Source organism: Aegilops tauschii, chromosome 7 (genome assembly GCF_002575655.3).
Source record: "Aegilops tauschii subsp. strangulata cultivar AL8/78 chromosome 7, Aet v6.0, whole genome shotgun sequence".
Lineage (NCBI taxonomy): Eukaryota > Viridiplantae > Streptophyta > Magnoliopsida > Poales > Poaceae > Aegilops > Aegilops tauschii.
The window spans coordinates 96,898,329-96,970,417 of record NC_053041.3 but is presented as its reverse complement, the minus strand read 5'-3'; the positions used below and the strand labels follow the sequence as shown (position 1 = coordinate 96,970,417).

The 72,089-nt window shown below is 44.4% G+C and overlaps 3 protein-coding genes across 3 annotated transcripts; 1 reads left to right on the top strand and 2 right to left on the bottom strand.

Annotated features, from left to right (window-relative positions):
- Nucleotides 1–1,063: 1,063 nt before the first annotated feature.
- On the bottom strand, nt 1,064–2,602 carry LOC109755775 (uncharacterized). The gene has a single exon (XM_020314667.2). It carries the CDS (start codon nt 1,622–1,624, stop codon nt 1,064–1,066), a length of 561 nt encoding a protein of 186 aa, XP_020170256.1. The 5' UTR covers nt 1,625–2,602.
- Nucleotides 2,603–19,171: 16,569 nt separating this feature from the next.
- On the top strand, nt 19,172–20,806 carry LOC109755776 (uncharacterized). Its single transcript, XM_020314668.1, has 2 exons — nt 19,172–20,036; nt 20,799–20,806. The coding sequence occupies exons 1-2, from the start codon at nt 19,172–19,174 to the stop codon at nt 20,804–20,806; spliced, it is 873 nt and encodes a 290-aa protein (XP_020170257.1).
- A 20,021-nt stretch (nt 20,807–40,827) lies between these two features.
- Nucleotides 40,828–41,691, bottom strand: LOC109755777 (uncharacterized). The gene has a single exon (XM_020314669.1). The coding sequence runs from the start codon at nt 41,689–41,691 to the stop codon at nt 40,828–40,830; it is 864 nt and encodes a 287-aa protein (XP_020170258.1).
- Between the last annotated feature and the right edge of the window lie 30,398 nt (nt 41,692–72,089).

Here is a 72,089-nt window from a genome sequence, read left to right as displayed (position 1 = left end):
ATCCAATCGACATTTGGATGTGGGACACGGACTCTACCACGACCAACGATTATTTAGATTAGCTTAAAAATGTAATGAATTTGGTCCAGTTTAAATGACAGTCATCTGCTTAGCGTGGAATTCGTCTGGTTTGTTCTAATTTGCTTTAAAATGTATGCAAGCATGGTTGAATGGCCGGCTAGTCCAGAGACAAATACTATGTCCGTTTTGAGGGTCCGTGTTGGAGATGCCCTAAGGTATTAGTCATGGGGACAACGGAATACATGAATAAGAGTAAATTGTATAAACAGTAATGAAGATAACTAGGTATAGTGATCAAAATATTGATCGCGAGGATAAAATAAAATCTTGCCTCAGGTTTTGTAAAGCATCATGTTGCAAAGGAAATGGTATACGATAACAGAAGGTTCGCTGGATAAATGTCTTTTTGGTATGCGGGAATTATTATGGGTTTGCAAATCCGTTAATAATTATTGACAGGAGATGTTTCAGACATAATTATTAAACATGTAGTCACTAGTGATATTTAGAAGAACTAGTAGGAAATAAAGAGAATGTGAGAGTGGGATCCGAAATTGTTTGGACGTTGCCCAAAGTGCTTCAGGAGGTCCCGGCAGTGTCCAATAGTACTGAGCCATACGTCACCACCTCTTGATCTCAATCTTTAGAATTTGCTCTCCAGTTCGGTTGTTTCTTCTATCCTCTGTCGTTAACGATAGATACTCCAAACTCTGGCAAGGCCGCAAGATCGAGTTGATGTTGCAAACACCAAACGATTTAACTACATATACAACCAGTGTCATCTGAAACAAATACTACTACATTTAATCATAGTTTTAAATAACCGGCTATAGCTCCGTTATAGCACGCTATAGCCTTTTCGGCAGGGTGTCGCTAAATGGTTGCCTTCATAAATAGCCCGATATAGCCTGATATAGCCCGCTTTAGCCCGCTATAGCTCCGCTATAACTGATTTGAAGGCCCGCCGCTATTTTTCATAGCCCACTATTTAAAACATTGCATTTAACTACGATTTACGCACTAGTTCGGGCCGGCCAACAAATCAAACGGGAGGCGGCTCAGATGACTGCCCGACGGTGAGCTCGACGACGACAGCCCGGCAGATAGGGCACGTCGAGTGGGAGCGCAGCCACACGTCGACGCAGTCCACGTGGAACATATGCTTGCACGCCGGCAGCTGCCGGACCATCTCGCCGACCTGCACGAGCCCCAGGCATATGACGCACTGCGCCCACCCCGACCCAGCTGCCACCGTGTCGCCGCCGCCGCCGCCCTCCCTCTTGTACGGGAACGTCGGAAGCCTTGACACGGCGGGGTCAGGATGACGCAGGCCACCGTTGCTCCGAGCGAGACGCACGCTGACGGCGACGACCTCGCCGCGCCTCAGCGCAGCACGCCGGCGGGCGCTGAGGTAGCAGAACGAGACCGCGACCGCGAAGGCGGTGATCACCGAGGCCCAGAGAACGCCGGCGATGAGGTAGAGAACGACGAAGGAGAAGAAGATGGCGAAGGTCAGGAGCACCACCAAGCTGTGGTCTCTGTCGTCGTCGTACGGAGAAGCTTCGGGAGCACCGTGCTGGCGCGAGAGCCCAGGGAAGAACATAGCTACTATACTATGTAGCTAGGTGCTGACCTTGCAATGTACAGGCAGTTCTGATGGACAAAATGAAGCAACCCGTGTGCAATGTGCAAGCCGTACGTGATGTGGACAAAATGAAGCAATGTCTTGTTAATTCAAGGGTGCCGTACATGACAGAGATTTGGTTTTGACCGAGCGATAAACAACCATATATTACACTGATCCAGAGGGCAAGTGGCGACGATTTGGCGTCCGTATGAGATTGACGAAGGGCCTGGTAGCTAGTTCTGACTTTGTTCCGATTGGCTCAAAAATTGCATCACTGAAGCCGGGCATGTTTAGATTTGATCTTCGGTAAAATAAATTATATGTGATCATGGAAGAAAAGGCCCACCCACACTGGATCCAAGCAACTACATGATCATAGATAACTTTAGTTCACTTTTTATTTCACAACTTTCGTAGGTATGTGCATCATCCACCAGTAGCTTCGGGCCTCTTATTAACACACAGAAGCTTCCGAATGTTTCACTGGATGTGAACATCTTTTAAATACCGAATATTTTTTACATTATGTGAACAATTTTCTAAAACATAAACATTTTTTGAAATTCGAAAACAGAATTTAGAAACACGATCATTTTTTTAAATCCATGAACTTTTATTAATACGCTAATTGTTTGTGAAATCCATGATTTTTTAAACATGCAAACATTATTTGAACCAATGAAAAATATTTAAAATGAGAACAATTTTTTTGAAAACATGAATAACCTTTAAAAAATTGGAAAACAATTTGAAATTCCAAACAACTTTTAAAATGAGAACCAAAAATTGAAATTCCGAAAAAAATGGAAAAAATCACACGAGAAAATTTTACAACTCTAAGTTTTTTTGAAAACACGAAAAAAAAATCAAATTCTGTTTTTTCTTAAATTGCGAACAACGTTAAAAACCATAAAGGAAATTTGGAAACTCCAGTTTTTGGAAAACATGAACAAATTTTAAAATGCTGGACATTTTTTAAAACGCAAACTATTCTTGAAAACATAATGAAAAATTAGTATTTTCGATCATAATTTGCAAAAAAATGAATTTTTTTCAATATGTTGATTTTTTAAATTTACGACTTTTTCCAAAAGAAACAGAACAAAAAAACAACAACTAGAAAAATAGAAACAAAACCAAAACTGAGAAACAAAATCAGAAAAAAAATGTTTAGGAACCTTCTAGAAGTCCTAAAACAGTAAGCAACCTTCAAGAAGATTCGCAATACCGGTGGCTCGAACGCACAGATGGGCCCATCCATTCTACAATCATGTGTGCGGTTGCCTGACGATTTGCCGCAACAAAAAAATGTTGATAAATGGCCGAACATGTCGCGAGTTGGATATTGTGTCGAAACTCGCTCAAATCTGACATGGGTGCCTACCATGCGCATGTCCACCTTCCTGCAAAAGTCGAGGCCATTTCAAGAATGACCAAAAATAGGCCATGTTCAAGAGGGTGCCCGCATACACTAAGAAGGCTCCATTTGAGAGCATGTTGTTTCTCAACATCGTTAAAATGGCTCTAATTCTGCTCATGGACTTGTACGACCAGATCAAGGCACCATGCCAAGTTGTTTGGGTTTTTCGACAAGTTTTGCATTTTCTGGAGTTTTCTCGGTAAAAAAAACCCGATAAATAGTCGGACATGTCGCAACTTGCATACGGTGTCGAAATTCGTTCAAACATGGCATGGATGCCTACAATGGGCATTCCCACCTAGTTACATAAGTTAGAGTTATTTCAAGAATGTCCAAAATTAGAGAGTATTTAATGAAGGGTGTCCTACAGAAGGCACCGTCTGAGAGCACGATGTTTCTCGACAACCTTGGAATGACCCCAGGTTTTTTTTCATGACCTTGTATCACTAATTCAAGGCATCATGCCAAGTTGTTTGGGTCTCCGTCAAGTTTTGCATTTTCTATAGTTTTCTCGGTCAAAAAATGCTCATAAATGGTCGGACCTGTCGCAACTTACATATGGTGTCGATAGTCGTTCAAACATGGCATGGAAGCCTACCATGGTCATGCCAACCTATTCACGAGAGTTGGAGTCATTATAAGAATGTTCAAAAATAGTCGTTGTTTCACACATACGAGGTCGATACGAGTGAACATGGGCCTGCCCATTTTAATCTGTTCGTTGCCTCTGAGATGCCGGTTTTCAGAACCTTCTAGATGGTTCCAGGTCGGTTTTTACCGGTTTGGAAAAAGGTTCATGAATCATTTTTTCTTTTTTTTTTTGTTTCTTTTTTCTTTTTCAAATTTGCAAAGTTTAAAATGTTCAACATATTTATTTATCTATTCATATTTTTCCAAAAAGTTTGAAGAATTCAAAAAAGGTCTCGTTTTCAAAAAGTTCAGAGTTGTAAAATTGTTTGTATTTTAAAAAATGGTTTGGAATTTCAGTTTTCCCATTTTTCAAAATTTGTTCGGAGTTTAAAATTGTGTTCCACTTTGGAAAGTTTTGTTTGCCTTTTCATATATTTCTAAAATTTTAAACAATGTTCACGTTTAAAAATATGCATTCAAAATTCCAAAAAAGTTCAAATCTATCGTCGTTCATACTCTCCCCGCCCCGGTATAATGGGCACAATGACCAAAACTCTAGGACCAAGGCTTCGTCTCATGGGTACTAAATACAGTACGGGTAATTATCACCGGTAATCGCGTGTGGTTTCTTTTCGTTTCCTATATTAATTAATACCCGTAATTATAGCTGCGACAAAACTCGCTCTAATAAATGCTGCATGCATTGCAAAAGCAAATGCATGCACGGGTTGGTTCCTATTTCCTCCGTTTCTTTTTAGTCTGCATATAACGTTTGATTAAAGTCAAGCTTTGTAAAGTTTGACTAACTTTATATTAAAAAATATAAACATTGACAATATGAAATCTATATTATCAGATGCATCATGAAATGTATTTTCATACTATATAGTTTTAATATTGTAGATGTTCATATTTTTATATATAAATTTGGTCAAACTTTATGTAGTTTGACTTTGACCAAATTTTATATGCGAAATAAAAAGAAACGAAGGGAGTATTAACGTCGCAGCTCTTATCTCGCGCCATGATATTTAATACTACATGCCAAGCTTTCTATTTTTCACTGGTCTTAGAACCAACATAAACTCGGACGGAGAGAATAGTTTTTAAAACTCTGCGCCGCTCACTTGGCATGTTAGCTTCGTTGGTGGACTGGTTTGCCTACTTTGTGTGTGAGCGTGAGGTCCTGTGTATACGTATGCTACTGGACCGGGCCAGTTGATCTCCGCCGGGCTGTGTATACGTTCTACATAAAAAAAAATAGTGTGGGAAAAGATCATCCTACTCTTTATTATGAAAGGGTATGAAGAGATTTGGTCCGTTGATGTGTTTAGGGGGTTGTACTGAAAAAGAAGTGTTTTCAGAAACAGTACAATCCTAGCACTCACATACACGCACATACATTCATCCCTATGAATGCATGCATGCACACACACTATTCTTATGGGCATCTCCGAGATACTGAGCCACAACATCTTGAGATTGACGAAATCATCACAGGCTCCTTGTAGTCAACGGGAATGTTGAACTTCTTCTCTCACTGAACGAACATCATCAAAAAGTCTGAAACAAATCCAGAAAATAATTTGCGTTCACCTATTTAAATGTGTGTTGTTTGTATCATGTTGTCCTTATCAAGAAACATGCATGGAATGTTTCTTAACAATACTAACTCTTAACAGATAATTTAACTTTAGCCAAAGCAACAGCGGCAAGGGAACCAAGCAGGCAGCCCGGATGGTTGCAGGTGGCTGCGGTCTGGATCGCAAGTAGCATCACTCCCAGCTGCTTGTCCCGGATGAGCCTAGAGAAGAAGAATATGATCGGAAGGGCTGACGAAGCAATCGCACTGTATGTTTTGTATGTTCACAATCGTTAGAATGTCTGAGAGGGAGAGTAGGGGTGGGGAATTCGACCTAAAACTAGTAGAATGAAAACACTTGAATTTTTTTGTACCAAGCCTGGACTGATTACACAAGAAAGACACGTGTCAACACAGAACTGGAGTAAAATATGACCTAAATCGAATAGAAAAACAAGCGCATGATAATTGGGCAGGTCCCATTTATGTAGATTATCTACATCTATATATATTTGGAAATAAATTGAAGTATATTCCATTGAACTGGATCAGAATTTTAATTATAACCCCCCGTCCCAAGTTGGTTGTCTTAGATTTATCTAGATACCCGTATCTAGATGAATCTAAGACAACTAATTCGGAATGTAGGCAAATCATATAAACACTCATATATATTACTCCCTCCGTTCGGAATTACTCGTCCAAGAAATGAATGTATCTAGATGTATTTTAGTTGTAGATACATCCATTTTTATGACAAGTAATTCCGAACGAAGGGAGTAGAACTCCGTTTTCGATGAACTCGAGCTTGTCAACAAGATGACCAAAAGCTCCAAAACTCATAAAGAGAAGCAAACAAGAACCAAGAAAGATGATGCAAGGATGCAATGGTTTGAGCTCTCTACGAATGATACGATCAAACTACTCATCGAGAGCCCCCCTTGATAGTACGGCAATCGATCCTATAACCCGGTCTCCCAACTACCATCATGAGACCGATAAAATAGAAAATCTATCAAGGGCAAACCTTTGGCTTGCACATGGTCCACTTGAGCTAGATGAAGACGATCTTGACTCCCTCAAATGGGACCACCTTTCTTGATTGCGTTGGCTCGATGAAGACTAGTTGATTGCTCCCCCATACTCCACTATGGGTGAGCCACTCTTCCGCACATCTTCACAAGTCCATTGTCACCACAATGGACGACAAGCTTCAAGCATTTGATCTCTTCGTGATGCTTCCTTGAACTTGCACACTGCAACCTAACCCCACAAAAAACTCTCACGAAGATCATGGGTTAGTACACAAAGCGTAATTGACAATGCTTACCATACCATGGGATCGCTTGATCCCTCTCGATACGTCTTCTACGCTTTGTGTGTTGATCAACTTGATTCACTCTTTTACTTAGTCTTGATGAACCTCTCACAAGACCAATCTTTAGGTAATTCCTTGAATAGCACCTTGGTCATCACAAACTCTCCTTGAAACCAACAAATGTACTCCAAGAAAAGCCTATGGACAAAATCTTCAAATATAACTCAAGGCAACCATTAGTCCATAGAGATTGTCATCAATTACCAAAACCAAACATGGGGCACCGCATGTTCTTTCAGAATCATATGTGATTCATGAGATAAATATAGGTCACCCGCAAAAAAGAAAGAGATAAATAGGTGACTGCATTCTTGTTTTGTACCACTACGATAAGCTTGTACTTACGTAGCACAAACTTGTTTGTTCCTTTTATCTGAAGTTGCTTTTAAATTGTATTGTATTTTCCAAATATCTATGGAAGTTAAGCATCCTCTTAAATTTAGTATTTTCCTTTGGATAATCTTGAGAATATGACTTACTCACAAGACATTGGTTTGGCAATAAAAGTTGTTAGTCTTGTGGCACAGATGTAAGTATTGATGATTTGGTCATGTACTGCTCTATTGCATTTAGTCTAAGGATGTTTTAAAATATGATTTTAACTTAAGCAATACTCTTGATGTTGTTCATCAATTGTTATCCTTGTGGCCTCCCACTTCCAGGAAGCAGGAGAAACTTTTGGTTACTGTTGAAATTGATGAATTTTCTTCTGGGCTGTGTTGCTTGGATACTGGTTCAGCTCTTGGTCCACTTTGGATAAAATAGGCAAACAGTGAGGGGCGGCATTATATAGCTAGTGATAAATAGGGACCTAGAATTCAATGGATTGCAAACTGACAAGCTGCTTTATTTGGATCAGCTAGTTCCCTCTTGGATGATGATCACGTTGTTTTCCTTCAGAGATCTTAAAAAGTGTTTCGGGCCATGGACCATGGACTTCCCTATTTTATGTGAGTTTCATGTAATGAATTAGGTTGTCTTGATCAATCCAGCTTTATGTTTTTTGGAACATAATGACGAGAGTTGTGAATCTGGTTTGTTTTCTGTTTTCAGTTAGCTTGAAGGCCTATGGTAATAGAAATCATAGGAAAACCTTCTTTACTAAATAAAACTAAGTAGCACAAGAAAATAGAGCAGGCTAGATGTCAATCGATTGAGATTAATCAAACTCTAAATTGATATCAGCAAAGGATATTTTGTATTTTGCCTTTATCTTTTTTTAACAACTCAGTTGATACCGATTGAGATTTATAACTAAACACTCAACTGAAAAAAATCTAACATATGGCATAAAAAATTGACATATGGTTAACAACCATTTGTACTAAAAAAGTTTAACAACCATTTAACATATGTCTGACCACGTGACACATTGGGCAAACAATCCAAATTATTTTAGAAAAAACATATATCTGCTAATATGTTCTCTTTCCTGTGAACCGGATAACAAGGCCGAGGTGGTGAGCTCTTCAATAGCTACGCTCGTAGTGTCCGCACAAGCTTTGTTGGAAGATGAGAGCGGGATAATGACGACGATGATGATTGCATGTACAGGGGAAATGGTGACGCAAGAGGCCCGTAGGCACTCAACGGTTCCTTGGTCTCCACGTAGGCGAACGTCCGGCGGTCGTTGCGGTGTGGCAACATGTTAACGTCGGCGACCACCGTCCCCCGATTCCTCTCGCTGATATCCACTGCGCCATGCTTCGCCTTCCTTGTGTGGTCGTCAATCGGTTTGAAAAAAAATCACAAAACTGAAAAAGTTCGTAAGTTTGAAAAAGTTCGCGGATTTGAAAATGTTCGCAGTTTTGAGGAAAGTTCAGAAATTTGTAAAAAAGTTTGCGAGATTGAAAAACGTTCATGGTTTGGAAAAACATTCAGGAATTTGAAAAAGTTCACAGATGTTTTTCCATATGACAAAATTGGTAACTTGATGTTTGGAGGCATTTAGTCCATATGTGATTTGGATCGTTCATCCCAAACACCGATAAGTGCCACACGTGTGGGCGTTAGGGGGGCTGCCCACACATTTTGTGTGGCGTATAAGAGGAACAGCCCACACACCCACCTGTGGGCAAAAAAGGTAATGCCCACACACATCTTTTTTCCCCTCCCGATCCCTCTCACACGCGTGCGTGTGGGCGAAATAGATAACGCCCACACGCACCGTACGTCAGGCCTCGTACCTCGTGGTCCCGCACGCCCGCGTGACAGTCACCGCGCGTCCCGCAGTTGCCATGGTCCAGACCCTCGTCCATGTTCGTTTAACTGCAGTTGCCATGTCGCTGAACTTTGGTTGCCATGTCGGACAACTACAGTTGCCATGGTTGCTCAACTGCAGTTGCCATGTATGGTCTGATCTACTGCAGTTGCCATGATTTCAAAACTTTAGGAGTTGCCACCCACTAACACTAGGCAGTTGCCATGTAGCACTACAAAAATGCATGGCAAAAAAACATGTTCGGGTAAAAGAGAGAGTTGCCATGTGCTCACAAGCACGCTAGGGCAGTTGCCATCACTAGTAGAAAAAGGGTCATCTCTCCCGGTTGGTAAGGGCCTTTTGTCCCTGTTGTTGAACCGGGACTAAAGGGTCGTTACTAATGCCCTAGCCCTTTAGTCCCGGTTCTTACACGAACCGGGACAGATGGGCCTCCACGTGGCCGCTGCGGCCAGCCCAGGCAGGAGGGCCTTTGGTCCCGGTTGGTGACACCAACCGGGACCAAAAGGCATCCACACATCAGCATTTCAGTGGCTGGGGTTTTTGTTTTTTTGAAAGGGGGAGGGTTTAGGGGGTAATTTAGGGTGTGTAAGCTAGCTAACAGAGATATATAATAACTGATATATAATAACTCTTCATGCCCGCATCATGCATCATCATAATAACAAGTCCTACTAATCATCATCATACAACTTCTACTCGTTATTAATAACAAGTCATACGATCATCATCCTCATAGTCATCGAACCAACCCTACTTAATTGTTCTTAGCACATCATCATCAGTATTAGGTAGGACCTAAATACTCTCTTTAAGGTAAAATAGCATAAAACAATAGAGACCCCGACTCTCCATTATGGAGAATGGAGATCATCCTGTCTCCATTTTTTGCGCTTCGCTTCCTTTTGCTTCCAAGAACCTCCTTGCGATAGTCCATACATTTTTTCCATTCTTTGATTTTCATGTCTCCACTTCTTTTAGAAATCCGGTATGGACAGTTGAGATTCGTAGGATGACCTGGTTGTATGTTCAAAACATCAAGGCTACCATTCTGATACATCAAATGAGGCTCACAATCCTCTGGGATTATCTGTTGAAAAACATAGTAATAACTTCATAGTTAGCAATGATGTACTAGTTTTAGAAGTATGCAAAAGATGCACGGATGTTGTAATAGTAAGAAATCTTACCAGGGTATCTCCATAGTAGTTACCGTAGTTCAACACGTGCACTAGTGGCACGTATTGACCATAATGTGGAGGAGTTTTACAATAGATATTGTAATTCTCAAGATCAGTACAAAATCCGACCAGATGAGTTTTCTCCTTATAAGTTAACTCAGAGCCATCGGTGTAGTAGGTTCTGTCTACCATGTTTCGCACATTTTTTGAACAATCAAAATAAGCTGTCAATGAAAATAAGCTGTCAACTATTTTGAAATGAACAATATAAATTAGCTAATAACTATGTTTGAGAAACTCATATAGCGGTAGAATTGGAGGCGTATCAACAAGGACCCAAATGTCCATATTGTCTTGCTCGATGTCAGGATCACCAAGATCCATGGTGACAAGCATACCCTCATCAAAACCATACATCTTGCAAAATGCTTCCCAATTTTTGCAACCAAAATGGGTTACGCTCTCAGAATTATACAGATTTACTTCAAAATCTATATCATGATGGGTCCTTAGGTGAATTTTCTTTGTTTCCATACTTTCACGGTCTTCAAAACCCATCCTCTCCAAGACGTAGCGTCTTGCATGTCATGGGATAAGCTAGTCGAATTGTAAAAGATGAAAAGTACACGTTGAAATAGTTGAAGTCGTGCTTAATTATGAAAAAATAACACTTGTCGTCGTTGCGTACCGTTTCAACATCGAAGGTCTCCTCCAGCTTAATACTGAAGCGCCGATCTTCGTCCAGGTGAGGCCTGTCGCACAGACCTCGGTCGTCGTGGCACCAGTCGCACTCCCACGGGAGACTTTCGTCGTCCGAGTACGACATTTCCTATGTTCATAATTCAAATATTAAACGCCTACAATTAAATATATGCACTAAAAAACCTAAGTTAGATCATTATTATTCATCACGGGTTGACTATCGGCTTGTCGAGTCTTTTCTTGAAAACTCTCAGCTCACGTGGTGTATACATTCGACCGTTGGTGATGGTCGCTCCTCCTTTCATCCCCAAGTGCATTACACCAAAATGTCTAGCACACTGGAATGAAGGAGAAGCGACCCCCACGACAACAGTCGGGATTCTTCGTCCTCTCATATATATATATATATATATATATATATATATATATATATATATATATGGTGGAACACTCCCTCACTGATTCCTCTCAGACATTTGCGACCGTCGGTGATGGTAGCTCCTTCCTTTCGTTCCCGAGTGCATTACACCAAATTGTCTAGCACACGGGAACGAAGGAGAAGCTACGCCCACGACAACAGTCGGGATTCTTCGTCCTCTCATATATGGTGGAGACTCAATAGACTTAAAGTCAACCCGAAATATCGTTTAATTATCTTTCTAAAACCGGTTTGTGGCTGGTCTCACCTCGAGGTCGGAGGGGGTCGGTGACGGGGACGATGGCGGGGATGATGGAGGGGGCTCCTAGATTTCTGTGAAAACAAAAACCCTATAAGCTATTAATCATATGCATACGCCTTGCATAGTGCTCTCCAATTTTAGCATTCAAAGTAGGAGTAGTTTTCCAATTTGAGCATTCAATAAGCAAAATCAAATCACAAAATAAAGTAGTATTCAAATTAGGATGCATTCAATTATAAGCAAAACTACATCATCTACATGCGTCCATACATCGTCGAATATTATCACTAATAGACCTCGAATACTATCATACATATAGCATCGCTAGTACAGCTAGAACCGTAGCGCCCGACAGGTATCGGCGGGGGCGGTGGATACCCAAAGAGAAGGAACCATCACAGGATCCTAGCTCCAGTGAGATCCCTGAAGAACCTGCCAGGTATTGTCAAACCTGCACTCCAACGCAACCATGTAGCGACGGACGTGCTCGTCCTCCTCGCTGACACGGTGACGTACCATCTCGGCGGTGTCCGGAAGCCTCGGCACCATCACTGGCCCACGCGACCGCCACCAAACAAGGATCGGGTCAATGACGGGCTGGCTCCTCACCAACCTACGCCCCCCGGAAGGTAGCACCTCCCAAAACCAGCCCGGCGGAGCCCAGTCCCGGACATGGCCCCTCTGATCAAGCCGGCCTCCTCCGCCGAGTCGATGACGAGGATGCGGGATTGGCATCGTCGACGTCGATGCGGGAATAATTGCTTTAACTAAAAAAATAAACTAGTTCTATTAATTTTCTTGCTAAAAATAAACTACTTCTATAGTAAAATAAACTAGTTTTATTAAATCAACTAGTTCAACTACTAAGCACTTACTATAAATAGAATAAAGTAGTACTTACTAAAAATAAACTAGTTTAACTAGTTCTATTATTTTTCTAACTAATTCTATTAAACACTTTCACTTCTTATTCTATGAACAAAATTACAACAGAAAAAAATCATAAAAATTCTATGAACAAGATAAAAATTCTATGAACAAAATTACAACAGAAAAAAATTATAAAAATTCTATGAAAAAAATTGACATATTCTTTGCATATATATGAACACACAAACATTTGCATATTCAAAAATAATATCACAAAAAAAATCTATGAACAGAAAAAAATTCTAACTTTTGCATATTCATTTATGAACAAATTACAACAACTCAATTAACTACACATCTAAACTACACATCTAAACTACACATCTAAATTAGGAAAATTCATATGAGCTCACTAAGGGGGCGGTGATCGACGAGGAGGCAGGGTACGGGGGCGACGGTGAGGGGCGCGGCGACGGGCGACGAGGAGGCAGGGGGCGGCGACGGCGACGGTGAGGGGCACGGCGACGGGCGACGAGGAGGCAGGGGGCGGAGGTGATGGGCGCGACGACGGGCGACGAGGAGGCAGGGGGCGCGGGGCGGCGACGGCGTCTGGGCGGCGCGGGACGGCGTCGGAGGCAGGGCGACGACGGCGACGGCGAGGCGCAGAGGGGCAGCCTGGCGGCGTCGTCGAGGCGGGGAAGACGAACTAAATGAAAAATTTCACAAGTGCTAATTATATAGACGAAGCATTGGTCCCGGTTCGTGACAGCAACCGGGACGAATGCGACCTTTAGTCCCGGTTGGTGCCACCAACTGGGACCAAAGGCCTCCCGGTTGGTGGCACCAACCGGGACTAAAGGGGGGGCATTGGTTCCGGTTGGTGCCACGAACCGGTACCAAAGCACCCCTTTAGTCCCGGTTGGTGCCACCAACCGGGACCAAAGGCCTTGCACAGCGGGGTGGTGGTGGGAGTTTAGTCCCACCTCGCTAGTTGAGAGGGGCGCGCAGTGGTTTATAAGCCCCACTGCCGCACCCCTCTCGAGCTCCTCTCCATTGCAGGCTTACGGGCCTAATTGTTACTGCTATGCCTGATGGGCCTACTGGGCCTTCTGCGGGCCTGAATCCTGGCCCATGGATGGGTTTCTAGTCGTATTCAGGCCGTGGTGGCCCAGTAGGTGGCATATTTTTTATTTTTTGCTTTTTTTGTTTTCTTTTTTTGCTTTATTTATTTTGTTTTGTTTCTACTTACAATAAAAAACTTATTTATTTTATTTTATTTTGTTTCTAATTACTTATTTATTTTACTTTATGATAATTCTTTTTGCTATTAAAGTTTCTAACAAAAAAAGTTCTTTATGAAAATTATTTTTGCTTTTAATGATTTTTAAAAGAAAATACTTCGATAATTTTAGTTGCATCAATTTTATATAATTTTAGTTTCAATAATACTAGAGGTTTCTTATAATGTTTTGAACAGAAAATACTTTGTTAATTTTAGTTTCATAAATTTTATTAAAGTTTATTTTATTTTGTTTCTACTTATATATTTTAATAAAGTTTATATTATTTTGTTTTTAATTACTCATTTATTTTATTTGTTATTTTTCATGCACCATTTTTCATGCATTTACTGATTATTTTGAGCTATAAGACCCTAAAATTGAAAAGCATTTCAAATGAACTCTGAAAAGGTTGAAAGTTGGCATGGTATCCTCATTTCATCCACATAGCATGTGCAAGAAAGTTGAGAGGGTTACGGCAAAAACTGGATGCACTTCGTGTACAAAACGGACAATCTCTTTCAAAGTATCAGGATTTCATACGGAAACTCGTCTGTTACAAAGGGATTTCACTTTTTAAAACTTATTTGAACTCCTGACTTTTTGTGTGTTCAAAAGGCACCATTCAAAGCCACATCATCATTTTTCAATCCTTTCTGACTTCATTTGTTATTTTTCATGCATTTACTAATTATTTTGAGCTATAAGACCCTAAAATTGAAAAGCATTTAAAATGAACCTGAAATTGAAAACCCCTACAAATGAACTCTGAAAAGGTTGAATGTTGGCATGGTATCATCATTTCACCCACATAGCATGTGCTAAAAAGTTGAGAGGGTCCTGGCAAAAGCTGGATGCACTTCCTGAACAAAATGGACAATCTCTTTCGAAGTATCAGGGTTTCGGAAGAAAACTCATCTGTTACAAAGGGATTTCATTTTCTTGAACTTATTTGAACTCTAGACTTTTTGTGTGTTCAAAATGCACCATTCAAAGCCACATCATCAATTTTTAACCCTTTCTGACTTCATTTGTTATTTTTCATGCAGTGACGGATTGTTTTGAGCTAAATGACCCTGAAATTGAAAAGCCCTACAAATGAGCTCTGAAAAGGTTGAAAGTTGGCATGGTATCATCATTTCACCCACATAGCATGTGCTAAAAAGTTGAGAGGGTTACGACAAAAGCTGGATGCACTTCGTGAACAAAATGGACAATCTCTTTCGAAGTATCAGGGTTTCGGACGAAAACTCATCTGTTACAAAGGGATTTCATTTTCTTGAACTTATTGTGTGTTCAAAATGAACCATTCAAAGCATTTTGAACGGTGCATATTCAACACACAAAAAGTCTGTAAAGATCGCCAACCCCAACATAAAAAAATGAGCATAGATGCGCCTATAGAGAGAATTCAACCTAAATTCATAATAAATTTCTATGAATTTCAAAGAAATTTACTCTAAATTTAGGTCAAATTCCCTGTATAAGGGCATCTATTTTCACTTTGAGAGGAGCTCAACAAGGCAGAGAGCGACGGGCTTATAAACCGGTGTGAGCGCCCTTCGGTTGGCGAGGTGGGACTAAACTCTGACCGCAACGAGGACCAACCCTTTAGTCCCGGTTTGTGGCACAAACCGGGACTAATGGTCATGGGCCAGGGGCGAGGCGCATTGGTCTCGGTTCGTGCATGGAACCGGGACCAAAAGGTCCAGACGAACCGGGACCAACGGCCCACGTGGCCCGGCCGGCCCCCTGGGCTCACGAACCGGGACAGTTGCCTCCTTTGGTCCCGGTTCGTGAGCGAACCGGGATTAATGGTATTACGAGGGCCGAACCAATGCCCTGTTTTCTACTAGTGCATGTAAAAGAAAGAGTTGCCATCTGCTTACGTGCACACTACGGCAGTTGCCATGTACCATGCAAAAACACATGGCAACTCGGGTAAAAGAGAGTTGCCATCGACTTACAAGCAAAGCTAGGGCAGTTGCCATGTACCTGCAGAAACATATGGCAACTGCCAGCTTTGGGTGTGGGCTAGGAGACGGGCGTGTGGGCGAAGTGATAAACGCCCACACACCAGGCCCCTCTGCGTGCATGAAACTAGTGTGTGGGCGAATTGCTAAACGCCCACACACCAGCCCCCCGTGTGGTGAAAAAAGAACGTGTGGGCGACGGAATGAATGCCCACACACCAGCTTAGTCCTACGTGGCACACAAAAACTGCTAGAACGCGCCAAGATTCGTGCAGAATTGGTTGGACGAGGATCCATGCGTGTGGGCGAGTTGCCAGACGCCCACACGTGTGGGCGTTAGACTTTTCGAATATTTAAGAGGTTGTATTTCCTCCTCGTTAAGTAAAGTGTTTTTTCTCCTCCCGCCGGCGCCGTCGCTGATTCGCCCCACCTCCAATGGAGGCGCGGAGAATCTTGGCTCCCTACCAGCGGGAGGGACACCGTTCCTATTTTTATTAGGTTCAACTTGGTTGGGGCTGTGTGACGGTGACGATGTTCCTCAGTAGGAACAATATCACCCACGTCTTATCCCCCGTCCAGATGGTGTGAATAGCATCATTGGAGGACGTGTGAAGGTGTGTCTTTGTCAGATCTTGTGGGATTCGGTCGGTGCTGGTCTTCGGTGGATCTATTTGGATTCAGTTTTTGTTCGCCTTCGTTCGTGTGGTTACAGGTTTGATCTTTTCGATCTACAACTCTCTTCATCGGCGATGATTGCTGCTTCGGTGCGCTGGTCCTTTGGGGACTTAGCACAACGACTTTCCAACTGTCTATTACAATAAGGTTTGCCCGGCTCCGGTGAGGGAGGAACGGTGATGGCAGCACGCCTTTGGCTTGCTCCAGTGCTGGTTGATGTGAGACCGAACCTCGAGGTGAGATCCGATCTGCTGTTGCGGCCCGACCTTTCACGACACTCCAGTTTCAGCAGCAGTAACCTCTCGCCCGCGCATGCGATGTACACGAAGTTGAGGGTTCGAACCTTGCGGCTCAGCACGAGAGAAACAATCTGAACAACAGCACCTCACGCGTAAAACAATTTCCTCGCAGAAATCGCAACAAAGAGGTTTTCTAAAGCTACCTTAAAAACTTATACGGGTGTCTACCCCTGAAAATAAATCTGTCTATTTCATATAAAAATATAACCTAACCTTTATAATGACCGTACATGAAAATTTATACTAGTATAGCTAGCCGAATCTAACTTGCCTAAGAAGTTGACCAAACAAAACTCTATCTCTAACTCAAAACAACTAAGAAAAGAAAAACTGATCACGTGCTCTCTTTTAGCAGTAATCATTACAAAATAGTTATAAAAAGTAATTAAACACAATTTATCTGGTGGCCCCCATCCAATATCTCTCAAGGAAAATAGTTTCCACCACTGAAACCTTTTTACGTGCACATGTATCTCCGGTGGTCTTGAACGTGAGTAGTAGTAGTAGCAGACTAGGATTCTTTGATTAATCTGAACAAAAGACATCTCCTGTGTATATACGAACTGGCGCTGTTCCGGACGAGGCAACCAAAATAAACCACCAAATTGTTGCAGCCCTTGATCAAACACGCATGTGTTGGAATTCTTTCCTTTCTCATCTACACGCTTTACGTAACTATGCTTCTTCTTATTAGCATCCAGAGCACAATAGGCAGCATGGGCACAAGCGATATCAGCTAGCGCATCGGCATCCATGTAAATTAGCTGTAAATAATTAATGATGGAAACTGTTGAATAAATAGGCAATTTCTTGATTAAATTAATCCACGAGTAAATCACTAGCATGGCATTGACACAAATAAATGCATACTGATTTTCAGTCAAGCTAGCACATACTACGCTAATTGCAGAAAGATTTACGTATAACGCTACCATGGCTAAAACAGAAAACAGTAGGAGCGGGATAAACGAGTTATACCCTCCAGTAGGCCATGCAGAGGCCGCGGCTTTGGTGGCAGCAGCGGCGTCCTCGGCGGCCTTCTTGTCGGCTTCAGCTTTCTCGGCGGCGGCACGTTCGGCGTTGGTGGACATGGTGATGATGAAAACGACGCGGACGTAGAGGAAGTAGACGATCGGAAGCGAGCAGTCGCGTAATCGCTGTCCAAAAACCTATTCGCCCCTCACCCCGTACAGGAACCAGAAGGGTGTGTTTCGGAGACGTGCTCTCCCGTCGACCGTGTACGCGGCGGACGGGATGGAGTCACCGGTGGCAGCAACAGCAAGGGAACAACGGTGGGCGTGCGCGTGGAGCAGATGTGATCTGTTCGTGGCGTCTAGGGTTAGGGGGCACCACACACTTATATAGGCGCAGCCGCGAGGAGAGACGTGGGCTCGACCCACGTCCGAGTCCGTGACAGCCCACGATCCGACGTCTCAGATCGTGGCCCAGCTGTCAGAGAACTCTCAGTTAGTGACTGGCAAAAATAAGCGTGTAGGTGTGAGCTCGGCTCGGCTCAATCCCACAACCCGCGTCGCGTCGTGACGAGGCGTGGCGTGGCAAGGCGGGCGGCGGAGGAGGAGTGCGCGAGGGCCTCATCTCTTCTCAAGCTCCAATAGCATGTACTCCCTCCATTTCTTTTTAGTCTGCATATAAGTTTTGGTCAAAGTCAAGCTTTGTGAAGTTTGACAAACTTTATATTAAAAAATATAAACAATGACAATATGAAATCAACATTATCAGATGCACCACGAAATGTATTTTCATACTATATAGTTTTAATATTGTAGATGTTCATTTTTTTATATATAAATTTGGTCAAACTTTGTGTAGTTTGACTTTGACCAAATCTTATATGCGGAGTAAAAAGAAACAGAGGGAGTAGAAGAGAAACCCTTATAAGGAGGTCCAACTCCTCTTCCACTTCCGGGGTGGGACTAAACTTCCCACTCCACCTAGTGCCAATAAACCCACATGGGCCCTTAGAGATTTTTCAGAAATTGCTATATGGGCCTAGAGCCCATCTCAAATTTCAGCAATCCCCTACCAGATCTGGAGGGCCCATTGTGTCCTCTGTTCCAATTACTGTTTCGATATACCAGTGTTTCAGTGAAGACCTGTTAATGTTGAGCTTCACCTAGAGCAAGTAGCTACACTCCTTCACAATTGAACAATGGACTATGCCTTGAATTGTCAGTTTGGCGTAAAGAAATTTCACCAAATGTCTTACTAGTACTAGCTGCCGAAGGCTGACCCTTCGGGTGGAGCATATAAGTCAGCACCACGGTTTTGTTTATGACATAATTTACCCTCACACACATGGGATGGACATCCAGTCGATACTCATACATTTTGTTTTCTCACAAAAAATACTAACGACTGTTTTAGGAAATCGATGATGTAGCAGGATAGACGATCTGACGAAAAAAGCCCGAGAAAGACGTACTACCCGTGCCGTGCCCGACCCGAAATAACCTCAGTACGATTTACATCAGGTCTCAAGAGGAAAGGAAAGCCAAAACCAGCTAGCAGTACGTATCCGACGGACGACAATGTTGCCAAAAAAGGCTGCAGCAGCTACACCATCGATCTATATATCCTCCCGTATATCGAGGGACGACGTTGCGAGGTTGCAGCAATGGATCCACATCGCATCTACAGGGATTTCGCCTCGGACGTACTGGTGAATATCCTGGGGCGCCTCCCGCCCAAAACCCGCCGCCGGCTCCGCCTCGTCTGCCGGCACTGGCGCCACATCGTCGACAGGCGCACGCCCACGGACATGCGGAGCCGCGCCAAGACACTGGTCGTCGCCACCGGCTCTGCGTACGTCCTCAACGACCTATCAGCTCCGGGCAAGATCAGAGGGCTGTGGTCCAACTTCCACACGGCACGCCGTTTCCTGGCCATGAGCGTGGTCGGCACCTGCAATGGCCTCGTCTGCCTCTGCGACGGCCGGGAGCCCGGCGGCGCCATCACCGTGGCCAACCCTGTCACCGGCGAGGCTCTGACCATCCCGCCGCTGCCCATGCCACCACCCTGCACCGTCACCAATGAGCAGGACATAGGCTCGAACAGTACTAACCTCTGGCACCAGGCGTACAGCTTCGTGTACCTCCAGACCACGGAGCGATATAAGATCGTGCACGTCCCGTGCCAGGTAGACCGGTTCGTGTTCGACGCGGTGCACATGTTCACGCTGGGTGAGCCGTCGTGGCGGGCCATTCCGGTCGGCCCCGCCACAAGATGCGACCCCGGCCATGGCGTTGTCAGCGTCGACGCCGCCTCCGCCACCGCCACGTATTGGGCCACGCCAGAGGGGACAGCGAAGGTCATGTCGTTCGACCTCGAGGACGAACGCGTCACATCCATTATGCCACTGCCGTCCGTGTTGTCCAACCCCAAAGAGGGCAGCAGTTGGCACCTCGCAGAGGTGCAGGGGAGGCTGGGCATCGTCGTTCGCCGCGTATCATCGTTGAAGACGGAGGTGTGGGTCATGGAGGGTACGACGAGGGGACACCATATCAAGTGGAGCCGCTGGTACATCGTGCAGATGAACAGCATGCTACGGCATCTCACACGGCCAACCTTCGTCCATGGCGGGCATGTCCTGACATGGGGGTGGTGGCGGTGCGGAAAACAAGGATCTGTCTTGTGTAGGCACACACCGAGCGATGCATCGCGGAGGCGAAGCGCGGAGTGGTGGAGCTCGGCGAGAGGAACATGGGGACGGTGATGGCACGTATCAATATGGCAGACGACAATCGTCGAACTTTTGGGTATATCGAGACAAAGGAACCGTTGAGTGTTTTCATGCATGCTGGAGGGTCTACATGCGTCATCAGTTGGGACTGGAATCCTTAAAAGCAACTTTAGCAGACCCCGCATCCCGCCGGCCCGCAAAACACGTTTGCAGTTCACGCAAAATCGCTTTTGCGGGCCGGCGCGGGCTGACACAGATGCAGACCCCGCATAATGGACCCGTAAAAAAGCATATTTTAGGTCGGCTTCTGCGGATTCTGATCTGGCGCAGCTCCTCCCGGCCCGCAAAACTTAGATTTGCAAATTAAATTGATCTAGCATAATGCTTTTCTTTGCTTTTGCAACAAAATTAGATACAAAAGATATCACCAAATCTTGGCTAGAATAGCAAAACCAAAGAAAACAAGAACCACAAGTATGCATTTCAGAAGATTTCCAACTTCCATAACTGCTCCCACTAGTTGAAGCAATATCATCTCCATGCACTCATTGTTGATCTGCAGATTCTTGATCTTGCTTTCATCATTCTTCATCTTTGGTTTCAAAGATGTAGACGTTGCTTCCCCTCTAGTTGCACATGCCGCCGCATCATTGCCTTCGATTGTACTAAGGAGTGCACTAACATCTATTAAGTTTCTTTCTATCAACAAATCAATGTATTGGCCTTCCCAATACCAAAATGAGCATCCATAGTCCTACACAAAACATTGAGCAAGCTCGACGTGAGCTACCGCAATTGAACTAAAGAATGAGCTATGGAACGAGCTACCGCAAGTGCACGTACCCCGTCGTTTTCGCATTTGTAGAACACCCATCCGGGGTGCTTCGGCGTGCCCGAAGTGAGTCACAGCACTTGGCGCGGGCAGTCGTCGCACTCTATGAGCGGCATCGGCAGGCCACAAAGACGCCGCGCGAGCGCCGAGTGTTGGGAATGTAGTAATTTCAAAAAATTTCCTACGCACACACAGGATCATGGTGATGCATAGCAACGAGAGGGGAGAGTGTTGTCCACGTACCCTCGTAGACCGAAAGCGGAAGCGTTAGCACAACGCGGTTGATGTAGTCGTACGTCTTCACGATCCGACCGATCAAGTACCGAACGCACGGCACCTCCGAGTTCAGCACACGTTCAGCTCGATGACGTCCCTCGAACTCCGATCCAGCCGAGCTTTGAGGGAGAGTTTCGTCAGCACGACGCCGTGGTGACGATGATGATGTTCTACCGACGCAGGGCTTCGCCTAAGCACCGCTACGATATTACCGAGGTGGATTCTAGTGGAGGGGGGCACCGCACACGGCTAAGAGATCAATGATCAATTGTTGTCTCCAAGGGGTGCCCCCTGTCGGGAATCGTAGCATAATTTTAAAATTTTCCTACGCTCACCAAGATGCATCTATGGAGTCTACTAGCAACGAGGGGAAAGGAGTGCATCTACATACACTTGTAGATCGCGAGCGGAAGCGTTCCAATGAACGTGGATGACGGAGTCGTACTCGCCGTGATCCAAATCACCGATGACCGAGTGCCGAACGGACGGCACCTCCGCGTTCAACACACGTACGGTGCAGCGACGTCTCCTCCTTCTTGATCCAGCAAGGGGGGAGGAGAGGTTGATGGAGATCCAACAGCACGACGGCGTGGTGGTGGATGTAGCGGGTCTCCGGCAGGGCTTCGCCGAGCTTCTGCGAGAGAGAGAGAGGTGTTGCAGGGGAGGAGGGAGGCGTCCAAGGCTGTAGGTTGCTGCCCTCCCTCCCCCCCTTTATATAGGCCCCATTGGGAAGGGGGGGCCGGCCAAAACCCATCTAGGGTTGGGGGGGCGGCGGCCAAGGGGTGGAAAGGGGTGCCTTGCCCCCCAAGGCAAGGGGGAAGCCCCCCCTTAGGGTTCCCAACCCTAGGCGCATGGGGGGAGGCCCAAGGGGGGCGCCCCAGGCCACTAAGGGCTGGTTCCCTTTCACTTTCAGCCCACGGGGCCCTCCGGGACAGGTGGCCCCACCCGGTGGACCCCCGGGACCCTTCCGGTGGTCCCGGTACAATACCGGTAACCCCCGAAACTTTCCCGGTGGCCGAAACTTGACTTCCTATATATAATTCTTCACCTCCGGACCATTCCAGAACCTCTCGTGACGTCCGGGATCTCATCCGGGACTCCGAACAACTTTCGGGTTTCCGCATACATATATCTCTACAACCCTAGCGTCACCGGACCTTAAGTGTGTAGACCCTACGGGTTCGGGAGACATGCAGACATGACCGAGACGCCTCTCCGGTCAATAACCAACAGCGGGATCTGGATACCCATGTTGGCTCCCACATGTTCCACGATGATCTCATCGGATGAACCACGGTGTCTAGGATTCAATCAATCTGTATGCAATTTCCTTTGTCAAACGGTATGTTACTTGCCCGAGATTCGGTCGTCGGTATCCCAATACCTTGTTCAATCTCGTTACCGGCAAGTCTCTTTACTCGTACCGCAATGCATGATCCCGTGACTAACGCCTTAGTCACATTGAGCTCATAATGATGATGCATTACCGAGTGGGCCCAGAGATACCTCTCCGTCACACGGAGTGACAAATCCCAGTCTCGATCCGTGCCAACCCAACAGACACTTTCGGAGATACCCGTAATGCACCTTTATAGTCACCCAGTTACGTTGTGACGTTTGGCACACCCAAAGCACTCCTACGGTATCCGGGAGTTGCACGATCTCATGGTCTAAGGAAAAGATACTTGACATTGGAAAAGCTCTAGCAAACGAAACTACACGATCTTTTATGCTATGCTTAGGATTGGGTCTTGTCCATCACATCATTCTCCTAATGATGTGATCCCGTTATCAATGACATCCAATGTCCATAGTCAGGAAACCATGACTATCTGTTGATCAACGAGCTAGTCAACTAGAGGCTTACTAGGGACACTTTGGGGTCTATGTATTCACACATGTATTACGATTTCCGGACAATACAATTATAGCATGAACAATAGACAATTACCATGAACAAAGAAATATAATAATAACCATTTATTATTGCCTCTAGGGCATATTTCCAACAGTCTCCCACTTGCACTAGAGTCAATAATCTAGTTACATTGTGATGAATCCAACACCCATTGCGTCCTGGTGTTGATCATGTTTTGCCCTAGGGAGAGGTTTAGTCAACGGATCTGCTACATTCAGGTCCGTGTGTACTTTACAAATATCTATGTCTCCATTTTGAACACTTTCACGAATGGAGTTGAAGCGACGCTTGATATGCCTGGTCTTCCTGTGAAACCTGGGCTCCTTCGCAAGGGCAATAGCTCCAGTGTTGTCACAGAAGAGAGTCATCGGGCCCGACGCATTGGGAATCACCCCTAGGTCGGTAATGAACTCCTTCATCCAGACTGCTTCCTGTGCTGCCTCCGAGGCTGCCATGTACTCCGCTTCACATGTAGATCCCGCCACGACGCTTTGCTTGCAACTGCACCAGCTTACTGCTCCTCCATTCAAAATATACACGTATCCGGTCTGTGACTTCGAGTCATCCAGATCTGTGTCGAAGCTAGCGTCGACGTAACCCTTTACGATGAGCTCTTCGTCACCTCCATAAACGAGAAACATATCCTTAGTCCTCTTCAGGTACTTCAGGATATTCTTGACCGCTGTCCAGTGTTCCTTGCCGGGATTACTTTGGTACCTTCCTACCAAACTTACGGCAAGGTTTACATCAGTTCTGGTACACAGCATGGCATACATAATAGACCCTATGGCCGAGGCATAGGGGATGACACTCATCTCTTCTATATCTTCTGCCGTGGTCGGGCATTGAGCCGTGCTCAATTGCACACCTTGCAATACAGGCAAGAACCCCTTCTTGGACTGATCCATACCGAACTTCTTCAATATCTTGTCAAGGTATGTACTCTGTGAAAGACCAATGAGGCGTCTTGATCTATCTCTATAGATCTTGATGCCTAATATATAAGCAACTTCTCCAAGGTCCTTCATTGAAAAACACTTATTCAAATAGGCCTTTATACTTTCCAAGAATTCTATATCATTTCCCATCAATAATATGTCATCCACATATAATATGAGAAATGCTACAGAGCTCCCACTCACTTTCTTGTAAACACAGGCTTCTCTATAAGTCTGTGTAAACCCAAACGCTTTGATCATCTCATCAAAGCGAATGTTCCAACTCCGAGATGCCTGCACCAGCCCATAGATTGAGCGCTGGAGCTTGCATACTTTGTTAGCATTCTTAGGATCGACAAAACCTTCCGGCTGCATCATATACAACTCTTCCTTAAGGAAGCCGTTAAGGAATGCCGTTTTGACGTCCATCTGCCATATCTCATAATCATAGTATGCAGCAATTGCTAACATGATTCGGACGGACTTCAGCTTCGCTACGGGTGAGAAAGTCTCATCGTAGTCAACCCCTTGAACTTGTCGATAACCCTTAGCGACAAGTCGAGCTTTGTAGATGGTCACATTACCATCTGCGTCCGTCTTCTTCTTAAAGATCCATTTGTTTTCTATGGCTCGCCGCTCATCGGGCAAGTCAGTCAAAGTCCATACTTTGTTTTCACACATGGATTCTATCTCGGATTTCATGGCTTCTAGCCATTTGTCGGAATCCGGGCCCGCCATCGCTTCTTCATAGTTCGAAGGTTCACCGTTGTCTAACAACATGATTTTCAGGACAGGGTTGCCGTACCACTCTGGCGCGGAACGTGTCCTTGTGGACCTACGAAGTTCAGTAACTTGATCCGAAGCTTCATGATCATCATCATTAACTTCCTCCCCAGTCGGTGTAGGCACCACAGGAACATTTTCCCGCGCTGCGCTACTTTCCGGTTCGGAAGGGGTGACTATCACCTCATCAAGTTCCACTTTCCTCCCACTCAATTCTTTCGAGAGAAACTCCTTCTCCAGAAAGGACCCGTTCTTGGCAACGAAGATCTTGCCTTCGGATCTGAGGTAGAAGGTATACCCAATAGTTTCCTTAGGGTATCCTATGAAGACGCATTTTTCCGATTTGGGTTCGAGCTTTTCATGTTGAAGTTTCTTGACATAAGCATCGCATCCCCAAACTTTTAGAAACGACAGCTTAGGTTTCTTCCCAAACCATAATTCATACGGTGTCGTCTCAACGGATTTCGACGGAGCCCTATTTAAAGTGAATGCGGCAGTCTCTAAAGCATAACCCCAAAATGAGAGCGGTAAATCGGTAAGAGACATCATAGATCGCACCATATCCAATAGAGTGCGATTACGACGTTCAGACACACCATTTCTCTGAGGTGTTCCAGGTGGCGTGAGTTGTGAAACTATTCCACATTTCCTTAAGTGTGCACCAAACTCGTGACTTAAATATTCTCCACCACGATCTGATCATAGGAATTTTATTCTCCTGTCACGTTGATTCTCAACCTCACTCTGAAATTCTTTGAACTTTTCAAAGGTTTCAGACTTGTGTTTCATCAGGTAGACATATCCATATCTACTTAAATCATCAGTGAGAGTGAGAACATAACGATATCCTCCGCGAGCCTCAACACTCATTGGACCACACACATCGGTATGTATGATTTCCAATAAGTTGGTTGCTCGCTCCATTGTTCCGGAGAACGGAGTCTTGGTCATCTTACCCATGAGGCATGGTTCGCACGTGTCAAATGATTCGTAATCAAGAGACTCCAAAAGTCCATCTGCATGGAGCTTCTTCATGCGCTTGACACCAATGTGACCAAGGCGGCAGTGCCACAAGTATGTGGGACTATCGTTATCAACTTTACATCTTTTGGTATTCACACTATGAACATGTGTAACATCACGTTCGAGATTCATCAAAAATAAACCATTGACTAGCGGGGCATGACCAGAAAACATATATCTCAAATAAATAGAACAACCATTATTCTCGGATTTAAATGAGTAGCCATCTCGAATTAAACGAGATCCAGATACAATGTTCATGCTCAAAGCTGGCACTAAATAACAATTATTGAGGTTTAAAACTAATCCCGTGGGTAGATGCAGAGGTAGCGTGCCGACGGCGATCACATCGACCTTGGAACCATTCCCGACGCGCATCGTCACCTCGTCCTTTGCCAGTCTCCGTTTATTCCGTAGTTCCTGCTTTGAGTTACAAATATGAGCAACCGCACCGGTATCAAATACCCAGGAGCTACTACGAGTACTGGTAAGGTACACATCAATTACTTGTATATCACATATACCTTGGGTGCTGCCGGCCTTCTTCTTGTCCGCTAAATATTTGGGGCAGTTCCGCTTCCAGTGACCACTTCCCTTGCAATAAAAGCACTCAGTCCCGGGCTTGGGTCCATTCTTTGACTTCTTCCCAGTAACTGGTTTACCGGGCGCGGCAACTCCCTTGCCGTCCTTCTTGAAGTTCTTCTTACCCTTGCCCTTCTTGAACTTGGTGGTTTTATTCACCATCAGCACTTGATGTTCTTTTCTGATCTCCCCTTCCGCTGATTTCAGCATTGAATATACCTCGGGAATGGTCTTTTCCATCCCCTGCATATTGTAGTTCATCACAAAGCTCTTGTAGCTTGGTGGAAGCGACTGGAGGATTCTGTCAATGACCGCGTCATCCGGGAGATTAACTCCCAGCTGAGACAAGCGGTTGTGCAACCCAGACATTCTGAGTATGTGCTCACTAACAGAACTGTTCTCCTCCATTTTACAGCTGAAGAACTTGTCGGAGACATCATATCTCTCGACCCGGGCATGAGCTTGAAAAACCAGTTTCAGCTTCTCGAACATCTCATATGCTCCATGTTTCTCAAAACGCTTTTGGAGACCCGGTTCTAAGCTGTAAAGCATGCCGCACTGAACGAGGGAGTAATCATCAGCACGTGATTGCCAAGCGTTCATAACGTCTTGGTTCTGTGGGATTGGTGCATCACCTAGCGGTGCTTCTAAGACATAATCTTTCTTGGCTACTATAAGGATGAGCCTCAGGTTCCGGACCCAGTCCGTATAGTTGCTGCCATCATCTTTCAGCTTGGTTTTCTCTAGGAACGCGTTGAAATTGAGGACAACGTTGGCCATTTGATCTACAAGACATAGTGTAAAGATTTTAGACTAAGTTCATGATAATTGAGTTCATCTAATCAAATTATTTAATGAACTCCCACTCAGATAGACATCCCTCTCGTCATCTAAGTGAAACATGATCCGAGCTTAACTAGGCCGTGTCCGATCATCACGTGAGACGGACTAGTCAAGATCGGTGAACATCTCCATGTTGATCGTATCTTCTATACGACTCATGCTCGACCTTTCGGTCCTCCGTGTTCCGAGGCCATGTCTGTACATGCTAGGCTCGTCAAGTCAACCTAAGTGTATTGCGTGTGTTCCGAGGCCATGTCTGTACATGCTAGGCTCGTCAACACCCGTTGTATTCGAACGTTAGAATCTATCACACCCGATCATCACGTGGTGCTTCGAAACAACGAACCTTCGCAACGGTGCACAGTTAGGGTGAACACTTTCTTGAAATTATTATAAGGGATCATCCTACTTGCTACCGTCGTTCTAAGCAAATAAGATGCAAAAACATGATAAACATCACATGCAATCAAATAGTGACATGATATGGCCAATATCATTATGCTCCTTTGATCTCCATCTTCGGGGCACCATGATCATCTTTGTCACCGGCATGACACCATGATCTCCATCATCATGATCTCCATCATTGTGTCTTCATGAAGTCGTCACGCCAACGATTACTTCTACTTCTATGGCTAACGCGTTTAGCAACAAAGTAAAGTAATTTACATGGCGTTATTCAATGACACGCAGGTCATGCAAAATAATAAAGACAACTCCTATGGCTCCTGCCGGTTGTCATAGTCATCGACATGCAAGTCGTGATTCCTATTACAAGAATATGATCAATCTCATACATCACATATATCATTCATCACATCTTCTGGCCATATCACATCACATAGCACTTGCTGCAAAAACAAGTTAGACGTCCTCTAATTGTTGTTGCAAGTTTTTACGTGGTTTGTAGGTTTCTAGCAAGAACGTTTCTTACCTACGTATGACCACAACGTGATTTGCCAATTTCTATTTACCCTTCATAAGGACCCTTTTCATCAAATCTGTTCCGACTAAAGTAGGAGAGACAGACACCCACTAGCCACCTTATGCATCTAGTGCATGTCAGTCGGTGGAACCTGTCTCACGTAAGTGTACGTGTAAGGTCGGTCCGGGCCGCTTCATCCTACAATGCCGCCGAAACAAGAAAAGACTAGTAGCGGCAAGAAGAATTGGCAAACTCAACGCCCACAACTGCTTTGTGTTCTACTCGTGCATAGTAACTACGCATAGGCTTGGCTCATGATGCCACTGTCGGGAATCGTAGCATAATTTTAAAATTTTCCTACGCTCACCAAGATGCATCTATGGAGTCTACTAGCAACAAGGGGAAAGGAGTGCATCTACATACCCTTGTAGATCGCGAGCGGAAGCGTTCCAATGAACGTGGATGACGGAGTCGTACTCGCCGTGATCCAAATCACCGATGACCGAGTGCCGAACGGACGGCACCTCCGCGTTCAACACACGTACGGTGCAGCGACGTCTCCTCCTTCTTGATCCAGCAAGGGGGGAGGAGAGGTTGATGGAGATCCAACAGCACGACGGTGTGGTGGTGGATGTAGCGGGTCTACGGCAGGGCTTCGCCGAGCTTCTGCGAGAGAGAGAGAGGTGTTGCAGGGGAGGAGGGAGGCGCCCAAGGCTGTAGGTTGCTGCCCTCCCTCCCCCCTTTATATAGGCCCCCTTGGGGAGGGGGGGCCGGCCAAAACCCATCTAGGGTTGGGGGGGCGGCGGCCAAGGGGTGGAAAGGGGTGCCTTGCCCCCCAAGGCAAGGGGGAAGCCCCCCCTTAGGGTTCCCAACCCTAGGCGCATGGGGGGAGGCCCAAGGGGGGCGCCCCAGCCCACTAAGGGCTGGTTCCCTTCCACTTTCAGCCCACGGGGCCCTCCGGGACAGGTGGCCCCACCCGGTGGACCCCCGGGACCCTTCCGGTGGTCCCGGTACAATACCGGTAACCCCCGAAACTTTCCCGGTGGCCGAAACTTGACTTCCTATATATAATTCTTCACCTCTGGACCATTCCGGAACCTCTCGTGACGTCCGGGATCTCATCCGGGACTCCGAACAACTTTCGGGTTTCCGCATACATATATCTCTACAACCCTAGCGTCACCGGACCTTAAGTGTGTAGACCCTACGGGTTCGGGAGACATGCAGACATGACCGAGACGCCTCTCCGGTCAATAACCAACAGCGGGATCTGGATACCCATGTTGGCTCCCACATGTTCCACGATGATCTCATCGGATGAACCACGGTGTCTAGGATTCAATCAATCTGTATGCAATTCCCTTTGTCAAACGGTATGTTACTTGCCCGAGATTCGGTCGTCGGTATCCCAATACCTTGTTCAATCTCGTTACCGGCAAGTCTCTTTACTCGTACCGCAATGCATGATCCCGTGACTAACGCCTTAGTCACATTGAGCTCATAATGATGATGCATTACCGAGTGGGCCCAGAGATACCTCTCCGTCACACGGAGTGACAAATCCCAGTCTCGATCCGTGCCAACCCAACAGACACTTTCGGAGATACCCGTAATGCACCTTTATAGTCACCCAGTTACGTTGTGACGTTTGGCACACCCAAAGCACTCCTACGGTATCCGGGAGTTGCACGATCTCATGGTCTAAGGAAAAGATACTTGACATTGGAAAAGCTCTAGCAAACGAAACTACACGATCTTTTATGCTATGCTTAGGATTGGGTCTTGTCCATCACATCATTCTCCTAATGATGTGATCCCGTTATCAATGACATCCAATGTCCATAGTCAGGAAACCATGACTATCTGTTGATCAACGAGCTAGTCAACTAGAGGCTTACTAGGGACACTTTGGGGTCTATGTATTCACACATGTATTACGATTTCCGGACAATACAATTATAGCATGAACAATAGACAATTACCATGAACAAAGAAATATAATAATAACCATTTATTATTGCCTCTAGGGCATATTTCCAACACCCCCCTCCCCGTATATAAAGGAGTGGAGGAGGGGGAGGGCCGGCCCCCTCTATGGCGCGCCCTAGGAGGAGTCCTACTCCCACCGGGAGTAGGATTCCCCCCTTCCAAGTAGTAGGAGTAGGAGTCAAGGAAAGGGGAGAGAGAAGAGAAGGAAGGAGGGGGCACAGCCCCTCCCCCTAGTCCAATTCGGACTAGGCCTTGGGGGGGCGCCCAGCCTCTCCTCTCTCTTTCCCCTAAAGCCCAATAAGGCCCATATACTCCCCGGCGAATTCTCGTAACTCTCCGGTACTCCGAAAAATACCCGAATCACTCGGAACCTTTCCGATCTCCGAATATAGTCGTCCAATATATCGATCTTACGTCTCGACCATTTCAAGACTCCTCGTCATGTCCCCGATCTCATCTGGGAATCCGAACTACCTTCGGTACATCAAAACACATTTTATACTCATAATATAACCGTCATCGAACTTTAAGCGTGCGGACCCTACGGGTTCGAGAACAATGTAGACATGACCGAGACACGTCTCCGGTCAATAACCAATAGCGGAACCTGGATGCTCATATTGGCTCCCACATATTCTACGAAGATCTTTATCGGTCAAACCGCATAACAACATACGTTGTTCCCTTTGTCATCGGTATGTTACTTGCCCGAGATTCGATCGTCGGTATCTCAATACCTAGTTCAATCTCGTTACTGGCAAGTCTCTTTACTCGTTCCGTAATACATCATCCCGCAACTACCTCATTAGTTACAATGCTTGCAAGGCTTATAGTGATGTGCATTACTGAGTGGGCCCAGAGATACCTCTCCGACAATCGGAGTGACAAATCCTAATCTCGAAATACGCCAACCCAACAAGTACCTTCGGAGACACCTGTAGACATCTTAATAATCATCCAGTTACGTTGTGACGTTTGGTAGCACACAAAGTGTTCATCCGATAAACGGGAGTTGCATAATCTCATAGTCATAGGTACATGTATAAGTCATGAAGAAAGCAATAGCAGAATACTAAACGATCGTGTGCTAAGCTAACGGAATGGGTCAAGTCAATCACATCATTCTCGTAATGATGTGATCCCGTTAATCAAATGACAACTCATGTCTATGGCCAGGAAACATAACCATCTTTGATCAACGAGCTAGTCAAGTAGAGGCATACTAGTGACACTCTGTTTGTCTATGTATTCACACAAGTATTGTGTTTCCGGTTAATACAATTCTAGCATGAATAATAAACATTTATCATGAAATAAGGAAATAAATAATAACTTTATTATTGCCTCCAGGGCATATTTCCTCCAGTCTCCCACTTGCACTAGAGTCAATAATCTAGATAACATCGCCATGTGATTTAACATCAATAGTTCACATCACCATGTGATTAGCACCCATAGTTCACATCCATGTGACCAACACCCAAAGGGTTTACTAGAGTCAATAATCTAGTTCACATAGCTATGTGATTAACACCCAAAGAGTACTAAGGTGTGATCATGTTTTGCTTGTGAGAGAAGTTTAGTCAACGGGTCTGCCATATTCAGACCCGTATGTATTTTGCAAATTTCTATGTCTACAATGCTCTGCATGGAGCTACTCTAGCTAATTGCTCCCACTTTCAATATGTATCTAGACCGAGACTTAGAGTCATCTAGATTAGTGTCAAAACTTGCATCGACGTAACCTTTTACGACGAGCCTTTTGTCACTTCCATAATCGAGAAACATATCCTTATTCCAGGAAGGATAATTCTGACCGCTGTCCAGTGATCTACTCCTAGATCACTATTGTACTCCCTTGCCAAAATCAGTGTAGGGTATACAATAGATCTGGTACACAGCATGACATACTTTATAGAACCTATGGCCAAGGCATAGGGAATGACTTTCATTCTCTTTCTATCTTTTGCCGTGGTCGGGCTTTGAGTCTTTACTCAATTTCACACCTTGTAACACAGGCAAGAACTCTTTTCTTTGACTGTTCTATTTTGAACTACTTCAAAATCTTGTTAAGGTATGTACTCATTGAAAAACTTATCAAGCGTCTTCATCTATCTCTATAGATCTTGATGCTCAATATGTAAGCAGCTTCACCGAGGTCTATCTTTGAAAAATTCCTTTCAAACACTCCTTTATGCTTTGTAGAATAATTCTACATTATTTCCGATCAACAATATGTCATTCACATATACTTATCAGAAATGTTGTAGTGCTCCCACTCACTTTCTTGTAAATACATTCTTCACTGCAAGTCTGTATAAAACTATATGCTTTGATCAACTCATCAAAGCGTATATTCCAACTCTGAGATGCTTGCACCAGTCCATAGATAGATCGCTGGAGCTTGCATATTTTGTTAGCACCTTTAGGATTGACAAAACCTTCTGGTTGCATCATATACAACTCTTCTTTAATAAATCCATTAAGGAACGCAGTTTTGTTTATCCATTTGCGAGATTTCATAAAATGCGGCAATTGCTAACATGATTCGGACAGACTTAAGCATCTCTACGAGTGAGAAAATCTCATCGTAGTCAACACCTTGAACTTGTCGAAAACCTTTTTGCGACAATTCTAGCTTTGTAGATAGTAACACTACTATCAGCGTCCGTCTTCCTCTTGAAGATCCATTTATTTTCTATGGCTTGCCGATCATCGGGCAAGTCAACCAAAGTCCACACTTTGTTCTCATACATGGATCCCATCTTAGATTTCATGGCCTCAAGCCATTTCGCGGAATCTGGGCTCATCATCGCTTCCTCATAGTTCGTAGGTTCGTCATGGTCAAGTAACATGACCTCCAAAATAGGATTACTGTACCACTCTGGTGTGGATCTCACTCTGGTTGACCTACGAGGTTTGGTAGTAACTTGATCTGAAGTTACATGATCATCATCATTAGCTTCCTCACTAATTGGTGTGGGAGTCACAGGAACAAATTTCTGTGATGAACTACTTTCCAATAAGGGAGCAGGTACAGTTACCCCATCAAGTTCTACTTTCCTCCCACTCACTTCTTTCGAGAGAAACTCCTTCTCTAGAAAGGATCCATTCTTAGCAACGAATATCTTGCCTTCGGATCTGTGATAGAAGGAGTACCCAACAGTAACTTTTGGGTATCCTATGAAGACGCACTTTTCCGATTTGGGTTTGAGCTTATCAGGATGAAACTTTTTCACATAAGCATCGCAACCCCAAACTTTAAGAAACGACAGCTTAGGTTTCTTGCCAAACCATAGTTCATACGGTGTCGTCTCAACGGATTAGACAGTGCCCTATTTAATGTGAATGTAGCTGTCTCTAATGCATAACCCCAGAACGATAGTGGTAAATCGGTAAGAGACATCATAGATTGCACTATATCCAATAAAGTACGGTTATGACGTTCGGACACACCATTATGTTGAGGTGTTCCAGGTGGCATGAGTTGGTGAAACTATTCCACATTGTTTTAATTGAAGGCCAAACTCGTAACTCAAATATTTTACCTCTGCGATCATATCGTAGAAACTTTTATTTTTGTTACGATGATTCTCCACTTCACTCTGAAATTCTTTGAACTTTCAAATGTTTCAGACTTGTGTTTCATCAAGTAGATATACCCATATCTGCTCAAATCATCTGTGAAGGTCAGAAAATAATGATACCCGCCGCGAGCCTCAACACTCATCGGATTGCATACATCAGTATGTATTATTTCCAATAAGTCAGTTGCTTGCTCCATTGTTCCGGAGAACGGAGTTTTAGTCATCTTGCCCATAAGGCATGGTTCGCAAGCAACAAGTGATTCATAATCAAGTGATTCCAAAATTCCATCAGCATGGAGTTTCTTCATGCGCTTTACACCAATATGACCTAAACGGCAGTGCCACAAATAAGTTGCACTATCATTATTAACTTTGCATCTTTTGGCTTCAATATTATGAATATGTGTATCACTACGATCGAGATCCAACAAACCATTTTCGTTGGGTGTATGACCATAGAAGATTTTATTCATGTAAACAGAACAACAATTATTCTCTAACTTAAATGAATAACCGTATTGCAATAAACATGATCAAATCATATTCATGCTCATCGCAAAGACCAAATAACACTTATTTAGGTTCAACACTAATCCCGAAAGTATAGGGAGTGTGCGATGATGATCATATCAATCTTGGAACTACTTCCAACACACATCGTCACCTCGCCCTTAACTAGTTTCTGTCCATTCTGCAACTCCTGTTTCGAGTTACTACTCTTAGCAACTGAACTAGTATCAAATACCGAGGGATTGCTATAAACACTAGTAAAGTACACATCAATAACATGTATATCAAATATAACTTTGTTCACTTTGCCATCCTTCTTATCCACCAAATACTTGGGGCAGTTCCGCTTCCAGTGACCAGTCCCTTTGCAGTAGAAGCACTCAGTCTCAGGCTTAGGTCCAGACTTGGACTTCTTCACTTGAGTAGCAACTTGCTTGCCGTTCTTCTTGAAGTTCCCCTTCTTCCCTTTGCCCTTTTCTTGAAACTAGTGGTCTTGTTAACCATCAACACTTGATGTTTTTCTTGATTTCTACCTTCTTCGATTTCAGCATCACGAAGAGCTTGGGAATTACTTTCGTCATCCCTTGCATATTATAGTTCATCACGAAGTTCTACTAACTTGGTGATGGTGACTAGAGAATTCTGTCAATTACTATTTTATCTGGAAGATTAACTCCCACTTGATTCAAGCGATTGTAGTACCCAGACAATCTGAGCACATGCTCACTGCTTGAGTTATTCTCCTCCATCTTTTAGCTATAGAACTTTTTGGAGACTTCATATCTCTCAACTCGGGTATTTGCTTGAAATATTAACTTCAACTCCTGGAACATCTCATATGGTCCATGGCGTTCAAAATGTCTTTGAAGTCCCGATTCTAAGCCGTTAAGCATGGTGCACTAAACTATCAAGTAGTCATCATATTGAGCTAGCCAAACATTCATAACGTCTGCATCTGCTCCTGCAATAGGTCTGTCACCTAGCGGTGCATCAAGGACATAATTCTTCTGTGCAGCAATGAGGATAAACCTCAGATCACGGATCCAATCTGCATCATTGCTACTAACATCTTTCAACTTAGTTTTCTCTAGGAACATATATAAAACATAGGGAAGCAACAACGCGAGCTATTGATCTACAACATAGATATGCTAATACTACCAAGACTAAGTTCATGATAAATTAAAGTTCAATTAATCATATTACTTAAGAACTCCCACTTAGATAGACATCCCTCTAATCCTCTAAGTGATCACGTGATCCAAATCAACTAAACCATGTCCGATCATCACGTGAGATGGAGTAGTTTCAATGGTGAACATCACTATGTTGATCATATCTACTATATGATTCACGCTCGACCTTTCGGTCTCAGTGTTCCGAGGCCATATCTGTTATATGCTAGGCTCGTCAAGTTTAACCTGAGTATTCCGCGTGTGCAACTATTTTGCACCCGTTGTATTTGAACGTAGAGCCTATCACACCCGATCATCACGTGGTGTCTCAGCACGAAGAACTTTCGCAACGGTGCATACTCAACACTTATACCTTGATAATTTAGTGAGAGATCATCTTGTAATGCTACCGTCAATCAAAGCAAGATAAGATGCATAAAAGATAAACATCACATGCAATCAATATAAGTGATATGATATGGCCATCATCATCTTGTGCTTGTGATCTCCATCTTCGAAGCACCGTCATGATCACCATCGTCACCGGCGCGACACCTTGATCTCCATCGTAGCATCGTTGTCGTCTCGCCAACTTATGCTTCTACGACTATCGCTACCGCTTAGTGATAAAGTAAAGCATTACAGGGCGTTTGCATTGCATACAATAAAGCGACAACCATATGGCTCCTGCCAGTTGCCGATAACTCGGTTACAAAACATGATCATCTCATACAATAAAATATAGCATCATGCCTTGACAATATCACATCACAACATGCCCTGCAAAAACAAGTTAGACGTCCTCTACTTTGTTGTTGCAAGTTTTACGTGGCTGCTACGGGCTGAGCAAGAACCATTCTTACCTACGCATCAAAACCACAACGATAGTTTGTCAAGTTGGTGCAGTTTTAACCTTCGCAAGGACTGGGCGTAGCCACAGTCGGTTCAACTGAAGTTGGAGAAACTGACAGCCGCTAGTCACCTGTGTGCATAGCACGGCGGTAAAACCAGTCTCGCGTAAGCGTACGCGTAATGTCGGTCCGAGCCGCTTCATCCAACAATACCGCCGAACCAAAGTATGACATGCTGGTAAGCAGTATGACTTATATCGCCCAGAACTCACTTGTGTTCTACTCGTGCATATAACATCTACGCATAAAACCTGGCTCGGATGCCACTGTTGGGAACGTAGTAATTTCAAAAAATTTCCTACGCACACAGGATCATGGTGATGCATAGCAACGAGAGGGGAGAGTGTTGTCCACGTACCCTCGTAGACCGAAAGCGGAAGCGTTAGCACAACGCGGTTGATGTAGTCGTACGTCTTCACGATCCGACCGATCAAGTACCGAACGCACGACACCTCCGAGTTCAGCACACGTTCAGCTCGATGACGTCCCTCGAACTCCGATCCAGCCGAGCTTTGAGGGAGAGTTTCGTCAGCACGACGCCGTGGTGACGATGATGATGTTCTACCGACATAGGGCTTCGCCTAAGCACCGCTACGATATTATCGAGGTGGATTCTAGTGGAGGGGGGCACCGCACACGGCTAAGAGATCAATGATCAATTGTTGTCTCCAAGGGGTGCCCCCTCCCCGTATATAAAGGAGTGGAGGAGGGGGAGGGCCGGCCCTCTCTATGACGCGCCCTAGGAGGAGTCCTACTTCCACCGGGAGTAGGATTCCCCCCTTCCAAGTAGTAGGAGTAGGAGTCAAGGAAATGGGAGAGAGAAGAGAAGGAAGGAGGGGGCGCAGCCCCTCCCCCTAGTCCAATTCGGACTAGGCCTTGGGAGGGGGGGGGGGGCGCCCAGCCTCTCCTCTCTCTTTCCCCTAAAGCCCAATAAGGCCCATATACTCCCCGGCGAATTCCCGTAACTCTCCGGTACTCCGAAAAATACCCGAATCACTCGGAACCTTTCCGATGTCCGAATATAGTCGTCCAATATATCGATCTTTACGCCTCGACCATTTCGAGACTCCTCGTCATGTCCCCGATCTCATCCGGGACTCCGAACTACCTTCGGTACATCAAAACACATAAACTCATAATATAACCGGCATCGAACTTTAAGCGTGCGGATCCTATGGGTTCGAGAACAATGTAGACATGACCGAGACACGTCTCCGGTCAATAACCAATAGCGAACCTGGATGCTCATATTGGCTCCCACATATTCTACGAAGATCTTTATCCATCAAACCGCATAACAACATACGTTGTTCCCTTTGTCATCGGTATGTTACTTGCCCGAGATTCGATCGTCGGTATCTCAACACCTAGTTCAACCTCGTTACCGGCAAGTCTCTTTACTCGTTCCGTAATACATGATCCCGCAACTAACTCATTAGTTACAATGCTTGCAAGGCTTATAGTGATGTGCATTACTGAGTGGGCCCAGAGATACCTCTCCGACAATCGGAGTGACAAATCCTAATCTCGAAATACGCCAACCCAACAAGTACCTTCGAAGACACCTGTAGGGCACCTTTATAATCACCCAGTTACGTTGTGACGTTTGGTAGCACACAAAGTGTTCCTCCGGTAAACGGGAGTTGCATAATCTCATAGTCATAGGAACATGTATAAGTCATGAAGAAAGCAATAGCAGAATACTAAACGATCGTGTGCTAAGCGAACGGAATGGGTCAAGTCAATCACATCATTCTCCTAATGATGTGATCCCGTTAATCAAATGACAACTCATGTCTATGGCTAGGAAACATAACCATCTTTGATCAACGAGCTAGTCAAGTAGAGGCATACTAGTGACACTCTGTTTGTCTATGTATTCACACAAGTATTATGTTTTCGGTTAATACAATTATAGCATGAATAATAAACATTTATCATGAAATAAGGAAACAAATAATAACTTTATTATTGCCTCTAGGGCATATTTCGTTCACCGAGCCCGGTGGACGGCCGGACGAGTCCATGCCCGCAAACCTTCGGCGGCGGCGGGCGGACGAACCAGTGCCTGCATGCGGTGACGCGCCCTTGCCTGCGCTGCGGGAGAGGCTCCCCAACCACTCCATCGCCTGGGGCAGCAACCGGCGGCGGCCGGAAAAGGCAAATCCGGCGGCCCGTGATGAAGTGCCGCAGATCTGCAAATCCGGCGGCCCGCCGACGCAGGGGGGAAGGGAGGGGAGGCCTCGTGCGCGTGGCGGCCTTCCGGCGTGCTCCTGCCGGCTGCTGTCACCGGAATCTTGGGCGGCGGGCGGCGGCGGCGCGCGGGGGGAGAGGAGAGGTGGTTGGTGGGAGAAAGCGCGGGATGAAATGTCCCCCCCCCCCCCCCCACCAACCGCTTCCGCTTATATGCAGGGCACCGCAGCCGCGAGGCCGAAACCCGCGTTTTCCCGGGTTGGGGTCAGGATTTTGCCGCGCCCCCTAAAATTTTTTGCAGGCCGGGGCGGGATGCGGGGTCTGATCGGGCTGGATTTTCTGCCCTGACCTGCATTTTGGCGGTTATTTTGCGGATCGGGGCAGGATGCAGGGTCTGCTAGAGTTGCTCTAAGTACTATATCATGGGAGGAGGGAGTAGTGGATATAGATAGGAGAAGGGCGTTCTGATCAAACATATTGCGCTACATACTGCGCTGGCCCCATCAGCTTTTTTCATACATATTTGAATCGTATATACGTTGAATTCTAATATATATGAGTCTATATATGATTTGCCTACATTCCGAATTAGTTGTCTTAGATTTATCTAGATACCTGTATTTAGATAAATCTTATAGACAACTAATTTGGGACGGGGGTTATAATTAAAATTATGATCCAGTTCAATTGAATATACTTCAATGCATTCCAAATATATATAGATGCAGATAATCTACAGAAATGGGACTGCCCAATTATCATACACCTGATTTTCAATTCGACTTAGGTCGTATTTTACTCCAGTCCTGTGTTGACACGTACGTGTCTTTCTTCTGTACTCAGTCCTGACTTGGCACAAAAAAAAATCCGGGTGTTTTCATTCTAGTTTCAGGTTGAATTCCCCACCCCTACTCCCCCTCTCAGGCATTCCAACGATTGTGAACATACAAAACAAACAGTGTGATTGCTTCCTCCCCCCTTCCCGATCATGTTCTTCTTCTCTAGGCTCATCCGGGACAAGCAGCTGGGAGTGATGCTACTTGCGATCCAGACTGCAACCACCCAGTCTGCCTACTTGGTTCCCTTGCTGCTGTTGTTTTAGTATTGTTAAGAGAAACATTCCATGCATGTTTCTTGACAAGTACAACGTGATACAAACAACACGCATTAAAATAGGTGAACGCAAAATATTTTCTGAATTTATTTCAGACTTTTTGATGATGTTTGCATTAGGTAGTCTTTTAATCAATCTGGCTTTATGTTTTTTGGAACATAATGGTGAGTTGTGACTCTGGAAATAGAAATAATAGGACAGCCTTCTTTAATAATAAATAAAACAAATTTGCACAAGAAAATAGATGAGGCTAGATGTCAATCGATTGAGATTAACTAAACTCTAAATTGATATCAGCAAAGGAGATTTTGCACTTTTTGCCTTTATCTTTTTTGACCTTTTGTTTATTTGACAACTCGGTTGATACCGATTGAGATTTACAGTATAACTGAACAGTCAATTGAAAAGTTCTAACATATGGCCTAAAAAATGGACTTTTAACAACCATTCAACATACATCTCACCACGTGAAACATGCGGTAAACAATCCGAACTATTTCAAAAAACCTACATCTGGCCAATATGTTTTCTATTCCTGCGAAGCGGATAACAAGGCCGAGGTGGTGAGCACTTCAATAGCTACGCTGGTAGTGTCCGCGCTTTGTTGGAAGATGAGACCGGGATAATGATGACGATGATGATTGCATGTAAAGTGGAAATGGTGACGCAAGAGGCCCGTAAGTACTCAACGGCTCCTTGGTCTCCACGTAAGCGAACATCCGGCGGTCGTTGCGGTGCGGCAACATGTTAACGTCGGCGACCACCGTCCCCCGATTCCTCTCGCTGATATCCACTACGCCATGCTTCGCCTTCCTTGTGTGGTCTTCAATCGGTTTGTGCCTGTACAAGACATGATCTCGTTCATACAACGACCACTCCCATGTGAGGATCTGCTCGTCCTGGACGAGGAGCGGCCACGTGAGATGCCGCATCTTTGTTCTCGATGACGGCTCCCGTGGCCGATGCGGCGGCGTTCTCGTCTGAATGATGTATCAGCAGCTCCACCTGATCTGCCCCACCGTACGACCCTGCATTACCCAGACCTCTGTCCTCTCCATTGCCGACGAGAGTTGGGTAAAGACGATGGCCAGCCTACCGTGCACATCTCCTAGGTGCCAGCTGCCGCCGTTTTTGGAGCTGGACAACACTACGGAGGGTAGTGACCTAATGGACGTGAAGCGTCCGTGCTCGAGGTCGAACGACATGACCTTGTCGGCCTCCGGCGTGGTCCAGTAGGTCACGCCGTCGACGCTGACGACGTTGTCGCCAAGGCTACATCTTGCACCGGAGCCGGCCGGCACACCCCGCCACGATTTCTCCCCCAGCGTAATCACGTGCACCCTGTCGTAAACGGAGCGGTCCAGGTGGCACGGGACGTGGACAACCTTGTACAGCCCCGAGGTCGGGAGGTAGGCGAAGCTGTAGGCCGCGTGCCAGCTCCTATCGTAGCACGTGCTTTGATCATCAAAACGCGGCGGTGGCAGCGGCGGGAGCCTCAGCGCCTCCCCTGTGACGGGGTTGGCCACGGTGATGGCGCCGCCGAGCTCCCGGTCATCGCAGAGGCAAACGAGGCCGTTGCAGGTGCCGACCACGCTCATGCACTTGTAGTGGTCTGCCATGAATTCCGGCCACAGCTCTCTAGGCTTCCATGGAGCCCATAGGTTGTCGATGACGCAGGCGGAGCCCGTGGCGGCGACGAGTGTCTTGGCGCGGCTCCGCAGGCTGGTGGCCGTGCGCGTGCCGACGACGTGGCGCCAGTGCCGGCAGACGAGGCGGAGACGGCGGCGGGTGTTGGGCAGGAGGCGCATCAGGATGTTCGCCAGCACGTCGGCGGGGAAGTCTCGTTGTGGATCCATGGCTGCCGCTGCGTCGTTGGGGAATATTGCGACCTCGATATGCAATGCAAGGATCGACCTAAGCCGTGCTTATTTATTGGTTGTGTGTACCGACCTCAGATACTATACTACCTGGTTTCGGATTTCCTTCCATTGAAACCGGATTTGAGTCGTGCTTGACTTGTTGTGATTTGTTTGTTTTTGTTTTGAGAGAGAGAGAGAGAGAGAGAGAGAGAGAGAGAGAGAGAGAATTTGTGCTGATTTCGGATAGAACGCGGTAGGTAGCCACGGTTAAGTACGGAGTTAAACAAAATATTTTGTATTTATTTATTTAAAATTTTGGATGTAAAATTAAAATGCAGAAACTGTTGTATATACGTGTGATACTTGGCTACACGTGGAGCTCGGATAATAGTATGTTGCTAGGACAGAATAGTGATGTTAGGGCATCTCCACCGGTGACTCTCAAACTGCCCGCAATCGTTCGGGCCACGCGGTTCGAACATGTTGTGTCATCAAACGCGGTCCTCCATTGATCCGCAACGTGGTCCGAACGCCTTTCTTACGCAAACCAGAGACAAACGTGGGGAGGGGCTATGCGAGCGTCCGGACAGCACCCATGCTTGTTTTTGACAGCCCTGGCTCACCCAAGACCCCACCCCCTTCTCGCCCGCGCATGTTCCCGCTCGAAACGGTCATCGCCGCTCCAAACCGTCAGTGCCACACACTACTAGAGAAATGCTTATAATTAGCAGCAACGCTGGTCCGTGGAAGCGCTACATGTGACGCCTTAGTAGTAGCTCTGGAAATGAGAAGAGCGCTACCGCTATTGCTAGTAGGTGGGTCCAAATAAGCAGTAGCGCTGGGCTACGTAAACGCGCTACTGCTATGGAGCTTAGCAGTAGCGGTGTTTGCCAACCGGCGCTACTACTATGAGGACCTTATCCACCGCGCGCGCATCCTCACTCTCCCCTCACACTCTCTCACTCGCATACTCTGCCACCGCGCGCCGTCGCCGCTGCCACCGCCGTCACTCCTCTCTCCTCCCTCCGGCGGAGGCTAGGTATCTGCCTCCCTCCCTCCCTCCTCCTCTCGCCGCCCTCCTCTCTCCCTCCCTCTAGCAGCCCTCTCCTCTCTCCTCCCTTCTCCCGTCGCCGTCCGATGCCCTCCTCCCACCTCCTCCGACCGCCCCTCTCCCTCCTCCCGCCGCCGCCCGATGCCCTCCTCCCACCTCCTCCGACCGCCCCCTGCCTCCTCCCACTGCCGTCCTCTCTCCTCCCTCCTCCCGCTGCCCGATGCCCTCTTGCTCACTCCTCCCTCCTGCTCCTCCTCCCACCTCTCTCTGTATAAAAAATTAGGTATAGAAATTTTTAGTAAAAGAATTTAGTAATAGAAATTTTTAGGTACAGAAATGTATTAGAATACTATATGAGATTTTTTTAGTAAATGTAGGTTTTTTAATAGAATAGAAAAAATCAGTAAATGTAGGTCTTTTGAATAGAATAAGAAATTTTTAGTAAGTTTTCTTCTTTTTGAATAGAATAGAAAATTAGTAATTGTAGAATAGAACAGAAAATCAGTAAATGTAGGTCTTTTGAATAGAATAGGAAATTTTTAGTAAATTTTCTTCTTTTCAATTTTATGATTAGAACAAGGTTTTACAAATTATTAGGGTTAGAACTAGGTTTTACAAATTTTGTTTCTGTTTTAGACATATGGTTTCACTAAGTCATAATAATGTTTTTGTTTATATTTTGTTTTTGTAGAAATCAAGGAGCCCCTGCATCATCCCGGCCGCGGTCGTCCCCGTCACCAATCCCCTCCGACCTCGAGGTGAGACCAGCCAAATCTCCACGTTGATGACGGTGTAGATATTTTGATAGATGTAGTAGAGTAGTAGATGAGTAGCTATGACAATGTGATGACCAGCCAAACACCTCCAAGTGGCCTATGTTCTGCCGGAGTGTCGATTAATTTCCATTCTGGCAAATTTTAGGTGCTCGATATGTCCTTTCTGGCAAAGGTCATGCCAGATTATTCCGTGAATTTTGGCATGACTTGTGCTAGAATATGTAGGAAATATCGAGTCGCCTGGATTTTCTAGAAAGATAATTAAACGACATTTCGGGTTGACTTTAAGTCTGTCGAGGCTCCATACATGACAGTCAACAAATGAGTGAGGGAGAAAGTCTGCACCATATATGAGAGAAGAAGAATCCCGACTGTTGTTGTGGGGGTCGTTTCTCCTTCTGCTCCTTGTGCTAGACCTTTGTTATGCACTAGGGGAAGGAGGAGTAACGACCATCACCGATGGTCAAAAAGTCAGTGAGGGAGTGTGTCCACCATATATGAGAGAGGACGAAGAATCCCGACTGTTGTCGTGAGTGTCGTTTCTCCTTCTTCTCCTTGTGCTAGACCTTTGTTATGCACTAGGGGAAGGAGGAGTAACAACCATCACCGACGGTCCAAAAATCAGTGAGGGAGTGTCCACCATATATACACCACATGAGATGAGATGAGAGTTTTCAAGAAAAGACTCGACAGACAGACAGTCAACCTGTGATGAATAATAATGATATAGTTTAGTTTTTGTAGTACATATATTGAATTTTACAAGTTTAATATTTGAATTATGAACATAGGAAATGTCGGACGACGATGATAGGATCCCGGAGTGCTACTACTGCGGCGACGACTGGGGTCTGTGCGACAGGCCTCACCTGGTAAACGAACGATGCTTCAGTTTTAAGTTCGATGAGACCTTCGAAGTTGAAACGGTACGCAACGACAAGTATTTTTTCGTAATTAAGCATGACTTATGGTTCTTCAACGTGTAATTTTCGTCTTTTACAATTCGACAAGCTTATCCCATGCCATGCAAGACACTATGTCTTGGAGTATCTGGATTCGAAGGTCATGAAAATATGGAGACAAAGATAATTCATCTCAGGACCCATCAAGGTTATGATTTTGCTGTAAAGCTATACAATTCGGAGAGCGTATCCCATTTTGGTTGCTCGAATTAGTTGGGGAACGTAGTATTTCAAAAAATTTCCTACGATCACGCAAGATCTATGTAGGAGAAGCATAGCAACGAGCGGGGAGAGTGTGTCCACGTACCCTCGTAGACCGAAAGCGGAAGCTTTAAGTAACGCGATTGATGTAGTCGAACGTCTTCGCGATCCAACCGATCAAGTACCGAACGCACGACACCTTCGCGATCTGCACACGCTCAACTCGGTGACGTCCCTCGAACTCTAGATCCAGCTGAGGCCTGAGGGAGAGTTTCGTCAGCACGACGGCGTGGTGACGGTGATGATGAAGTTACCGACGCAGGGCTTCGCCTAAGCACTACGACAATATGACCGAGGTGGAAAACTGTGGAGGGGGGCACCCCACACGGCTAAAGATCAACTTGTGTGTCTATGGGGTGCCCCTCTCCCCCGTATATAAAGAAGGGGAGGAGGAGGCAGGCCGTCCACAAGGGGTGCGCCAAGGGGGAGGAATCCTACAACTAGTAGGACTAGGTTTCCCCCTTTCCTAGTCCAAGTAGGAGAAGGGGGGAAGGAGGAGGAGGAGAGAAGGAAGGAGGGGGGCGCCGCCACACCCCTTGTCCAATTCGGATTGGGGCAAGGGGGGCGGGCGCCACCTCCTGGCCAGCCCTCTCTCTTCTCCACTAAGGCCCATTAGGCCCAATAGCTTCCCGGAGGGGGGTTCCGGTAATCCCCGGTACTCCGAAACTTATCTGATACGACCCGAACCATTCTGGTGTCCGAATATAACCTTCCAATATATGAATCTTTATGTCTTGACCATTTCAAGACTCCTCGTCACGTCCGTGATCTCATCCGGGACTCCGAACAACCTTCAGTACATCAAATCACATAAACTCATAATACCAATCGTCATCGAACGTTAAGCGTGCGGACCCTACGGGTTCGAGAACTATGTAGGCATGACCGAGACACATCTCCGGTTAATAACCAATAGCGGAACCTAGATGCTCATATTGGTTCCTACATATTCTACGAAAATCTTTATCGGTCAAACCACACAACAACATACGTTGTTCCTTTTGTCATCGGTATGTTACTTGCCCGAGATTCGATCGTCGGTATCATCATACCCAGTTCAATCTCATTACCGACAAGTCTCTTTACTCGTTCTGTAATGCATCATCCCGCAACTAACTATTTAGTCACATTGCTTGCAAGGCTTATAGTAATGTACATTACCGAGAGGGCCCAGAGATACCTCTCCGACAATCGGAGTGACAAATCCTAATCTCGATCTATACCAACTCAACAAACACCATCGGAGACACCTGTAGAGCATCTTTATAATCACCCAATTACGTTGTGACGTTTGATAGCACACTAAGTGTTCCTCCGGTATTCAGGAGTTGCATAATCTCATAGTCATAGGAACATGTATAAGTCATGAAGAAAGCAATAGCAATAAACTAAACGATCATAGTGCTAAGCTAACGGATGGGTCTTGTCCACCACATCATTCTCTAATGATGTGATCCCGTTCATCAAATGACAACACATGTCTATGGCTAGGAAACTTAACCATCTTTGATTAACGAGCTAGTCTAGTAGAGGCATACTAGGGACACTCTCTTTGTCTATGTATTCACACATGTACTAAGTTTCCGGTTAATACAATTCTAGCATGAATTATAAACATTTATCATGATATTAGGAAATATAAATAACAACTTTATTATTGCCTCTAGGGCATATCTCCTTCAGTCTCCCACTTGCACTAGAGTCAATAATCTAGATTACATAGTAATGATTCTAACACCCATGGAGTCTTGGTGCTGATCATGTTTTGCTTGTGAGAGAGGCTTTGTCAACGAGTCTGCAATATTCAGATCCGTATGTATCTTGCAAATCTCTATGTCTCCCTCCTTGACTTGATCGCGGATGGAATTGAAGCGTCTCTTGATGTGCTTGGTTCTGTGAAATCTAGATTCCTTTGCCAAGGCAATTGCACCAGTATTGTCACAAAAGATTTTCACTGGACTCGATGCACTAGGTATGACACCTAGATCGGATATGAACTCCTTCATCCAGACTCCTTCATTTGTTGCTTCCGAAGCAGCTATGTACTCCGCTTCACACGTAGATCCTGCCACGACGCTCTGCTTGGAACTGCACCAACTTACAGCTCCTCCCTTCAATATAAATACGTGTTCGGCTTGTGACTTAGAGTCATTCGGATCAGTGTCAAAGCTTGCATCGACGTAACCATTTACGACGAGCTCTTTGTCACCTCCATAAACGAGAAACATATCCTTAGTCCTTTTCAGGTATTTCAGGATGTTCTTGACCGCTGTCCAGTGATCCACTCCTGGATTACTTTGGTACCTCCCTGCTAAACTAATAGCAAGGCACACATCAGGTCTGGTACACAACATTGCATACATGATAGAACCTATGGCTGAAGCATAGGGAATGACTTTCATTTTCTCTCTATCTTCTACAGTGGTCGAGCATTGAGTCTGACTCAACTTCACACCTTGTAACACAGGCAAGAACCCTTTCTTTGCTTGATCCATTTTGAACTTCTTCAAAACTTTATCAAGGTATGTGCTTTGTGAAATTCCAATTAAGCATCTTGCTCTATCTCTATAGATCTTGATGCCCAATATATAAGCAGCTTCACCGAGGTATTTCATTGAAAAATTCTTATTCAAGTATCCTTTTATGCTATCCAGAAATTCAGTATCATTTCCGATCAACAATATGTCATCCACATATAATATCAGAAATGCTACAGAGCTCCCACTCACTTTCTTGTAAATACAAGCTTCTCCAAAAGTCTGTATAAAACCATATGCTTTGATCACACTATCAAAGCGTATATTCCAACTCCGAGATGCTTGCACTAGTCCATAAATGGATCGCTGGAGCTTGCACACTTTGTTAGCACCTTTTGGATCGACAAAACCTTCTGGTTGCATCATATACAACTCTTCTTTAAGATATCCATTTAGGAATGCAGTTTTGACATCCATTTGCCAAATTTCATAATCATAAAATGCGGCAATTGCTAACATGATTCGGACGGACTTAAGCATCGCTACGGGTGAGAATGTCTCATCGTAGTCAACTCCTTGAACTTGTCAAAAACCTTTCGCAACAAGTCGAGCTTTGTAGATAGTAACATTACCATCAACGTCAGTCTTTTTCTTGAAGGTCCATTTATTCGCTGATCATCTGGCAAGTCAACCAAAGTCCACACTTTGTTCTCATACATGGATCCCATCTCAGATTTCATGGCTTCAAGCCATTTCACGGAATCTGGGCTCATCATTGCTTCCTCATAGTTCGTAGGTTCGTCATGGTCAAGTAACATGACTTCCAGAATAGGATTAGCGTACCACTCTGGTGCGTATCTTACTCTGGTTGACCTACGAGGTTCGGTAGTAACTTGATCAGAAGTTTCATGATCATCATCATTAGCTTCCTCACTAATTGGTGTAGGAATCACTAGAACTGATTTCTGTGATGAACTACTTTCCAATAAGGGAGCAGGTACAATTACCTCATCAAGTTCTACTTTCCTCCCACTCACTTCTTTCGAGAGAAACTCCTTCTCTAGAAAGGATCCATTCTTAGCAACAAATATCTTGCCTTCGGATCTCTGGTAGAAGGTGTACCCAACAGTCTCCTTTGGGTATCCTATGAAGACACATTTCTCCGATTTGGGTTCGAGCTTATTAGGTTGAAGCTTTTTCACATAAGCATCACAGCCCCAAACTTTAAGAAACGACAACTTGGGTTTCTTGCCAAACCACAGTTCATATGGTGTCATCTCAACGGATTTAGATGGTGCCCTATGTAACGTGAATGCAGCTGTCTCTAAAGCATAACCCCAAAACGATAGCGGTAAATCAGTAAGAGACATCATAGATCGCACCATATCTAATAAAGTTTGATTACGACATTTAGACACACCATTACGCTGTGGTGTTCCAGGTGGCGTAAGTTGCGAAACTATTCCGCATTGTTTCAAATGAAGACCAAACTCATAACTCATATATTCACCTCCACGATTAGGTCGTAGAAACTTTATTTTCTTGTTACAATGATTTTCCACTTCACTCTGAAATTCTTTGAACTTTTCAAATGTTTTAGACTTATGTTTCATCAAGTAGATATACCCATATCTGCTCAAATCATCTGTGAAGGTCAGAAAATAACGATAGCCGCCGTGAGCCTCAACACTCATTGGACCGCATACATCAGTATGTATTATTTCCAACAAGTCTGTTGCTCGCTCCATTGTTCCGGAGAACGGAGTCTTAGTCATCTTGCCCATGAGGCATGGTTCGCAAGCATCAAGTGATTCCAAAAGCCCATCAGCATAGAGTTTCTTCATGCTCTTTACACCAATATGACCTAAATGGCAGTGCCACAAATAGGTTGCACTATCATTATTAAACTTATATCTTTTGGCTTCAATACTATGAATATGTGTATCACTACTATCGAGATTCAATAAAAATAGACCATTCATCAAGGGTGCATGACCATAAAAGATATTACTCATATAAATAGAACAACCATTATTCTCTGATTTAAATGAATAACCATCTCGCATCAAACAAGATCCAGATATAATGTTCATGCTTAACGCTGGCACCAAATAACAATTATTCAGGTCTAAAACTAATCTCTAAGGTAGATGTAGAGGTAGTGTGCCGACGACGATCACATCGACTTTGGAACCATTTCCCACGCGCATCGTCACCTCGTCCTTAGCCAATCTTCGCTTAATCCATAGCCCCTGTTTCGAGTTGCAAATATGAGCAACAGAACCAGTATCAAAAACCCAGGCGCCACTACGAGCATTAGTAAGGTACACATCAATAACATGTATATCAAATATACCTTTCACTTTGCCATCCTTCTTATCCACCAAATACTTGGGGCAGTTCCGCTTCCAATGACCAGTCCCTTTGAAGTAGAAGCACTGAGTCTCAGGCTTAGGTCTAGACTTGGGCTTCTTCACTTGAGCAGCAACTTGCTTCCCGTTCTTCTTGAAGTTCCTCTTCTTCCTTTGCCCTTTTTCTTGAAACTAGTGGTCTTGTTAACCATCGACACTTGATACTCCTTCTTGATTTCTACCTCCGCAGCTTTTAGCATCACGAAGAGCTCGGGAATTGTCTTATCCATCCCTTGCATATTATAGTTCATCATGAGGCTTTTGTAGCTTGGTGGCAGTGATTGAAGAACTCTGTCAATGACACTATCAACCGGAGGATTAACTCCCAGCTGAGTCAAGTGATTGTGGTACCCAGACATTCTGAGTATATGTTCACTGACAGAACTATTCTCCTCCATTTTGCAGCTGTAGAACTTATTGGAGACTTCATATCTCTCAATCCGGGCATTTGCTTGAAATATTAACTTCAACTCCTGGAACATCTCATATGCTCCATGACGTTCAAAACGTTGTTGATGTCCCGGTTCTAAGCCGTAAAGCATGGCACACTGAACTATCGAGTAGTCATCAGCTTTGCTCTGCCAGGCGTTCACAACATCTGGTGTTGCTCCTGCAGCGGGTCTTGCACCTAGCGGTGCTTCCAGGACATAATTCTTCTGTGCAGCAATGAGGATAATCCTCAAGTTACGGACCCACACTACAAAAAAAATACACTTCCGTGATGATACGTGTTTGTCACAGTAGGTCACGTTTTCTGTCATGCATGTACATCCATGACAAATTTATGACAGAATCAAGATAGTCATACCTGTCTTGTCGTAGAAGTGTTCCATGACATTACCAAAATTATCATCACGGAAGTGTCCACTTCCATGATGATAAATCGCGCATCACAGAAGTGCTTTCGTCAAGGGTGACCGACACGTGGCATCCACCGTAACGGAACGCCGTTAAGCTATCGGGTCTGGTTTTGGATCCGATAACCCGTTAACAGCCCCGACCAATGGGGATTTTCCACGTGTAAAATCATCATTGGCTGGAGGAAACACGTGTCGGCTCACCGTTGGGACAGATGTCATCCCATCATTGGACCCGAAGCTCCTATGATACGTCGACACGTGGCACGGCCCAACAGAGGCCCATTCCTGTGAAAAGGCCGGCCCGTTTGACTTGGTCAAAAGGTGGCGGGCCGGCCCACAACAAGCCTGTTAACGACCTGTTCACATATAGCCCATTTACAGCCCGCTAACCCAGGATCCCTTTACGTCCTATCCGAATTAGGCCCAGTAGTGACCTATGGGCCGTCCAATATAATTCCAGCCCGTTTTAACTTCCGGCCTATGTATGGCCCATGACGTCTTTCGGCCCATCTGAGGCCCTTTGTAACTCTCGGCCCATTAATGGCCCGTGGTAAAACTGGCCCGTAATGAATAGTGTATGAATTTATACCCATTAACGGCACGTGGTGAAACTGGCCCGTAATGAAGAGTGTATCACTTTATACCCATTAACGGCCCGTTATTCCGTTGGGCCGTTTCCAGCCCATGTTATCTTTCGGCCTTCTCAGGGCCCATTTTTTCTTGGGCTCATTTCCAGCATTCGTTTAATTACGGCCTGTTACTGTCATTTTCTACTTGTGGGCCAAATTCAGCCCGTGGTTACAGTCGACCCGTTTGTGGCCCGTTAATACGTTGGGCCGTTTTCATAGCGTCATCAAATACGGCCGATTAACGACGGCCCGTTATGGTCGGCCCATGAACTGACGATTTCAACTCTAGCCCATTTACAGCCATAATGTGGTCTGTTGTTGGCCCATGTTTGGCCAACCGATCATACGGCCCGTAGTAGGCCCATTGATGATACGGCCCGTAGAAGGCGCATCGTGTCTACGTCCCGTGTAAGGCCCATTGTTTCTACGCCGCGTAGAAGGCCCATTGTTTCTACGGCCCATAGGAGGCCCATGTTAACTATAGTAAATATGTAGCCCATGGTTATTGTGGCCTAGTTTTAAAAAATAGGTTATTCCGGCCACTAGCAAACCGCTGAAAAAGAACTGCACTGACTACAAGAAAACAAATAAACAAGACAATAAGGAAATAAATTAGCAAGCAACTTACGCTAGGCTATCACGGCTATTACACATATTACATCCACTGGGCATAACAGTTCGCCACCAGTGCAAATATCGGGAACAAAGCAGCATATAAACGCCGTAGCAAAACAAGTCCAGAACTGAAACCACTTTAGAAGAGCTCAAGAAACAATATCCTGGGTACCCATAATGCTGACAAGATGCTTAACTAGCTTATTAACTTTCTCTTGTTTGGCGCTTAAATCCTCCAGCACTTGCTGTTGCACCAGAAAGTATGCATCTGAATTCTGTAGGGACTTCCTCAGTCATTCGGCTTCCTGTCGCATAACATCTGATCAATGTCTTTCAACTTGAAGTTGAGACTCAAGAAGCCGAACTGATTCAGGCAGCGAGTTCGAAGAGCTGGTGCCGGCAGTAGTAGCCAGTAACTCGAACACTACATCAAGACAGGACTTTGGGGTTGTCTCAGTGTCTTCAATATAGTTTTTATCAGCTTTCTTGGAGACCAACAGGGATGTCTCACTACCTTGAACCTTATCTTCATTACTTCCTTTACCATTGCATAACGGGGTACTCTTCTCCAATATTTTATCCGCGTTCTAAAAGAGAAACAAACAAACACATCACATGTTTACAATGTAGTATATGAAACTCATCTTGGTAAACCAGTTCAGTAGTAAGGTGGACAGGATAACAACATGAAAGAAACATATATCTATGTAGTATGGTCACTCTATGGTCTATATCATTCAAGTTTATGTTGCGAAATCAAGATAGATACAGTTCGAATCATATCTATTTACTACAAAGCAGCATAGACAGAATATAAGTGTGGTAAACTACACAGCAATAACAACACTTGTAATGTGTATGGCATGAGAACATAACTGTTTATTCAATTGAAACTGAAATCAACATAGAGCAAGTTACAACAGCAAACACGTTAAAGAAACAGGTTTAAAACATACCTGTTGCGCCATTGGAGTTTCAATTGCATCCTTCAAATTTGAAATTAGTTGGTATGATTAAATACAGTGATGCAAGAGCAAAGTAGTATGAACCATAGCTACGGAACCTGACCTGAGAACAATTATTCTTCTGCTTTAAGCGTTGACTTGGGGTTCGGAGTGGTGGTCCTCGTGCTTTGGGCACTGAAGTTGCCTTACTAACTGCTCGTGTTTGGGTGCTCTGTGGTGGAGACAGTGCTGTGTCAACGGGAACTGGGTTACTATCTGCTGGGGTTGGGGTTAGAAGGGGTGTAGCTGGTTCTCTGTCCAACTGGGTAGGGGTACAATCTGCATGAGTCTGGGTTATGTGTGGTGGGGCTGGTTCTTGGGAAAGTACAACCGTGGTTCTATCTCCATCGACAGGTAGCACGATCTTTTCTGAAGACCGTGTTTTTACTCCCACAGATATTGCCATCACCCCCTCCAATTGAAATGGCTGATAAACAAGAAAAGTAATTGAATGTACAGACATTGTATGATAGAGAGGTGCAATGGATAGTAGGGAATAAAACAAGGCATAAAATAATTCACATTTATGTTGTCTAACCAAACAGAATAGCAGGACATAATTTCACATATATGGTGGCTAATTAAACAGGATAGCATGACACAATTTCACATGTATGATGGATAACTAAACAGGATAGAACGACATACTTCGAAATATGGTGACTTGTAAATAGGATGACATGATATAACTATACGATGTGTCTATTAAAGTGGTTGGCATGCCATAAATCACAAACATGCCGTCGATGGAAACATGATGGCATGATATAATTCACGGATAGAATGACATAATTCAAAATATGATGACTATGTAAACAGGATGAGATGATATAACTATATTATGTCTTTAGAAAATGGGTTGGCATGCCATAATTCAGATACATGCTGTATATGTAAACATCATGGCATGATATAATTCAAATATATGATTTATATACTAAGGAAGTGAGCAGAGGGCAATCGCATATATGATGTGTCAACTAAGGAGATGGCATTCAATATCGTGTATATGATGTAAAAACTAAGCATTGGAATACAACATATGCATGATGTGAGTAATATAACCCTGCCAAGTTTGAGCATACACCTCAGGGGGATAATAGGACTGGTCATCTGCCTCTGAATCCTCCTCTGAAGAGCTATCTGTAACCACCAAGATATCTGCTTCAGTAGGTAGCATTGTCTGCTCTGAAGACCTTGTTTTCACTCCGGATTTCTCCATCACCAATTCAAATGGCTGATGCACAGGAAGAGCAGTTGAATATACAAACATTGTCGACAAAAGCAATGAGGAATACAAAAAAAGGACGGCATGATATAATTCACATATATGACGCTTGGCTAAACAACATGGCATTGCATAATTCACATATATAATGCCTTGCAATAAGATAGCATTGCATAATTCACGTATATAATGTTTTGAAACAAGATGGCATTGCATAATTCACATATATGGTAATTAGACACTAAACAGGTGGCATTCACACAAAGCATGTCTAAACTAAGCAAATGACATAGCAATGCAAGATACCATACGCACGATATGAGCACCATAACCCTGCCAAGTTAGAGCATGCACCTCGGGGGGGGGGGGAATAGGACTGGTCATCTGTCTATGAATCCTCCTCTGAGGAGCTATCTGTAACCAGCAAGACATGCGATTCGTTAGATAGCATTGTCTGCTCTGAACCTTGTTTCCACTCCAGATTTTTCCATGACCGTGCCGAATGGCTGATGCACAGGAAGAGTAATTGAATGTACTAAAATTGTTGACAAATTTAACACGTAATAAAAAATGATGCCATGATATAATTCACATATAAGATGACTGGCTAACCAGGGTGGCATTGCAAAATTCACATATATGATGCCTGGCTAAACAAGATGGCATTGCATGATTCACATATACGATAAAGAAACTAAACAGATGGCATTGACACAAAGCATGTCTAAACTAAGCAGATGACATCTTTGATGTATACAGTAAGCAATGCAAGGCACCATATGCATGATATTACCAACATCAGCATGCCAAGTTAGAGCGAATACATCATGGTGTAAATAGGAGTGGTCTTCTGCTTCTGAATCACCCTCAGAATAGTTATCTTCCTCTTGATTACGATCCGAAATGGGTGGAGGGGGCTGCCTTTGCGCCCACCATGGAGCGACGTCTGCATGAAATTTTATTGCCACGCAAGGCTCGTCTCTTTTGCTCTACATGTTCAGTTCCATTGTGTACAATAACTGACATGCATAGGAATAAAACATAGTGAGATTATGTAAGGAGTGCATGCAGAATCCAGAGTGATGGTAGCAAATTGTGGATAGACCCAAAACCAATGATAGCAGGCAGATAATAGCTTTAGTTAAAAAATACAGATAATGGCTCCTTTAATGTTTGTTTGCACCCAACATGAAACTCATAGTAGACACCCGAGATTAACCAGATAGTAGACAGATAGTACTGATTGCTGCCCCAATATGTACCCCACAACCATTTAAAAACTCAAGTTTCAACATAAGTTTGGACCTGACTCGGAGTCTAATAGGTGAACACGACGATAAAGTAGCATGCCATCATATTAAGCGATGCATAACATAAGCAGACACGGAAGAGTGCGACCTCTCTTGTGGACCCATGTAGTCCTCAAGGTCATCTGCTCAGTTGATGATGGTAATGCAGTTGTCGTGGCTGCCGGCGGCGGGGAAGAAGATCTGAGGCGGCGAAAGACAGTCTGGAGAGTGGATCCCTACTGTGGTGAACCCTTCTGTCGTTGGAGCAGCTGAGCTGGGGTGGAACACAGCACCGCAGGAGCAGGACAAACCACACAAGGTTTTTTGTGACACATATCTGTAACAGAAGTAATTGTGTAAGTGCGTGTTTGAATTTGAGGATTCTAACAATGCAGGGATAGGAAATAGGCAGGAATAGGATAGGAATGCACATGCAAAACAGAGAATTTAAAAACACAGGATTTATGCCAATCTGGGTGTTTGGTTCACAAGAATTGGAAGATCACAGGATGCAAAGAAGCATGGTGAGACTAAGTCAAACCACAAGAAGTGTACAACCTCTTTGGCGAAGCCATGTCGATCTCAGCGTGATTGGGTTGGCCGGTGAGGATGCTCCAGCTGACTTGGCTATCGGAGGAGGGGAAGAAGATCTTAGGCGTCTGGAGATGGAGCCCGAGGTACTGCTCCGCTGTGATGGAGGGTTTCGTCGTTGGAGCAGCTCCGGTGAGTTGTACGACGCCGAGGCTGAAGCAGGACAAGAGAGACAACCTTAACCTGAGTGGAATTCTAATAGCATGTCCAATAGATGATGTAAATTACATAACCACAAAGTGCTAGATGTAAAATACATCAGCTGCTCATCTCTGAACTTAACTGTCGAAACTGAATTTAACTGTCGAAACTGAACTTGACTGTCGAAACTGAATTTTGCTGTCGAAACTGAATTTTACTGTCGAACCTGAACGCACTAGAGGTGAGGCTACACGTCAGTCGACTGGCTTTTTCATCTCTGGTCGGTCGATTTTGCAGCCGTTGGATACAAAATCAAGGGCCTGCAGTTCATCTTCAACCTCCACCCTCCTGAGCCGCCAGCCACCACAGGACAAACAGCTGCCCGCGGCCGGCGGTGCGCCGCCCCGCCCGCCCCGAAAACACTCCCCACCGCCGGTCCGCCGCCGCCCCGTCCATCCCTCTAGCCCCCCCCCCCCGTGCCGAGCTTTTTCTCCGGCGATCCCCACGCCACCGCCCCACCACCGCCGGCGACCACCGCCCCCACCCTGAACCCTAAGATAGATAGTGGGGTACGTCTCCGGCGAGCCCCCCTCCCCGCTGCGGCTGTTTCTTCCTTAACTCTGGTGAGCCCCCCACCCCTTGAAAATCGACTGACCCAAAAGTCGATTCAGTCGACTGAAGTGTAGCTAAATCGGAGCAGCATCGCAAGCAAGAGCAAGAGCGAGAGCAGCAGTACGAGCAAGAGCAAGAGCAAGAGCAGACAAGGCAGGGGACCGAGAGCAAGAGCAGAGCAGCAGCGCGAGCGAGAGCTAAAGCAGCAGCAGCGCGAGCGAGAGCTAAAGCAGAACCTCCTTATGTTGACGTCGCTGCCGAGGGAGCGATGCCATGGAGGAAGTGGCCGGCGACGCCGCAGTGGATGGAGCCGCGCCGTGTCGGCTCGGGACCGAGCGCCGGCAGCACCGTGAGATCGAATCAAGAAGAAAATGCGGCGATTAGTGTACAACCTCTTTGGTGGCGCCGATTAGGCCGCAGCTTCATCCGAGGAAATGGTGATGATGCCCTTCCGGTGGAGCAGGTGAAGACGGCGGTGTGGGAATGGAGGTGGCGCGAAAGACAAGGGGAACGTCGGGGCAGCTCCTTGGAGGTGGAGGGCGGGGTCGCTGAACTGGCAGGATGACCAGATCGATGACGGATCCTCATCTGGTACGATGGATGAGGGATGTCGAGGTGTTGTTGTGGACGACGTCGTCGGGGAAGAGGCTCCGGCTGGGTGGCGGACGGAGGAGGGTGTGGGGCTTCGCGGGTTTTCCCGGCCTCGGTGTACGAATGGGTGGGCTGATGGGATGGGAGTGGGGAACCATGGCTTAGGGACGCGCTTGTCCGAAATGTGGGGTAAGTTACGAAAGTACCCCCACCGATTTGAGGCGGTTCTTTGGGTTCAGGGGTATCACGGGCATTTCGCATGTCGGGATTTCACAGGAGGTGGGAGTTTTCGCGCGCATTGTAATTTTGGAATAGGAAGGTGCGGGTTGAGATGGAGGGTGTTGTCGGAGCACAACAAGACAAAGATATATCTTAAATATTTCGGGCTAACAAGGCGCGGGTTGAAATTTCCGGACAAGCCTAACGTGTAATGTACCAAATCAATTCGCACTACAAATGTCAGTCAAAACTTTGAATTCATGTTATGTTCAATTAAAATATTTCGCTACGTGTATAATGCATGCAACCTACTACTCAAATGAACGTTTTAGTGCATTCCAAACATATATACTACCGCTTCAATATGAACTAAATTTGAATTCGTTTCTCTATTTGAATAAGATCTTCAATCATGATTGTTGTGAAGTCAAAGCATTTGAATTCGTTTCTCTGTTTTAATAAGATCTACAATCATCATTATTGTCAAGTTAAATCATCGTTTGTGTATTATCTTCACAGCACACCACATGATTAGTCTCGAGTTACATATGAACTATGTGTACTATATGAACTCGAACTCGATTTTTGAATACACTTTATGTTGATTTCAAATCACAGTACATTTCAAGCTCTAGCTAGATCTTCATAATCTAAACCGTGTCTCATATGTATAATGTGTTTATCACATTATGTATGGTGCCCCGACCCCTACGCCTACAAGTATTTAGATGTGAGTTGCAAACACCACACATTACCACAAATTCAAATAAAATGTGAGAATGTTCGATATATAGTATTGTTTAGATTGTTCGATATTTAGTTGTAAGCTGCAAAAGCCACACATTATCACAAATTCAAATAAAATGTGAGATTGTTCGATGTATAGTATGGTTTAGATTGTTCGACATTTAGCTGTGAGTTGCAAACGCCATGCATTATCACATTATGGTATAACATGTGCAAAACCACAACACGCGTATCACCGCTATATTCATGCATGCATATGTTTAAAACACTATGATATCCTTTTCAAATATATGAATCCACTTTCATATCAAATTATGATCTTTGTTAGTCTCTTACACCCACACAATCCTCTAACCTTTGTAGCTACCACTAACTTTCTCTCGTGCATGCACACGCCCTCCTCGCCCTCCCCCTCCCTCAGCATTCTATCCATCGCACACATTCATTTTTTTCTTTAGGTCATTCTCCCATAGTCTCCACAACTTTTTTCCGACACACACCGATCGATAAACCTCTCCAGCGATGTCTGCCTACAATATACACACGCACCTTCAATCTCCTCCTTTATGTGTCCTTGCCTCGTGTCTCTCATACGGTCCCACACACGTGTAAACTCTCGCCCCTCTTTTCATCGATCTCACAACCGCACACTCCTCCCCCTATCTAGCTAGTAGCTAGGCCTCTCGCACCACCTCCTAGCTCCATTCTCTCTGTCTATCCGTCTCGCTGGGCCTTATTTGCCTCTAACAAATGGATGTACACCAACCAATCTCCCGCTATACATATAGCTAGCTAGGTCCTTATAACTCGTTTTTTCCCACGCGTCGATCGATCTACCTCATTAGTTATGTCTCTCCCTTCCTCCGACAAACAACAATTGATCTACCGATCTAGTTAGGTTTGCTTACCAAACACATGGTTCCCCTTCATCATCCATGGATGCGTCCCGACAGATCTATCACGCACAGGCACACACAGAAACACATCCCCACTCTTATTGATAATATTGCAGTTCCACCCTCAATTTGTCTAGTAGGCCTCTCCCACCATCTTCGAGAAGCAACTCCATCACCCATCCAGCACTCTACCCCTCTCCCCCCTCTCTCTCTCTCCTCTCTCTCTCTCTCTCTCTCTCTGTGTGTCCCATCCTATTTTCCGTCCTTCAGTTATGTATGGATGTCGACCGATCTCCCTCAAGACATAGCTGGGTCTCTCCTTCTCAACACATATACGAGTCGTTCTACCTATATAGTTAGGCCTCTGCCTACCCCTCCCCCACCCCTCCCACACACACACACACCGATACATCGAGCGCTCTAGTCATGTCTCCCTGCCACACACAAACTTGACCTGTGCCCTCTGACGTTCCGGTAGGTCAGTCGCCCTATATCTTTGACTTGCACACACACACAATTTCGATGGCTCTCTTCATCGATCTCGCACCCACCCACTTGATCCTCTCTTCGACTATATCGATATCTATGACTCCTCCCTCTCTTCTCGTGGATCGCCCGGCCCTCTATATATGATATGGATAGGCCTCCATTTCACAGACGACATTGCATGCAAAATTTTGTTTGAGATGTCATCGACACATATTCCCACAAATACATTCACAAAATCAACACCCCCCCAAAGAAAAAACACTCACGAACGCACAAGCCATTTGTCTAGGTTTGTATCTCTCACACACACCCACGTAGGTGGGGGACGTGCACGAAGAGAAGAGCGCACGTACTCCCGTCTCTTTCCCAACCACACCCGCGCGGGTACACGGTGGAGCTCATTTCTGTACGAAAATGCAGCCCACGTGGTAATTTGACCGTGTACTGGTTGTCCACTTGGTGGAGGGAGGATCGTCTACCACGGGTGAACAAACAAATTGCGACTTGACGTGTTATGTTAAAAAAGAGGCAAACCATGTGGGGCCTACCTTAGAGGCAAGGCTCTATACACTAGAGTACTTTTGATGTGTCCCGTCAACTCGCAGAACGAGGAGAAGCTTGCTTAGTATGCCGTCTCCCCCGCCCACGGGCGCGGTGGCTCGCAGGATGAGGTGAAGCTTGCTTACTAGTAGTAGTACTGTAAGCCTTACGCCCGCTCCCTCGCACACACACGCGGCGGCTCGCAGGACGAGGAGAAAATTTTACTACTCCCTCCGTTTACTCCTCGTCCCTACTACCTTGGTTATAGAGATTATCATATTGTTTGGAATATATATGTCCTTTAGTAGATTTCAATATGAACTAGTAATACATACTCCAAACACTGATGTATATAGACATATTTTAGAGTGTAGATTCACTCATTTTGCTCTGTATGTAGTCCATATTGAAACAAACGTAATAGTACGCACTCTCCCTCGCCCCTCAACCCTTGCCCACGTGGTGGATGTGCAGCAATTCATTCGGTCTCATATAGCAAGAACGATATATACTACAGTACCATTATTGCTCGACTTCCTGAAGAGGCGAAGAGCCAATCGCAAGGTTAATATTTTGGAGATCCCAAGCGCAAGGTTTAGAGGAGAACGAGTAGTAGGTGCCATGTCATTTGTAAATAAAGTTTTTTTTCTTCAGTGGCATGTACGCAATATAAATAGGTTCATATGGAGAGAAAAGGAATCCGCTCCACTATATACATAGGCAGGACGAGCCTACACGGTTGCTTGCTGGGGTTGCTCTCTTCAGTTTTCACACTCCCTCGCACAAAACGACTGTGGCCACATCTCTAACATCCCAGCGGATCACGTCCGCCGGGGGAAGGGGTGGATGCTTCGAGTAGATGTGGTCACCGTTGCCGACGGTGAAAACCCACTGTCGGCACGTCCCGATCAGGGTCCCCGCCGTTCTCTCTCACAAAGCCGGTGATGTTGCCTTCGTCCATTGATCACTGCCGCGACGTGGGCAGTTGCCTCTCCTGCCGCCCTCTTCTAGGTTGAGCTATGTCCCGACATCCCTCAGGTACAACTCCCTTTACAGCCGGCTTGCACCACTGCTCCAGCTGCCCACATCACTCCATGTGGATATTTCTCTACTTCTTTGCCCCGCACATACCTCTACTGGCTTCTACGTACTGTATTTGTGATGAGTTTATGTCTCATCAACTAGCCCCAGTAATCTTATTCTAATCACGCTTCTTCAATTTCTTTGCCACAGGGATGCTCATCTCGATTTTGGTGAAACTGCACAAAATGATCCGATGGTCAAAGGGTTGCAAACTTCATTTCTTAGGAAGCTCCAACGTAAGCAAATTAAAGTCTGGTTAGGGTTTACGGTTCAAGGGCTAGGGAATGCATGGATCTTTTTTTCTTTAGCTGTCTCTGTTCCAAAATAAGTGTCAACTTTAGTAGTAGTACAACTTTGTACTATAGTTTGCATAAAGTTGAGACACTTATTTTGAAACGGAGGGAGTACATATTGGCTATGATCTGTCAATCATTGAGATGCAATAGCATGGATGTTAGTCTCCTTTGTATTTGATGAAATGTTGCAACAGGCAACCTTGGACGCAAGATAGATGAAACAGAAGCTGGACGTTTCATAGCATTGTACAAATTTATCTCGCTGATAAATTACAGCATACTATACTAGTACTATGTAAAGACTTAGGTGTCGCACAGTGCCCAGAAAAAATGGTGATAGTGATACGTCTCCAATGTATCTATAATTTTTGATTGTTCCATGCTATATTATATTCTGTTTTGGACATTATTGGGCTTTATTATACACTTTTATATTATTTTTGGGACTAACCTATTAACCGGAGGCCCAACCCAGAATTGCTGTTTTCTTTTGCCTATTTTAGAGTTTCGCAGAAAAAGAATATCAAACATAGTCCAAACGGAATGAAACCTTCGGGAACGTGATTTTTGGAACGAACGTGATCCAGAGGACTTGGACCCTACGTCAAGAAAGCAACCAGGAAGGCATGAGGTAGGGGCGCGCCTACACCCCCCAGGCTCGCCCTCCACCCTCGTGGGGCCCATGTTGCTCCACCGACGTACTTCTTCCTCCTATATATACCTACGTACCCCCAAACTACCAGATACGGAGCCAAAAACCTAATTCTACCGCCGCAACCTTCTGTACCCGTGAGATCCCATCTTGGGGCCTTTTCCTGAGCTCCGCTGGAGGGGGCATCGATCACAGAGGGCTTCTACATCAACACCATAGCCTCTCCGATGATGTGTGAGTAGTTTACCTCAGACCTTCGGGTGCATAGTTATTAGCTAGATGGCTTCTTCTCTCTCTTTGGATCTCAATACAATGTTCTCCCCCTCTCTTGTGGAGATATATTCGATGTAATCTTCTTTTGCGGTGTGTTTGTTGAGACCGATGAATTGTGGGTTTATGATCAAGTTTATCTATGAACAATATTTGAATCTTCTCTGAATTCTTTTATGTATGATTGGTTATCTTTGCAAGTCTCTTCGAATTATCAGTTTGGTTTGGCCTACTAGATTGATCTTTCTTGCAATGGGAGAAGTGCTTAGCTTTGGGTTCAATCTTGCGGTGTCCTTTCCCAGTGACAGTAGGGGCAGCAAGGCATGTATTGTATTGTTGCCATCGAGGATAACAAGATGGGGTTTATATCATATTGCATGAGTTTATCCCTCTACATCATGTCATCTTACTTAAAGCGTTACTCTGTTCTTTTGAACTTAATACTCTAGATGCATGCTGGATAGCGGTCGATGTGTGGAGTAATAGTAGTAGATGCAGGCATGAGTCGGTCTACTTGTCGCGGACGTGATTCCTATATACATGATCATACCTAGATATTCTCATAACTATGCTCAATTCTGTCAGTTGCTCAACAGTAAATTTTTTATCCACCGTAATACTTATGCTCTCGAGAGAAGCCACTAGTGAAACCTATGGCCCCGGGTCTATTTTCCATTATATTAATCTTCCAACACTTAGCTATTTTTATTGCCTTTTATTTTACTTTGCCTCTTGATCATAAAAATACCAAAATTTTTATCTTATCATATCTATCAGATCTCACTTTCGTAAGTGACCGTGAAGGGATTGACAACCCCTTTATTGCGTTGGTTGCATGGATTTTATCTGTTTGTGTAGGTGCGGGGGACTCGTGCGTGGCCTCCTACTGGATTGATACCTTGGTTCTCAAAAACTGAGGGAAATACATACGCTGCTTTACTGCATCACCGTTTCCTCTTCAAGGGAAAACCAACGCAGTGCTCAAGAGGTAGCAAGAAGGATTTCTTGCGCCGTTGCCGGGGAGTCTACGCAGAAGTCAACATACCAAGTACCCATCACAAACCCTTATCTCCCGCATTACATTATTTGCCATTTGCCTCTTGTTTTCCTCTCCCCCACTTCACCCTTGCCGTTTTATTCACCCTCTCTTTTCCGTTCGCCTCTTTTTCGCTTGCTTCTTGTTTGCTCGTGTGTTGGATTGCTTGCTTGTCACGATGGCTCAAGATAATACTAAATTGTGTGACTTTACCAATACCAACAACAATGATTTCCTTAGCACTTCGATTGCTCCTCTTACCGATACTGATCTTGTGAAATTAATGCTGCTTTGTTGAATCTTGTCATGAAAGATCAATTCGCTGGCCTTCCTAGTGAAGATGCCACTAGCCATCTAAATAGCTTCATTGATTTGTGTGATATGCAAAAGAAGAAAGATGTGGACAATGATATTGTTAAAATGAAGCTATTTCCTTTTTCGCTTAAAGATCGTGCTAAAGCTTGGTTTTCGTCTTTGCCTAAAAATAGTATTGATTCTTGGAATAAGTGCAAAGATGCTTTTATCTCTAAGTGTTTTCCTCCCGCTAAGATCATCTCTCTTAGAAACGATATCATGAATTTTAAGCAACTTGATCATGAACATGTTGCACAAGCTTGGGAGAGGATGAAATTAATGATACGTAATTGCCCTGCACATGGTTTGAATTTGTGGATGATTATACAAAATTTTTATGCCGGATTGAATTTTGCTTCTAGAAATCTTTTAGATTCGTCCGCGGGAGGCACTTTTATGGAAATCACTTTAGGAGAAGATATTAAACTCCTAGATAATATTATGGTTAATTATTCTCAATGGCACACCAAAAGATCCACTAATAAAAAAGTGCATGCGATAGAAGAAATTAATGTTTTGAGTGGAAAGATGGATGAACTCATGAAATTATTTGCTAATAAAAGTGTTTCTTCTGATGCTAATGATATGCCTTTGTCTACTTTGATTGAGAATAATAATGAATCTATGGATGTGAATAATTTTGGTAACAACGCGTATAGAGGAAACTTTAATCCTAGGCTGTACACTAGTAATTCCTCTAATAATTATGGTAATTCCTACAACAATTCTTATGGAAATTTTAGTAAGATGCCTTCTGAATTTGAGACTAGTGTTAAAGAATTTATGAACTCGCAAAAGAATTTCAATGCTTTGCTTGAAGAAAAATTGCTTAAAGTGGATGAATTGGCTAGGAACGTTGATAGAATTTCTCTTGATGTTGATTCTTTGAAACTTAGATCTATTCCGACTAAGCATGATATCAATGAGTCTCTCAAGGCCATGAGAATTTCCATTGATGAGTGCAAGGAAAGAACCGCTAGGATGCGTGCTAAGAAAGATTGTTTTGTGAAAGTGTGTTCTTCTAGTTTCTATGAAAATAAAGATGATGATCTAAAGGTTATTGATGTGTCCCCTATTAAATCTTTGTTTTGCAATATGAATCTTGATAATGATGGGACTGAATATGATCCACCTTTGCCTAGAAGGCGTTCCAAAAATTCGGGGTTTTGAGATCTTGATGCAAAAATTGGTAAAAGTGGGATTGAAGATATTAATGAACCCACTATTTTGGATTTCAAGGAATTTTATTATGATAATTTCTCTTTGATAGATTGTATTTCCTTATTGCAATCCGTGCTAAATTCTCCACATGCTTATAGTCAAAATAAAGCCTTTACTAAACATATTGTTGATGCCTTGATGCAATCTTATGAAGAAAAACTTGAGTTGGAAGTTTCTATCCCTAGAAAACTTTATGATGAGTGGGAACCTACTACTAAAATTAAAATTAAAGATCATGAATGCTATGCTTTGTGTGATTTGGGTGCTAGTGTTTCCACGATCCCAAAAACTTTGTGTGATTTGCTAGGTTTTCGTGATTTTGATGATTGCTCTTTAAACTTGCACCTTGCGGATTTCACCATTAAGAAACCTATGTGAAGAATTAATGATGTTCTTATTGTTGCAAATAGGAATTATGTGCCCGTAGATTTTATTGTTCTTGATATAGATTGCAATCCTTCATGTCCTATTATTCTCGGTAGACCTTTCCTTAGAACGATTGGTGCAATTATTGATATGAAGGAAGGGAATATTAGATTCCAATTTCCATTAAGGAAAGGCATGGAACACTTCCCTAGAAATAAAATAAAATTACCTTATGAATCTATTATGAGAGCCACTTATGGATTGCCTACCGAAGATGGCAATACCTAGATCTATCCCTGCTATTATGCCTAGCTAGGGGCGTTAAACGATAGCGCTTGTTGGGAGGCAACCCAATTTTATTTTTTAGTTTTTTGCTTTTTGCTTCTTTTTAGGAATAAATATTTGATCTAGCCTCTGGTTAAATTTGTTTTTATGTTTTAATTAGTGTTTGTGCCAAGTTTTACCTATATGATCTTCTTGGATGATTGTTATTTGATCTTGCTGAAAATTCCAGAAACTTTCTGTTCACGAAAATAATTTTTAAAAATCACCAGAACGTGATAAAATATTGATTCCAATTGATGCTGATCAATAAACAAATTGTCTAGGTCGTCCTATTTTGGATGAATTTTTGGAGTTCCAGAAGTTTGCGTTAGTTACAGATTACTACAGACTGTTCTGTTTTTGACAGATTCTGCTTTTCGTGTGTTGTTTGCTTAATTTGATGAATCTATGGCTAATAAAATAGTTTATAAACCATAGAGAAGTTGGAATACAGTAGGTTTAACATCAATATAAATAAAGAATGAGTTTATTACAGTACCTTGAAGTGGTGTTTTGTTTTCTTTCGCTAACGGAGCTCACGAGATTTTCTGTTAAGTTTTGTGTTGTGAAGTTTTCAAGTTTTGGGTAAAAGTTTGATGGATTATGGAACAAGGAGTGGCAAGAGCCTAAGCTTGGGGATGCCCATGGCACCCCAAGATAATCTAAGGACACCTAAAAGCCAAAGCTTGGGGATGCCCTGGAAGGTATCTCCTATTTCGTCTACTTCCATCGGTAACTTTACTTGGAGCTATATTTTTATTCGCCACATGATATGTGTTTTGCTTGGAGCGTCTTGTATTATTTGAGTCTTTGTTTTTTATTTTACCACAATCATCCTTGCTGTACACAACTTTGAGAGAGATACACATGATTCGGAAAATATTAGAATACTCTATGTGCTTCACTTATATTTTTTGAGCTATATAGTTTTGCTCTAGTGCTTCACTTATATCTTTTAGAGCATGGCAGTGGATTTGTTTTATAGAAACTATTCATCTCTCATGATTCACTTATATTATTTTTAGAGTCTTAAAATAGCATGGCAATTTGCTTTAATTATAATATCATGAGAAATTTCATACTAGATAATTGTTTTGAGATATAAAGGTGGTAATACCATAGTTGTGCTAGTTGAGTAATTGTGGAATTGAAAAATACTTGTGTTGGAGTTTGTGATTCCCGTAGCATGCACGTATGGTGAACCGTTATGTAACGAAGTCGGAGCATGAGGTATTTATTGATTTTCATCCTTTGTGTGGCGGTCGGGATCGCGCAATGGTTAACTCCTACCAACCCTTCCCCTAGGAGCATGCGTAGTAGTACTTTGCTTCGAGGGCTAATAAATTTTTGCAATAAGTATATGAGTTCTTTATGACTAATGTGAGTCCATGGATTATACGCACACTTACCTTTCCGCAATTTTCTAGCCTCTTCGGCACTGTGCATTGCCCTTTCTCACCTTGAGAGTTGGTGCAAACTTCACCGGTGCATCCAAACCCCGTGATATGATACGCTCTATCACACATAAACCTCCTTATATCTTCCTCAAAACAGCCACCATACCTTCCTATTATGGCATTTCCATAGCCATTCTGAGATATATTGCCATGCAACTTTCCATCGTTTCGTTTATCATGACACGCTCCATCATTGTCATATTGCCTTGCATGATCATGTAGTTGACAATGTATTTTTGGCAAAGCCACCATTCATAATTCTTTCATACATGTCGCTCTTGATTCATTGCATATCCCGGTAAACCACCGGAGGCATTCACATAGAGTCATATTTTGTTCTAAGTATTGAGTTGTAATTCATGAGTTGTAAGTAAATAAAAGTGTGATGATCATCATTATTAGAGGATTGTCCCAAGTGAGGAAAGGATGATGGAGACTATGATTCCCCCACAAGTCGGGATGAGACTCCGGACTAAAAAAAGAGGCCATAAAAAAGGGAAAGGCCCAAATAAAAAAAATGAGAGAAAAAGAGAGAAGGGACAATGTTACTATCCTTTTACCACACTTGTGCTTCAAAGTAGCACCGTGATCTTCATGATAGAGAGTCTCTCACTTTGTCGCTTTCATATACTAGTGGGAAATTTCATTATAGAACTTGGCTTGTATATTCCAATGATGGGCTTCCTCAAAATGCCCGAGGTCTTCGTGGGCAAGCAAGTTGGATGCACACCCACTTAGTTTCTTTTGTTTGAGCTTTCATACACTTATAGCTCTAGTGCATCCGTTGCATGGCAATCCCTACTCCTTGCATTGACATCAATTGATGGGCATCTCCATAGCCCGTTGATTAGCCTCGTTAATGTGAGACTTTCACTTTTTTTGTCTTCCCACATAACCCCTACCATTATACCTTATTCCACCAAAGTGCTAAATCCATGGCTTGTGCTCATGTATTGCGTAAGAATTGAAAAAGCTGAAGCGCCTTAAAAAGTATGAACCAATTGCTTGGCTAAAACCGGGGTTGTACATGATATGAATATTTTGTGTGGGGAAGATGGAGCATAGCCAGATTATATGATTTTGTAGGGATAACTTGCTTTGGCTATGTTATTTTGATAAGACATAATTGCTTGGTTAGCATGCTTGAAGTATTATTGTTTTTATGTCAACATTAAACTTTTATCTTGAATCATATTAAATCTGAACACTCGTGCCACAATAAGAAGAATTACAATGAAATTATGCTAAGTAGCATTCCACATCAAAAATTCTATTTTTATCATTTACCTACTCGAGGAGGAGCAGGAATTAAGCTTGGGGATGCTTGATACGTCTCCAACGTATCTATAATTTTTGATTGTTCCATGCTATATTATATTCTGTTTTGGACATTATTGGGCTTTATTATACACTTCTATATTATTTTTGGGACTAACCTATTAACCGCAGGCCCAGCCCAGAATTGCTGTTTTTTGCCTATTTCAGAGTTTCGCAGAAAAAGAATATCAAACGGAGTCCAAACGGAATGAAACCTTTGGGAACGTGATTTTTGGAACGAACATGATCCAGAGGACTTGGACCCTACGTCAAGAAAGCAACCAGGAAGGCACGAGGTAGGGGGGCGCGCCTACCCCCCCAGGCGCGCCCTCTACCCTTGTGGGGCCCACGTTGCTCCACCGACGTATTTCTTCCTCCTATATATACCTACGTACCCCCAAACTACCAGATACGGAGCCAAAAACCTAATTCCGACGCCGCAACCTTCTGTACCCATGAGATCCCATCTTGGGGCCTTTTCCGGAGCTCCGCCAGAGGGGGCATCGATCACGGAGGGCTTCTACATCAACACCATAGCCTCTCCGATGATGTGTGAGTAGTTTACCTCAGACCTTTGGGTCCATAGTTATTAGCTAGATGGCTTCTTCTCTCTCTTTGGATCTCAATACAATGTTCTCCCCCTCTCTTGTGGAGATCTATTCGATGTAATCTTCTTTTGAGGTGTGTTTGTTGAGAGCGATGAATTGTGGGTTTATGATCAAGTTTATCTATGAACAATATTTGAATCTTCTCTGAATTCTTTTATGTATGATTGGTTATCTTTGCAAGACTCTTCGAATTATCAGTTTGGTTTGGCCTACTAGATTGATCTTTCTTGCAATGGGAGAAGTGCTTAGCTTTGGGTTCAATCTTGTGGTGTCCTTTCCCAGTGACAGTAGGGGCAGCAAGGCATGTATTGTATTGTTGCCATCGAGGATAACAAGATGGGGTTTATATCATATTGCATGAGTTTATCCCTCTACATCATGTCATCTTACTTAAAGCGTTACTCTGTTCTTTTGAACTTAATACTCTAGATGCATGCTGGATAGCGGTCAATGTGTGGAATAATAGTAGTAGATGCAGGCAGGAGTCGGTCTACTTGTCGCGGACGTGATGCCTATATACATGATCATACCTAGATATTCTCATAACTATGCTCAATTCTGTCAATTGCTCGACAGTAATTTGTTTACCCACCGTAATACTTATGCTCTCGAGAGAAGCCACTAGTGAAACCTATGGCCCCCGGGTCTATTTTCCGTCATATTAATCTTCCAACACTTAGCTATTTTTATTGCCTTTTATTTTACTTTGCATCTTGATCATAAAAATACCAAAAATATTATCTTATCATATCTATCAGTTCTCACTTTCGTAAGTGACCGTGAAGGGATTGACAACCCCTTTATTGCATCGGTTGCGAGGATTTTATCTGTTTGTGTAGGTGCGAGGGACTCGTGCGTGGCCTCCTACTAGATTGATACCTTGGTTCTAAAAAACTGAGGGAAATACTTACGCTGCTTTACTGCATGACCCTTTCCTCTTCAAGGGAAAACCAATGCAGTGCTCAAGAGGTAGCAGATAGTGTGAGGTGGGCCATGTAATCACTGAGCCTGTGTGTTTTCACTGCTCTCGCACTCCACCGTTGAGAATGGAGAAAATTGCAATCTAGTAGTACCTCCTTTCGCCGAAAGCGTGGGACATCTGGCAGTCCTACCACCTCAGTAATAATGACCAATGAGCCGTCAAAACACATAGACGCAGCAGTAAGTTGGACGGACGAAGCAACCATCACTCTTGAATCCGCTTCTCCCTTCAACGCATGCGCCAGTGAGAGGTCGCGTCCGCTCTTCCCGGGTATGAATGTGGCACCGATTCTTTGGAGCGGCGCTGACCGTTTCGGGCGGGAAGCGCGCGCGGGCGATGGAGGGGCTTTGGGTGGGCCAGGCTGGTCAGGAGCGGGCGTGGCAGCTGTCCCGCCTGTCCCAACCGGACGCCCGAAAACGAGAGGATGCACCGACTCTCGCGGCTAAATCGTACACTACACACCATCTCTCTGTTGGAGTAGTTCGATGTGTCGCTGTCTCTAACACACACATGCTGTTAAACACACACACACACACACAAGCCGAGGTAAAATGAGTCTATATCTCAATTAATGAAGACTTGCATGTTACCATCCATATGTTACTACCTACTATGAATGTAGTAACATAGACTAGTAACATATGCATGTTACTAGTCCAAGTTACTCACCACTATGACCAGCCTAGCAATGTAACCAAACGCTCCTTACTCTGCCTTGTTATCTCCCCCGGAAACCCAATGCATGGAGCGCAACTATGCGTTGATGCATGTGAGTTAATATGTGGCCCTGCATGGTAGCAAAAACGGCATCTCTTAGACTAGTCACAATGGGTAGTAACTTAGACCAGTAACATGCATATGTTACTAGTCTATGTTACAACCTCCACAATGGGTAGTAACATATGTGTTGTGTCATGCATCACTTCATTTATTACGTTGTAGACTCATCTTTTCTTGATATGTGTGATGTTACAGTAACTAGCTATGTTACCACATGCCTCTTTTTCTTCATTAATTACATGCCACATCATCTATTTTGCCTAGATAAGTGTGATGTTACCATCTATGTTACTCCCACTGTGGGTAGTCTTAATTGTTGTGATTAATTGTTACATTTAGAGACAAAAATCAGGGCTTTGATTGGAGGAAGGACCGGTCAAGTTTCTCCTTCTCCTCCAATCTGCTTGCACCTCGTTTCGAAAAAAAATCTGCTTGCACCTTGGTCCCGCTGCACCTTCTAATGTGACTTATCACACCTAGACGGAGGGAGTAGTACGAGATACGGTGGCACACCGACTTAGGTCGAATACAAGTGCCCAAAATTGTGTGCATGTTATAATACGGATTCACTCAAAATAGTACGTGAGCGAACAGAGGGATCAATTGGACAGTGTTCACGAGCAGTAGCGAGATGTGTGAGGTAAGATACACCGCTTTAAATCCCAATGACTCCCACGCAAAAAAAACATGGCATGCTTGTCACACGAATGCAGGAATGTATTAAAGGTTATTTTCCTCTCGTTAAACATAACGTGGGGGTGGTGTAGCTGGTTAGCCTGTTCGCTCATCAAACTTGAGGTCTCGGGTTCGATAACTACACTTGAGCATAATTTTGTTTTTGTTCGACTTCTTTCTTCCACCCAATGACAGGTAGGTCCCGCATGACAGAGAGAGAAAGTGATCTGGGGCGGTGCCAGGAGGATTCTTTGACTGGTCAAAATGGATGGATACGGAGCTATACGATCTCGTAGTGACCGTATAATCACCTCATCACGTATAAGCTGCAGCCTCGGCGCTTGTTTTTTAGGGTTGCACTCTTCACACTCTCTCCAGTATATATATACACGCTGGAGCCTCAGTGCTTGTAGTTGCTCTCTTCACACTCTCTCACCCTCTCCAGATCTAAACAAGACTTCGTTGGCCTCTCTCTCTCCCGTCACTGCTGGTCTGCTTGTAGTTGCTCTCTTCACACTCTCTCACCCTCTCCAGATCTAAACAAGACTTCGTTGGCCTCTCTCTCTCCCCTCACTGCTGGTCAAA

Bases quoted from the DNA above. Each gene is read 5' to 3' on its own strand.
- LOC109755777 (XM_020314669.1), bottom strand. From the start codon at position 41,691: ATGGATCCACAACGAGACTTCCCCGCCGACGTGCTGGCGAACATCCTG.
- LOC109755776 (XM_020314668.1), top strand. From the start codon at position 19,172: ATGGATCCACATCGCATCTACAGGGATTTCGCCTCGGACGTACTGGTG.
- LOC109755775 (XM_020314667.2), bottom strand. From the start codon at position 1,624: ATGTTCTTCCCTGGGCTCTCGCGCCAGCACGGTGCTCCCGAAGCTTCT.